General features: G+C 28.5%; 3 protein-coding genes across 5 annotated transcripts in view; 2 read left to right on the top strand and 1 right to left on the bottom strand.

Moving 5' to 3' along the window:
- The first annotated feature begins 17,853 nt into the window (after window positions 1-17,853).
- On the top strand, window positions 17,854-30,782 carry LOC132934533 (17-beta-hydroxysteroid dehydrogenase 13-like). Its single transcript, XM_061000847.1, has 7 exons — window positions 17,854-18,069; window positions 22,520-22,671; window positions 23,426-23,767; window positions 27,852-27,981; window positions 28,177-28,297; window positions 29,131-29,250; window positions 30,319-30,782. Exons 1-7 carry the CDS (start codon window positions 18,027-18,029, stop codon window positions 30,383-30,385), a joined length of 975 nt encoding a protein of 324 aa, XP_060856830.1. The 5' UTR covers window positions 17,854-18,026; the 3' UTR covers window positions 30,386-30,782.
- A 2,100-nt stretch (window positions 30,783-32,882) lies between these two features.
- On the bottom strand, window positions 32,883-44,933 carry LOC132933949 (OTU domain-containing protein 5-B-like). Of its 2 annotated transcripts, XR_009662963.1 has the most exons (10): window positions 44,483-44,933; window positions 42,509-42,621; window positions 42,131-42,308; window positions 41,201-41,356; window positions 40,733-40,889; window positions 40,453-40,670; window positions 39,779-39,898; window positions 39,542-39,725; window positions 39,179-39,480; window positions 32,883-39,092 (listed from the first exon to the last, which is right to left on the bottom strand). XR_009662963.1 is itself a non-coding variant. In XM_061000224.1 (9 exons), the coding sequence occupies exons 1-9, from the start codon at window positions 44,591-44,593 to the stop codon at window positions 39,323-39,325; spliced, it is 1,395 nt and encodes a 464-aa protein (XP_060856207.1). In that variant the 5' UTR covers window positions 44,594-44,933; the 3' UTR covers window positions 32,883-39,322. The 2 variants fall into 2 exon arrangements, 1 of the variants encoding a protein (XP_060856207.1); XM_061000224.1 differs by having other exon boundaries at window positions 32,883-39,480.
- Window positions 44,934-54,107: 9,174 nt separating this feature from the next.
- The window catches only part of LOC132933798 (plexin-B), a 21,576-nt gene continuing 3,594 nt past the window's right edge, over window positions 54,108-72,089 (top strand). Inside the window, exons 1-22 of one of the 2 annotated variants that reach the window (XM_061000077.1) lie at window positions 54,108-54,495; window positions 60,472-60,620; window positions 60,710-61,899; window positions 61,976-62,152; window positions 62,250-62,378; window positions 62,445-62,545; window positions 62,802-62,934; window positions 63,078-63,443; window positions 63,511-63,744; window positions 63,829-64,086; window positions 64,154-64,402; window positions 64,470-64,886; window positions 68,447-68,743; window positions 68,977-69,153; window positions 69,473-69,716; window positions 69,921-70,063; window positions 70,138-70,271; window positions 70,343-70,691; window positions 70,772-70,925; window positions 70,998-71,162; window positions 71,245-71,602; window positions 71,743-71,955. In XM_061000077.1, coding sequence (XP_060856060.1) covers window positions 60,596-60,620; window positions 60,710-61,899; window positions 61,976-62,152; window positions 62,250-62,378; window positions 62,445-62,545; window positions 62,802-62,934; window positions 63,078-63,443; window positions 63,511-63,744; window positions 63,829-64,086; window positions 64,154-64,402; window positions 64,470-64,886; window positions 68,447-68,743; window positions 68,977-69,153; window positions 69,473-69,716; window positions 69,921-70,063; window positions 70,138-70,271; window positions 70,343-70,691; window positions 70,772-70,925; window positions 70,998-71,162; window positions 71,245-71,602; window positions 71,743-71,955 — 5,513 coding nt within the window. In that variant the 5' untranslated portion in view covers window positions 54,108-54,495; window positions 60,472-60,595. Of the gene's footprint in view, window positions 54,496-60,471; window positions 60,621-60,709; window positions 61,900-61,975; window positions 62,153-62,249; window positions 62,379-62,444; window positions 62,546-62,801; window positions 62,935-63,077; window positions 63,444-63,510; window positions 63,745-63,828; window positions 64,087-64,153; window positions 64,403-64,469; window positions 64,887-68,446; window positions 68,744-68,976; window positions 69,154-69,472; window positions 69,717-69,920; window positions 70,064-70,137; window positions 70,272-70,342; window positions 70,692-70,771; window positions 70,926-70,997; window positions 71,184-71,244; window positions 71,603-71,742; window positions 71,956-72,089 lie in introns of both variants that reach the window. The other variant, XM_061000076.1, reaches the window with a different exon arrangement.

Genomic DNA, 72,089 nt, shown 5'->3' with positions numbered 1-72,089 from the left:
TTTTTCGTATACAATTATATTGTATCATTGAATTCAAACTTAACACCATCCATTATATTGATCTACTAATCTACTAATTTTGAATATATATTTCACCACCCCCAGTGCACCCCTAAATCGTTTAGGACCCGGTTTCACGGCGAAAACATATTTGCACGCAGATCGTCCTCCATACTACTATGCATAATATATTGCAATATATATTATACAGAATATGTTGTATAGTACTATAGTATATATATATATGTATGTAATATGTATGTATTATGTATGTATTATGTATACATGTATCTGTTTTAAAATTGCATTGCCTTTCACCGGCCATATGATAGGTACACGACATGATCAATACGCGGTTCGATATAATATACAATTTCGACCCTCCGCCCTCGCGGCGTGGCCACTGATTATACGTCCCATGGGTTGTATATTTATGTACCTATGTGTGTGTGTGTGTGTGTGTGTGTGTGTGTGTGTGTGTGTGTGTGTTTGTGTGTGTGTGTGTGTGTGTGTGGGTGTGTGTGTGTGTATGGTTTCCACAGTCGAAAACGATGCTAACAACTGTTGGAATTCCGACAAAAGCAGAACGGACGGATAGTGTGTGTGTGTGTGTGTACAGAGCGATTGGGGTGAAGAGGATACGGTGAGGGACGGGCCTACAGCTTACAACGTATAATACACGTATACAGAGTGATTCATGAAACATGCTCACCTCTCCATGTTCTCTTTTAACTATAAATTTATTTGAATTGTGATTTTTGGAATTTTTTAGTTCAAATTCATTACCTCAATGTCAAAAGTAGGTACATTTTTTCACCATTTAAGTATAATATAGTGTCCTGTAGAAATGCCAACTTCTGTTTTTCATAATATACCTATAAATCATTATTTTTCCTTCAAGCCGTGATGTAGACGATTTGTTTTTAATTTTGATGTGTTCAAACCGAAATAAATTTGAATGAGTAGTTTATAAGACTTATGAGTTATTTTACTTTGTGTACCTACTCTATGATAATAATATTATGTAAGATAATATGGGGGTTATGATGATTTGAAAATTATAGTTATTCATATTTAATATTATTCATTGATACTGTATATACCTATTATAATATACAAGTGTTAAGTTATACTCTGTAAACATTTTCTGAACTTAATAAATAGCGAATTAAACATTACATCTATTCTTTAAAACCATTTTCAATGAATATTATCCCTTGTCCCTCTGTACATGCATCTTAATAACTCAAAAACTACTCGTTGACATTTTGATTTAGGTACAATATCGTCGTAAAAATGCTAAGAGAAATTCAACTGCATGATAATTATTTACAGTATTGAAAAGACGCCCGTCGGTTCGTTAAAGAGAAGTTTGTATCGACCTCGCAGGGCACTATCCTTATATAAATTATGTGACAAATATTCGGATAAATGAAGCATGCTGCAGGCGCTCGATATTGCAGTACACGATATTGTTATAATATACTCTATAACACCAAATCTTTATCTATACCAAATTTTTGAAATCCAGAATTCGAAAAAACTCGTCGCCCCCGCTGCAGTGAAACATTACGGAAAACGGCGATGTGAGGAGGGTCGCATACGAATCGCCCTGTATATTACATGTAAGTACGCGGGCGCAGTATAAACCGTATACACGGTGCACACACGAGAAGTCGGCGGACCTATGATATTAGTTATACGGCCAGCGGACCCTGCAGTGCGCGCCAACGCCGCCGCCGATACTCCCAGCGGACGAGTTTCCCGCGCTAAGTGTGCCCGTAACCTTCGACACGCTATGCCCAGGGGGAAATTATATACGTGCGCGCGCACGCACACACACGCATCGCCAGCATTTTTTTTCCACCCCCGCCCGTCCGCGGCGTATGTATAACCGTCGGGCGTTTAATTGAATTTTTAAACAAGATTTGTGTGTACGCGTGCAAAAGCTTCGAATTTATTTTTATTTAACCTCCCCCCCCCCACACCATCAAAAACACATACACACACAGAGACGCGCAGACCGTTCGCACGCGCGTTATTATCTCGTCGGCCGATACCGGGGAATGGGGCAAACAGTATTTTTATATGTAGGTATAGGTAGGTCCGAGGGTATTAAGTATACCGCGGCGGTCACGGTCCCCGAGGAAAACGCTTCATCGACGACAATATCTTATAATGACAACTTAATATCAATAATATATACACTGCATAGAAACCTATGTAATCTATGTATAGGCTGCAGTAACGGCACTGAAGGGGACCGGTAATAAATGTTCTTCTGATCATCGTCCGGTGGGTACAACACGTACGATCGATGTTCGGTTGATATTTAAAAAACAAATTACACATTTATATCCGGTAAAGGTTATACCTTAACATGTTAACTACAGTAATTAATAACATTATTATGAATTGAGGTTATATTGCAACTGCGTAGGCTTACCAATACGATTAGTTAATATGAGACTTGGTAATTTAAGATATTATTTTAGTAATTTTAGTTTGATTTAATTAGGTACTTTAGTAAATCCGTTTTTTATAAAACATACCTAATATATACGTATAGGTACTCAATATATATGTAATTCTGTCACCTTCACCTTCTCCTACATTGTTTATAGTTCATTATAGCTCATAGATTTTTGTCATGTTTACAAAATGATAGGTGAATTTAATAGGGACCACACAATTTCAGTTATACTATAACTATGAGTTAATGTCGTACAACCAATAAACCACTGTTGTTGTACTCTATTGCCATAAACATGTTGGACAAGTATCTATTGAAACTATATTTAAGATTCCGAGAAAAGCTACAGATAAATAGTTAAATAAGTATATATTTAGAATGTAGAAATAAGGACTACTTGAGATTATAATTGATTGACACTATTGTATTTACGTGTTTTGTAATATAATAATAGTTAAATATGGATTATTGAATAATTATAATAAAAAAAACACATCTTCTAAATCAAGATGCATTGAGACATTCTTGTCAACAAAAAGTTGACTCAAAAGAAAGAAATTTTAATTTCCGTCCATCGTTTACAATATTATGATAGTTTCATATTATATTATAGTCATATCATATTATATTCATATTATAGTTTCATATTTCTATCATTTGATTAATCATAAATTATATACTAGATATACCTATTATAAACTACCTAATAATATATTATGTGCAAATTTTAAGTTTTTATAAAGTTAAGCATAATAATTAATACTGCTTTCTAGATATAATTACCAGAATCTTGGGGAAGTTTAACAACTAAATTTAAAAACCAACAAATCGTTTAAAGAAAACTTTTCTATTAAAAAACGTTGCCAGAAATACTGGAATGTTCGCAGACAGTTTTTATTTTATACATCATTTTCAAATATAAAGTTTATATTATTTAGCTCTGTTTGCAGTCTGCTCTTTTAAATGTTGCACAGATATAAGTACTTACAAAAAAAAGTTTTAATAACAACCGACTTTATCTGTTGGGAATTTATTCCTGTAATAGCTCCCATAAATTATATAGAAAGCGTAAACCGCAGAGCTAGCTGATGGATTATGGAATAAATATCAAGTATCAGTTCTAGACATAGGCCATAGCGGTATAATTCAATAATACCCGATAAAAACGTTTAAGAAAAAAGAACTCATTTACACTTTATTAAAAATCAATAAAAAATATTTTGTCAGAACTTGGAATGTAAAATCGTTTGCAATTATTTAACCCAAGGCCGGTCAAACTCATTCATTAAATTTATTATGGGGTCCGATAAATGTCAGAAACGTTTTTCCAAGCAAATGGTTAATGTGAATCTAGAAAAAAAAGTTTGTCGAAGCTTCCCTTCACGGTATTATTGGTTACAGTCATCGCTCATTCCCCAGAGAATATAGACGGAGGGCTCACATTGTATTGAACAGAGAGAAAAATAAATTATTAACTTTAAATACCCACCTATTAATGTACAAAACACGAATAACATAATATTGAACCAGATAATAATAGAAGAGTAAATATTTTAACGCCAATAGTTTCCGAATCCGATAAATTCTGAAAGCCAGTTTTCAATTATAGCATTTATGTGCCTAACTGGTACTTATTGAAATAAATATAAATTTTTGATTTAAGTATTTAACCTTGTCTAACGTCTATAATACTTATTACTTATAAATGTCAAACAGTATATAATATACATTTCCTGCATTCGAAACTATTTTATTCGATACCTAAGCACCTACACCTCAGTGGGTCGCCTTGACAGGATGTCTTAATTCATAACTGATTCAAAAATTAGATGACTATTACCGACACATATCATGTTTATATATATATATAGAAAGATTTTTTTGAGCTTGTATTAACTTAATATAATAAATAATTATAAATTTATAATAATTTATATAATATAATTGATAGGTATTGTATATAAATAAATATTTGGCTCATAGAACGCAAGCTGCATTTTTTATGCAAAATGCTTTATTATTGTCAAAATAATAAATATTCTTTATTTTTCATTTTTCTGTTCAGCATTTTATAAACACTTGATGTTTATAGGCCCAAATAAAAACTTTAATCTAAACTTTAAAAGGAACAAATATTTTTTCACATTTAAAAAAAAAAAAACATAATATTAACATATTTAATAAACAAGTTAGGTAAAAGACGAATCCAACGAACTACAAAAATGAAAATAGGTATAGTATATAGTATATACTATATATTATATAATATAATATAAATTGAATAATAACTGAATTTCCAATTTTCAAACAATTGACACATATGTACCTATTGTACCTATTTATAATATATTATAAATGTATAAACTATATTTTCATTTTGAATTTAGTTTTGATATAAACCAATACCAATCCATATATGTATCATGCTGTTGAATATTACAATACAACAATACAATGTTATGTTAATCATAAGTAGGTACGGTAACCGTTAGGTAAAATTCAAATGTTTGTTTTATATTTCTAGGTGGCATGCAATGCAATAATTATGTCAGATAAAAACACTTATTTTACTATTTTTTTTTTTAATTTCAGAATATTAGCATAATACTAATTAATATATATTATTTACTATTTAGAGCTAGAAAAGTAGAACGAAATATGATTCGTATAAAACAATATCCACTAACATAATACAGTAATATTTTTATAGAACTTATTTTTAACTACAAAATGAATTACAAATTTTCAGGATATTAACGATTTTGTCAAAATCTAAACTTTAAATGCTTATAAAAATGACATTGAATCTTAAATTATTTTTACCTATCAAAAGATCATCAAACTAGATCCAATTTGTTACCAGAAATCACACCTAAAGTTGCAAATTGAAGTATTTTTTACTACTTGTGTGTACAGACACAAATATAAAACACACATAATTGTAAAATCATATGTGTACTCATTATTGCTCCGCTCAAAATCTAAAATAGGTAAAAACGTACATGTTTTTTTTTGAAACAATTTTTATTTTGCAAATTTCCCAATTTTTAGTTTGCATATTTTGGTGTTTTTAAGTCCATATTAAAGCGCTAAAAAGTAAGCTCTGTTAAGCTTGTTAATTAGTTGAGCTCTAGTTTAACTACTCGTTTAAAAAAAAAATGCATGGCTTCCAAATACCACACACAATATACTTCTACGGAATATGAAATTAAAAATGATATTTGACGCATTGACATTAAAATATGTAAACATTTTATTTAAAAAAAAATTAAAACTTTTAAATAACAAGTGTAGACACTAATGGATCACCTTGTATATGGTTGCATATGGTGTTGCCCACCATAGGAACACCCTTCGAGTACACCAAATGACTGAATACTGAATAGTAATCCGCAGTAGCTAATTTAATGCCATCAATGACGATCATCAATCACACTACCACGTTGAACTAGAGTTGATGGTAAAGTGGTAGTTTTTAAGTTTCTAACCTATTGCCTATATATATATACAATTTAATGACTACCTATTCTAAATAGACAAGAAAATACTTCTCAAGTAGCTGTTTTAGATTTATAATATTATATTCTATATTATTCTATAATGCCCTCTAATCTATCATAATCTATTTATAGCAAGAAGAATGTAATAGAATATCAGAATAATATCAATTATACGTACTTCATAACAGTTGAGTAAAAAAAACTTTTAAAATTTTATTTAAATACATACATTCCAAAAGTACATATTTCAAATATTCTTTAATTTTACTCATTTCATCGTTCAAGTATGTAAAAAGTCAATATTTTTAATTAATAATTACTTTTTAAAATTGTAGTGTCATCATAGGTGCAATTTCAACTTTTGACTTGGGGGTTGAATATATTAAAGGCAAGCAGACCATTGTAATATAGCATTTTAAAATTGTATGTCCTAGATTTTTGGGGGGCTACAGCTAAGTTTGGGCTTAGCCCCCCCCCCCCCCCCAATTTGCGCTTATGAGTATCATATTTAAGTATCTTTAGAATTTAAAACTTTGAAATATCTATTACCTACCTAAACTAGTATACTACCTACTTAACTTTATACAGAACAATTAAAATAAATACAAATTTGATATTTTTCAACTCTGTAATACTTAAATATTATTTAAACAATAAAAAGTTGTATTAAAATATAAAATAAATGAATATTTAAATAAATTCGAATATTTTGTTTTCAAATGAGAACCAGTAACCACCATTTTTTACTGTAAACTGTTATGAGGATTTTTTTTTAAATGTTTGATTTAGGTACATAAAATGAAACTCAAACAATTATACATTATGACATTATGTACAAACTAACATAATAACTAACAGAGCAATTTCCAGTGATCGGAACGCTACAGCTACTCCTCCAAAAAAAGTAGCACGCTACTTTTTCACTACATTTTTAAAAATGTTCTTATTGAAAGTGTTTGTAGTTTGTACTGATTTGACATTTGGTCACTGGACAGGACACAGGACAAAAACTTCACTAATACACTAATCTATATCATAATATAAATAAACAAATATAATCATAATTGATATTTTAATAATCACCAATTAGATTGTAGGTAGCAACAAAATAATGATAATTTTCGCTACGCCAACCGGAAATGTTTAGCGCACTATAGTATTTCGCTATCTAAGGCATAATGTAGCGACGCAACGCTACAAATAAAGTAGCGCGCTACTCCCGACCACTGGAAATTTCTAAATATAATAAACACTATATTCCAGAATATTCTTCTATATTTGATTTAAAACCATCATTAAGGATTATTATCATTAATACATAAAGTTTAATATCCAAAAGACAGAAATAAAATTACTCGTTCAAATTTTGATTTATATATATCAACATTTTCAAAAAAAAATCACGTGCTTAACCTTAACAATTTACTTTAAGACACAGTGTTTTATACTTATATCGCCACAGAACACATTTGGTATTAAAATCTGAGTATCTATTCATCTAAAATTATAGTTTTTAAATATTCTTGAAAATTCAAAAAATCAGAACTTTAATGAATACATTATTAAAATATAAGAAAAATAGCATACTGCATCACCCGCTTTAGTGTATTACCTAAATCTAGGCATCTATATATGTACCTATATTGCCATATTGGTTATTATCTTCGTACCTACACATAATCATTCGGTGAACCGTAAACAGTAAATTATACTCATATATTTTAAGAATGTAGTATTAATTAATTTAAATATTCTTAACTTTGAACATGACTTAATGTATTAGGTATTTATTTAAATATTAATTTAGATTTAAATTTAAAAAAAAATCCCAATTACATATTATGTAGTATTTTTAATAAATTAAAATTTTTATATTCCAATGACATAATCACCGAGTTTATCAAATTAAAATTATCACCACTTAATTAGTCGTGACATCTTGCCATTTCGTTACTTTCGTAAACCACAAAACATGCATTTTTCGATTTTTCATGTTTATTGTTAAAATATGCAAAATTATGCTAAGCATAAAATATAATATTTTTTACGTATGTGAAGCGATTGGTGGCCATTATTAACCATATGTGTAAAAGAACGATGCGAAAAAAATATGCCATGCATAATATATAGTCTTTGTCTATAGTGCTCCCTTTTTCCATTGAAAAAGCCCAAATTATAGGTGTATATTTATTTTTATAAATAATATTTTGTTTGAATCGCAACTGAATAGGAGGTAATACATTTCTTATACATACACAATAATAATTATACTCGTATACATATGCACGGATCCAGAAATTTCAACAGGGGGTACTAAAAAATAAATAATTTTTCATACCTTTCTATTTTAGATTAGGTACGTAATTTTAAATACAAATTAATTGTATAGGTGGCTTCGACAATAGAATATGCCCAAGCACTCATTGCCCCCCTCCCTTGAATTCACGCCTGCTCATTTATATGTACCTATGTGTAGATAATAATAAGTTAAATAACTATGAAATGTTTGGTAAATTCTTCACGATCAGTATCATCGAAAATATTTAAATACTTAATATTACGGTAAAATTACAATGGAAATATATTTTTTGTTGAGCTTATTAATTATCATAATTTTAAATGTTGGTATCAATACTAAAAATAACTACCTACCAATATCGATAGTTTCGATAAATTGGGTGGGTGTTTTTGCTTGTTGAAGGGTGGTTTAGTGTGCTTATTCCAGTAGCGATTTTCAAGGAATGTAGGACTATGTATTTTATTAATTATTGGCTATTGAAAGGGTTGTAGTCACATTGATTGTAGACTGTAGTAGGGTTGTTCATCGTGTTATAGCATGTTAAATATGTTTTTGTATAATTGTATGTTAGGTAACATTCAAGGTGTAAATTATAAGGATTAATAATATAATAGGTAAGTATGTATAAAATAATATATTATGATAATATTTAAAATAATCAGACGATACCACAGTAACCAATAGATACCGCATAGTTGAATATAATCAACTTTTGACCGTGTGGTTACATTTATGTGTGGAAAAGTGATAGGAAACTAAACAAATTATATTATGTTATCATCAGCAAAGGTGGGCATTAACTAGTTAAAAAGTTAATTTTTTTTAACTTTTTAACTTAACTAGTTAGTTTATTTTCTAATCAACTTATAAACTTAACTAGTTTAAATTACAGTTGAAATAACTTAGCTTTTCTCCGTTGATGTAAAAAAAATCCATCAAGTTAAAAACATTTTGAAATTTTTCGTTAATACGTAAATATTACTATTACATAATATGAAGGTCATGTACTCATCTTCACGTATTATGACATTCAATTGGTATACGATATAAAAAAAAAATATTTGTTAAATTATTAATTTGAGATGAGTATCAAAAGTAAAAATTTCATAGTAGTTTTCAAAAACGACATGAAAACAAAAGAAAAATTAAGGAAAAACGGGAATTTTTACGCAAAATCTGTTTTTGAGAAAATCGATTTTGGTTTTTGGTGTAACTCTAAAACAAATGACCGTAGGGACATGAAATTTTGACTGAATGCTTATAATTGCATTTCCTATACACCATAACATTTTCCAAATATTTTGAAATGTTTACGGACATTGTCAATTTTCATTTTTTTTAGTTTTTTTCTCTATAAATATCAATAAAATTTTATCTGTTGAGTAAAAAAGCTTGAAAATTTAATAGCAGGCTCCTAGGTTATTGTTTCAAAGGCAGGTGAAAAAAATTAAAAATCCTTAGTCACAGTTTTTATTTATAAGCATTTAAAGTTCAAATTTTGACAAAATACGGAAAAATCACGAAAATTAGCAAATTATTTTGAGTTGAGAATTCATTAAAATTTTTCTTTTTAAATGACGTTGGGACAAATCGTTTTTATTATATATTATTAAACACTTTAAGATAAATTAAATAATAATTTGGTATGAAATTGTGTGTATGAATGTGGGAGAGAGATACCTAATTGTTTCTTTTGCTAAAAAGCTGTTTTTGTCAATATAGTTTTTAAAAGTTTCACTTTAGAATGACGTATGATTAGTAAAAATACCATTTAAGAAAACTTGTGTAAGTACCCGCTATTACCAATAAACACGTAGTAATAAAATCCAATCCAATGATAATAAATCTCAAGAAACTCTTTAAAAAACGCCTTAATAATAAAAAAGAACATAAACATAGAGTGATATACGAAAGATAAAAAAAAATTGTTACCTAATAAACTTAATCGAATTGAGATTTTGTTACGCTTTGTAACTGAACTGACCATTAAAATATACATCGGACCTATGTTTTACTATTTTTATTCTGTCAAGATTGATAAGGATTTCTGTTTAAGTTGTATTCTTCTGAGAATTCGAAAAACAGAATAATATTAGATATACGATAGTGCCGAAATGTTCAAAAATTGTTTATTACTCAGTAGGGAACATGAGAAAAAAATACAATAATATTAAACATTAAATAAAACATTGAAAAATCAATTAAAAATAATTAATTGTATTTAATTGATTGTTATTTTAGATTCTGAGCCGAGCGATTAAAGTAGGTATTAGCTGTAAAATGATGTATTTGTTTTTTCGGACTACACTTGTAGAACATATAAATGCTTCAATACCAACTCGGAGGGTGGATTGTGGTATCAAATTTGTTCTAGTTGGTACTTTGGTCTTAACGAGTGGCCAATCGTAGAAAATGCCCAGTAATTCGTTAAGTAATCGGAAAAAACTAGGAAACACAATATAATATGGAAAAATGGTATAATTTAAGCAACGCCTGTTTTGTTAACATTTATTTTTTTTTGTTATTCAGGATGGAGCAGCTTATTTATGATAGACTTAAATTTTTTACCAAATATTCCAGACACATTATAATTTTTAAGTATTTTTTCTAATCTCGATACGTTCCACTTCGAAGAAAATGTATAAATCATAAATATGTATTAATAAATAACGATGAATTGTATAATATATACCCAGTGGGAATTAGGTAGTTTTTACATTTTATTCGTTTCTATGGTGATAAATAAAGCGTTACGCAAAATCGGTAGGAAAATAAAAATATCTGTATACCCAGCCCAAAAACAAATTTACGTTAAAAACGAAAGTCACATATGACGTTGGGCCATATTTTTTATATTATACCCATTATACACTAGGATGAATAATATCAGTCGGGAGTTATGTGTTTATTTTTAAAATGTTGATTTTGTTTAAGTTAAGAATATGTGCAATATCAACTCTCGTATATTCTCGTGGAGTTTTATTTATGAGATGCTTTACATAGAACGAAACGGAAATATTTTGATACAAAATAATATGTGTAGGTACCTATAAGTGTTTTTTCTTCCTTTCCGTTTAGTGTTTGTACATATTGTTTAAACATGCCTTGCAGTCGGCCGAAACAGGAGGTCGTCGTGTTTAAATATATTAATGATTATAGCAACATTGAAGATATTTCTATAGTTTATTTTCACGGAACACGGAAGGGGAGTGGGGACCAGTTTTATATAATATGTCTTTATATAGCTGCACTTACGACAAAATAATATCGCAGTTAAAAGTTAATTTCAGCTGAATTGTGTTAACATATTATAAACATTTTTGTATCGGAGTATTCGCAGTGAATATATATTATTATATTATGCACAAATTTGTGTACTATAGTAAAATGTTGACATTTCATAAAATTGCACGCCTGACGCTTTACAGCAAAGCAGAATTTTTTAATGAATTATATAAAATGTATTGATACAACAATACAGTATTGTAATATGATTGAGTATCTTATACGTTATCACTTATAAACTATTGTTCAGTGCCATAAAAACCCGGTGTGCTGACTGTTGAGTGTATACAACACACGTTCCCAGGGTCATAGACAACTTAAGCGACCCGCTCATAAAGTTAAAAGTATATAAACTGTTCAAAACGATAACTACATTATGAAAATTTACATGAACGTTTGGTATTGTGTTTTGACGTTGTACCACAGAATATATTAAATCTATTCTATTATTCTGTGGTTATACCCCTGATAAAGCTGTCTTACGAGTACCACACTACCACCTACCACAACTATATGGTCTACAACATAAAATCGAAATAATTATTATTAAAATATTGGGCATTTACTTGGTATTATTTTTTTCATTGTTAATTTATGATTATGACAAAATACTGTTGGATAACTTCAGCCTCATTTATTCAACATTCGTATTGACCCATTTATTATTATTTATTGTAATATTAAAAAACAAAAGTGGCGCTCCAAAAATATATGAATAATAAGAAGCAAGAACAAGAGAATGTCATAGCGATAACAACAAATAAGCGAAGCTTAAACCATTTCGTGAAACAGAAAAATGATAAGTACATCTAGTTAATTCATAAACAAACAATAGTATTTGATTGAATAAATTATACTTTAATAGCCAATGCTATATTTTAGAGTTGGAAAATAATGTTTTGAATTTGAAAAAAATAATGTGTAATAACCTTTCCAATATTATTTAATACCTATGAAATATGAATGTGAATTTGAGTGAAACTCTTTATTTATCTAACTTATAATTAATCAAGATCAAAAACTATACTGTCTGAGTTATGAGTTATTTTTCAGATTTCAGAGTTCAGAGGTTGAACGGCGTGTTATTATAAAATATTTAAAATAAAAAAAAAAACAAAAAAAATACACCCATCTTTATAGTAAATAGATTTTTGTTTTCATATTGTTCTACAATAAATTATACGTAGGTACCTATACAGTATAGTTTAGTCTTAGTTAAAAGAAAATGTTCAATACCAGGTACGTAGATTTTTAAATGAGTCAATTGAATCGAAATCAGTTAGGTAGGTATAGTTGAAATGAGTTAAAAATCTCGTAGATTCTACAGCTATGTAGGGGAGACCTGGTACAATTGTAACACGGGAAATAAGTTGTTCAATAATCAATATAAAAATCTCAAATAAATTTAACAGTTGGCCCCCTATATAGCAATCGATGTTTCCTCATCAAGGTTATGATAGCAAAATAACCGTTTGTAAAAAAATAAAACGTGTTTTTGATAACTGATAGTAAATACAAATCATATACTTACTTTTTTATTTGAGTATGGATTTTTATTATATGTTTGGCTGTAGTTATTTTTATATACACCAAAATTTGTGTAGTTTTTGTTGGTTCTACTCTGAATACTTAACTAGGCAGTATTTTTTATAATATATAAGTATTTAAAATAAATATTTAATGGGTAAAATGTAACAGTCACCTTCTGTAATACACTGTTGCACCTATTTTATCTTATGTTATTAAAATGATATATATTATGTTATAGGTTTTTAATAATTTAAAAGTAAAAAGTTATGTTACTAATTTGTTATTTGAGATAATCTGTTAATCAAAGTTATATTTTATTTTAATTAAAGATTATTATGTCATAAGTGTTTTAACAATTTAAAAGTAAAAAATTATGTTATTATTTAAGATAATCTGTTTACCAAAGTTATGTTTTATTTTATTTAAAGGTAACTATTATATATTATAAGTTTTATAATAAAAAAGTAAAAAATATGTATGTTACATATTATTTTGTCCCTAGTGACTGTTACAATATTGTACCTGTATTGGGTAGTTGGGTACAGTAGTAAACATTTTTTTCTATATTCATATTTATTCAACAACATGTGGAAATAAAGATTCAATACACACATATTTTTAAAGGTAATAAATTACTTTACTAATTGAAAGTGTAAACGAACCAACAAATTTTGAATTTTGGTAGAAATAAATAATTTTATCAATACTGTTACAACTGTACCAGGTCTCCCCTAAATTTTGGATATCTATTATAACTATTGCGTATAAAACGAAGGACGCAACTGAGTTTTAAATTTTCACACATGATCCCGATAAAGTCTAGTTACAGGTACTGAATTTGTTAGATTTTAGTGTCAAAATTATCCATTTATACATTTTAATATTATTTTATTTCTTTCATAGGGTCTATAGCCCCCCTGTAATTTTGTTTAGCCCCCCCCCCCCCCAATTCCATAATTGTTTTTAGTTATATTTTTAGAATAATATAAGTTGTGTACCAGAAATATAATAGACTATAGCCCCCTCTATATAAATTCATCACGCTAGGCCTATGAATATACGCCGTTTATATACTGTGTTTCTGAAATATGTACATTACAATTTATAATTTATACGATAATTGTTGAGTAGTTAATATTATTTTGCTTAGATAGATAATATATAATATATCATTATTATTATTAATTGATGGATTTTATTAAAATAAGTTTGCACAGTTGAAATTGTATAACATATTTAGAGTTTAGACACTAATAAATAATACTTAGGTATACTTAAATCGGACAAAAAGTATATTTATTTCACAGTATAACTTATATTAGGTAGGTGCTATAACTGTTCAGTAAATATTATCTGCTACGTTTATATAACTACATTTTCTGGTTGCATTATACCAAATTTGGTACTATCTCTATGATATTTGCAGGACTGCACCTGAGTTTAAGTTGTGTCCAATATAGACATAGGTTAATGAAAATAGTATGATAAAATTATATACCTACTCGTATAACCATATTACCACATTTATGTAACATATAAATGTAAAAACTCGATCGTGCTTTTTTATTATAACAATTTTAATAAGTAAGTAATATAAATACTTATAAAATTAACTAGGCAAGTAAGTTATGAGTACTTACCTAATCTTGTAATACTTACAATTTGTTAATGAGTAGAAATACAAAATGTATAAAAAATAAATAAATAGGATAAGCTTGTGTTTAGGTGGTTATCTAGAATAGTCGTATAATATATGACTAATTGTAATATGACGTTTTGAATGACAGCTGTAATGGTTAAAGATTTTAAAAATAAATATTAAAATTTAAAAATCACGTCATATTTCAGTAAATAGACTTAAAATATTTTATTTGTATAATTTTTACAATAATATACAGACACGTTGAAACAACTTCATATTTGAGGCTTAAATAAATGTTAACTTAAGTTATCGTATAGCTAAGTAGTTCCGGTGATATCGCCACTATTTACGAGTACTTATATACCTCATAGACCTATAGGATAAACCACAGATTAAATATTTTGATTAACAGTAGGTTTATATTTTAAGCAATGACTATAGGTACTGCAATGACATCAAGGTCGTTATGAGTACCTATATTGTTTGGGTCAGCATGACTTTATTTTGAAGCCCGTTTGCCTCATCAAGGATCATATTAAATTTCACTATGTTTATACAACTAGTTATAATGATTGTAAGTACAGAACATTTGCCTTCAAAAAATGAAACTAAATTCTCACATAGTACATCAATAGGTACCTATATATAACAAAGAAAATATAATTTAGTGCAAGTTAGAGACTGCGCAGTGATCTGCCGAGACACACGTAGATATTATTAATCACTTTGTTGTACTGATCATAGAACACGGTAGAAGTGAAAGGCATTTTGTGCGGTCGTTGCATGTTGAGAGAACCACTGGAAAAACTGGTGTCGAAAAAGGATCGAAACTCGATAACAGTTTTGTACCGAACACGTATCGTTCTATGAAAGGGGTCAATTCACGATGATGGGTCGGTACGTGCGAATCAATACAGAACGGTGAAACTGCCATTTGGAAAAATCATTCAAGAATTTCGCAAACCATTCGAGTTGAACATAATTTTATAATATATAACACGTTTTGTACGGTTCTAACTAAAAAAATACGTACTAATTGAGTATATTGGTAACCCAATGGGTAGGTAGGTATCTGTAATTAATAGATTAAATTTGAATTCAATGATTAATCATTGCATACGATGAAAAATGATTCTGAATGAAAACTGTCAATTGGTTTATATTTTTGAGGATATTTTGTTTTCAGTACTTATATAACATTGTCATTTGTCACTATGAAAAATTGAATTTTAAATATGTAAGTACAAGTATTTTTGATACTTTTAAATTTATATCTTAAAGAAATTGATGATAAATATTGTATCCAATTTTTAGCCTTAGCTTTTAAAATTTAAAATTAAATCAATTGACTATACAATAACAAAATAATTTGCACGTTTTCGTAATTTTGACGAATTTTATTAAACTTTTTTCTTCATATGCTTATAAAAAAAATCTATACGTCATATTATGTATTTTTGATATTTTTAAACTGTTGTAGAACAACTTATTACTTATTAGGACCTTTTATTTGACTTGCAAACTTATTGAAAACAAAAAAATCAACATAAAAGAAGAAAAACTAAAAATCTGAAATTTGAGATGTCTTTAAATAGCTTATAATTAGTGTAAATATATTAAAAATGTCATCGTGTATAGAAAATTATTATTTAAGTTTAAGTGGAAAGTTTCAAGTTTCTAAGATTAATATTTTTTTAATCATAATAAAACAACCGAAATCGATTGAAGGAAAATCGTTATTTAATGTATAAATATATCGTTGCAATTTCGTCAAAATTTGAACTTCATCGCACATAAATATTACGTAGCTTTATTCTAAACTTTTTTTATATTACAAGAATATTACTTATTACTAAGTTATTGACGATGATAAATTAGTATTATATAAATTTAATTAATTTAGTAAGTAAAAACAGTTTAATTAATGTAGGTAACCTATTGGTTACAGTTATGACTAGATAAATAGACAGATTCGATTTTTTGTTTAATAGTTAACCGTTAAATTCTTACATTTCATAACTGAAAGCTATCTGACACTTCATGATAAAAAGTGTATTAAGTACTACATTTTGCATTATGCAAAATGTTTCAATAAATTAGGTAGTATATAAGAAGAAGTAGCCAGTAGGTATAGTACTATTATAGTGTATACAAACACGCATAATATGTGAACATTGTGTTTATAGTGATAACATTATTAACGCACAAAAGTGTTTGATGTATGATTGTATAAATAACAATTTAGTCATTGATAAAATTATTCAATGAAACTTATAACCCGAAAATAGGTAACCGGTAAAGCGTGAAATGGAAAAAATGATGAACGACAAACTAAAACTATGTACAATAAGTATGTCAAAAGTAAATTCAAAAGTGCTTAACAGATTACCGAACGCAATACGATATTAAAATAAAAATTTTACCTACCTACTCTTATATATAATTTTAGTTTTTAATTATTTAAAACAAAGTTCTATAGGAACGTTTATTTTACATCTACAATACAACCATACACACGATACACTGAAATTACAAAATACAAGTGTCAAACGAAGATTTAAAATTTTGAGCGTTGATATAAGTGCAAACACCATTACCCATCAAACAGCCTAACCACTTCAAAAATATCCTTGTGGGACACATCACACATTGAAGGTAAAGTAACTAGTAAGTAAATATTAGTATTTATAATCAATGGTAATAGCTATATACTTAATATTCCTGTATAAAAATAAAAATAAAAGAATTTGTCTTACAGTAAAATGTATATAGTTCAATAGCTGTAAATACTTCTACGATTAATCTTCTTCGAAAATTTTTTTTTTTTTACAATTTTTTATCGTTATCCGAGTTTTTATTTATTTGAACGACAGCATACATTTTTAACAGCTCACTGTTGTAAACTATACTGTTGTAGATATATTTATCACGTCTACTCGTTTTAAGTTTTACAACTATATACCCACGCACTGAACACCCGATGACCCGGTTTGACGGGGGAGTATGATATTAAAATATGTAGCCATAAATCTAGCGAAAACACGCCGATAGCATCTGTCGTTATAAGACCTGAATGCACCAAGGTGATCTTCCGCGAGTACAGAGGTTAATTCAACTACTGCGGCACACATAACTCGACGTTCTTGAACGGCCCATCATGTCATTTTCACTTTAACCGTAGCTGTCGCATCGCAGTCATCAAAACACCGTCGTCAACATTGTCACGCGGCTGCACGAAAACCGATTGTCGTAACGATAAAACACATCGCAACCTGTTGGATAAAACAAACAATCGAAATGGAAGCAGGACAACGGCCCGATAACAGATCCTCGTCAAACGGTAAGCGCACAATATAATATTATAATATTTCATTAATAATATTATTATGGCACTGTACATTGAACAATATATTATTATGTTATAGACTCATATCATAGTCATGTTGTTTAAACGGTATACTAGTGTGACAATAAGAATTATTGGAGATATTATTTTAATATATAACATTAATCCGAGGTACTTACCAACATAATATGGATAACTATAGATAGACCTAATATTTAAATACAATTTTATCACACCGTTGAATTCGGTCCTTACAGAATCATTGTATTATTTTCAAACCGACGATAAATATTGTATTCTAAGGAAAGAAGATATCATGTTATTCGCGATATCTCATACATTAAAACACAGTAATTAGGTACGTTTATTATAGGATTTCAAGTCCTTATCCTACCTATAAACCTATCCTTTTTTCAATAACTTTTACTGATGCCTGTTCGTCTTAACGTAGGTAGGTAAGTAAAAAAAAAGTGACATCGTCAATGCCACATATTAATATTATTAGCTTACAACAATTTTTTTTCATGGACAATAATATACATTTTATTTTCATACAGAAATTCAATATGACTTGATTTACTTTACCGCTCGTTATTTAACCTTCGTTTCGAGAAATCCTATATTTTATATCACTAAACATAAATGACAGAACAATTAATACATAGTGAGATTATAATACTATGTAATAGTGACATACTCACATACAATATTTACGTACCTACGTATTAACGTTAAATAGGTAACACAGATTTAAATATTTACAAGATGCGATCACTACCTAATCAATATGTTGTAGATAAATCTATCAAATGTTGGTGAAATTTAACATTATATAATGAATTCATGTGTATTAAATCAATAAAATATATTTTGTTAGTGATAATTAGGTAAATAGCCAATAAGTAGATAATATTATAACGTTAACGTATGAATAAACTACGTATTAAATTATTTTTAAAATATAAAACTTCTTACGAATTTTAATATTTTAATTAAATTAATTATATAATAAATGTTTAAGCTTATAATTGTGCACTACTTCAAGTAAATTCGGTAACAATTTGCTTAATTAACTCAAACAGATATACCTCTATCTTTATGAAATGTGAAAAACGTGTAGTTGTGTCCCGGCACCGTACCTAAGTCATAATAATTTAGTTCAATGTACAAATACTTTACTAAATTAAAAGCATTTACAAATTATAAAACAAACCATGTTGACAACTACGTAGGTTATTATGCACTACGTGCATCCTACTGTTGAACGTTGTTGAACGTTGAATGTTGAACCAGTTTTTAACTTTGGTTGTCTTGCTTACCCTGGGAATGTAAACTAGAAATATTTTTCCTATTAGAACAAAGATAATAACTACTACTTTTTAATACGTGTAGACAATCAAATTATAATACAAATAACAATATTATTATACACATCACCATACACCACTTACTTCTAAAAATATTGTAAAATAATAGTACTAATATATAGTTGCATAATATAGATAATGACATAATTTTAATAATTGCAGTATACCAATATCCTGTATAAATATTAAAATATGATTATTATATTACACGTAAATATAACGGTATATGTCTGTATTATACGATTCGTTATATCTTTTCTTTAAATGTATAAATTATTAATTTTTAAAATGGCTTGAAGTTGTGTAAATATCAATAAGTACCTACCCGAACTATTATTTTCTAAATTACCAAAAAAAAGACTGAAATTGATTTTATTAAAAATATTGTGCTATAAAGTTCACATTTTTTTTTTTTATTTGTGGTATAGTTTTTAAACTTAAAAAAAGTTCTGAAAAAGTAAAAAATGATATATTTAAGTTTCCAACTACCTAGTTGACATTTCCTACATCTAAAAAGTTGCTATATCCCTATAGGTATGTACGTATATAATACCACTGTAGGTACCAGAAAGTTTTGCATCACTTCGAATCTAAGACCTTAGTAATAAAAGTCGTTTAACAAGCCATTACTTATCGAACGATAAAAAGTTTTAATGAACATGGATGTTGTAGGCATATTATGTTGTACCAACTGCAGTAAATACAATTATATTTTTATTATATAAGTTAATCTTTCTGTAAGTTTTCCAAACATTTAATGTGAAAATGAGTATGTTTTATGAATATTTTTTTTTATTCGGCATAAATAATAAACACGTAACAATAAATGCTTCAGTAGGTATGTAGGTAATAATTTTTATTTTAATTAAAATGAATACCAAATGAAAATAATGTACAAAAATAATATTACCGTATAACATGGTTATTGGTTTACCTACACTTTTACTAATAGATGATGTATTTCGTCATGCTAATTTATTTTATACACTTAGTTCAATTTATAATATTCATATTTAAAAAGAGAAAATGGCTGAAAAATGCATTACAAAATATTTGAAACGAAAATAGACGTTATCGATAACGTGATGTAGAAAATAGTGGAATTGCAATACAATTTGAACGCATTAAGAGATACATATAATTAATATACTTTAGCATACATACAAGTAGGTACCTACAAATAATATAAACGGTGTAAAATTTAAAAATAGACAGTTAAAAAATAAATTTGAAAGTATTATTTAATAATTTTATTATTATTATTATTATTAATAAAAATATTTCCTGTATAATCCTTAAAATGTAATTAATTTAAGTATACCTACTTCATGTGTACTAGTACTTTTAAACTTTTACAATACATTTTCATTTATTTATTATTTTATATATTTTATTAATCATTTAGTGTACGTATAATATGTGCATAAAAAGTAATATTATGTTTATTTGAACTGTCATTAATTTATCATAGGTAAACGATACTGTGGTTCACGGGCTTTAAAGACACACTATTTACTATTTGTTTTACGAATGTAACTACTTCGTTTTTTATTGCCAATAGTAATCGTTTTAAATTGACTTTTTTTAATTACCGTTTAAAGTTAGCCCAATGATAAAATAGACAGGTATGTTCCTAAATGTATACAATAGCAGTGCGTGATGCTATACTATATTGATTATTGAAAACATACATAGGTAAGTTATAAATATATAAACATTATAAAAGTCATTAAATATAAGCAATTCGATGGGAGAAAAAGTAAATTTAGTTTTCATTTATTTTTAAAATGTTAGGTACGTATTATGTGGTGTTTTTTTTTTTGCGAAAGGTCGGACCCCGGAGGATTGGGTCCAATGCCGTTAGATAGATCGCCAATCGTATAAGGAGGAAGTATATACACACGTTTAAGACCATCAGTACGTCCCCCTCGAGGCCTATCCCGAGAGACTTTAACTTTTAATTTTCAAACAGTAACCGGGTCTGGGCCTGGTCTGCAACTATATATAATATGGTAGTAACCAGTAAATGTTCGAAATACACTATTCTAATTTTTATTTTCACATATATCGTTGAAACGAATAAAGAACGATTCCCGTGGGGTTATCGAGAAATATATATTCATATATTGTTGTTTGGCACGGATGCCCGCATATACCCGATGACGTTCTGTGAATTCTAACGGGGAGACGGACGTCTTTTTATCCCCAGCCGTATTGCAACAAACCCTCTATTCAGATTTCCTTCATGTATAAAAGTCCTAAAACTTTTCCCCCGGCTCAACCCTATGTTATATGTGTCATTTCTGATACACGTTAAGTCTAAACACACACACACATACGTAGGTACCTATATACAATATGACGGCTTGATTCTGTGTACGCACATTACCTCCATACCACAACCCTCACTTTGCAACTGATGTATATCCAATCACGTTTGAATACCGATAACCATATAGATCACTCGATACCAGCTATGTCTTCACTGATATTTCTCAAATTACATTTTTAAATTTACACTAGGTATACGTGTTACAATAATATACCACGTAATATGTTTAATGACATTACCTATACTTCAATACTTGTGTTATTACTCACTAGTCGTTATACCTACTTCTTAATCTGTGTATTACATTAGTAAGTATATAATAGATACATTATACATTATTGGTTAATTCTACACAATTTCGTCACTAATTATTAAATTTAACTAAAACAATTTATTAAATACCTAACTCTAAAAAAAAATATGTTATTAAATATAATATATTGTATTCAATAATTAAAGCATTTAAACAGAATAAAGTTAGATTGGTCTGTCAAAATGCACTTGGTTAAAAACATTTTTTAACATAATATTTTATAAAACATAATTAGTAGTAGATACTCGTACAATCAAACAAGTACAAAATCACAATAAGCTGTACCTAGTCATTATTTTTTTATTAAAATAATCAAACCATTAAACATTTAAAACTTAAAGGATAAACAAGGCCAAAACCAACAAATATAACCTTTAGTCTTGTAATAACACCAAATAATGACAAAAGATTTTAAATGTTTTTGTTTTTCAGGAGAACCGACACCTTCAAACATTGTATTAGACTATTTACCAATAATCACGAAAGTTGTAGTGGGAATCCTTCATTCAATATATGCATTTATCAACCTAGCATTTCTCACCATATATCCAGTAGAAAAATCTTTAAAAGATAAAGTTGTACTAGTAAGTATATGAAATTCAAAACATAATAATATTAAATATTGGCTAGGTAGTTTATGACTAATACTGCTTATAGTAGGTAGATATTACCTACTAGACATGCATTATACAGTATACACCCTTAAAATTGTATCCCAATTATTATCAACTTTAAATTGTAATTATAATATAAAATATAATCGAATGTTAACTAGTAACTCGTAACTCTATAACTGTACATACAATAATATTTGTTTTGTTTAAGTATACTTTTAAACATTTAAATAGAATATGAATGATGAAAATAATAACACTAATTGAAAGTTGAATTTTTTTTAAAATCCCAATGTATGCTGCGTGGACAAGTTTATTATGTTTAATGTTTTATAATTTATTTTACTATTAAAAATACTTCTCTATACTGTTCGTAACATTTAGGAGGTTGATGATAGTTTTATATAATTATTAATAAGTAATAATGTATTATTTTTTTTTATTATTATAAATTCATAATTTCTATTATAATACATATAGGTATAATAGGTAGGTAGTATAAAACGGGAGTGAAATATTTTTCGATGAATATTAGTTATATCAGACAGTGGTCATTAGCATGCATAACCGTACACATTTTGGCGGGAAAAACGCAAAAGTAACTTGCTCGGTTTTGCAGAACAGGCATAGCCATTACAATTGACTGTATAAATACTTTTAAGAGTGATTTTGAAAATCTCGTGATTGGATCTGTTGACAAATGTATTAAAACGTGGTCCACCAGGTGACGGGCGCCGGCAGGGGACTTGGTCGGGAGATGAGCTACCTGCTGGCCAAGGAGGGCGCAAAAGTGGTGTGCGTGGACATAAACGCGGAAGGCGTCAAGGAGACGGCGGACGTGATCAACGGCGGCCGGACGGGCGCGGACGGGGAGGCTGACTTTTATACGACCAACGTGGCCGAACCGAGCCAGGTGAACGAATTGGCCAAGGCGGTGGAAGAGAAATGGGGCAAGGTGGACGTGCTGATCAACAACGCTGGCATTGTGGCCAGCGCACCGTTGATGGACACCACTGATGAACAGATCAAGCGCATGATCGACGTCAACCTGGTTTCACACTTTTGGGTGAGTGTCGCAACAATATAAATATTATGATTTAATGCTATAGTGATACCCACCACATAAAAAAGAAACAAATTTATAATCCCTCCCCCCCCCCCCAACATAAATTTCATCTTCCCTCAAATTTATTCACTGTGCATTTAGTAAGTATATAGATTGTATAAAGATATTATCAATAAACGCATTATTTAAAAAACTAAATCATTCGTTCAAATATGATGAAGTACAACGACACAACGTATTCACATAATGAAACAAATGACAAAATATTGTATGGGTAGAGTGTGCAAAATTAAATGAAAAATGAGAATTCACAATTAATTACGTTGAAAACGCAGCAATTACATTAAATGCAATATTGTTGTGGACTCGTGGTCGAAAACGTAGTTAGCATAGATACGGGAAGTACGTAGATAGGTAGATAGGTACTTCGGTAATTATATTTGTCATTAGTGCCCAAAGACAATTTTATTATTATTTAACTATTATTATTGCCGAGTCGCACGGAACTGTTAAATTAAATCGTTTTAACGCGAGCCGTTTCACAAATGGCACAGTGAATATATATAACAATGTGTGTGTGTGTGTGTGTGTGTGTGTGTGTGTGTAATACGTCAGTCCATGCAGTTATAGGCTCGTACAACTATAATAGTTTCATGGGTCATTACTTATATTAGGGTACCTACGTGATATAGTGTGCGATGAGCCAGGTTCAAAGGCTCATTATTCTATATTGCCCACAATCGTGATGACCCTGATCATTTTTTGCTGGTGCTTTTAAAACCAAACGATGTTCAAGTACCTACTAACCTATATATACCTACATTTTTCTTTGAAACGCAATCGGATATTTAACTAAATATACTTGTATACCTCCTAGCCATCGATATTTAAAATAATAAAATCGTATGAGCTCATCAACAACGTGTTACGTGCACCTGTAGGTAACACATCGAATATTGGTACGGATTATAATACTCGTATAGCTGTATAGTTACAATAATTTTCGTCTGCAGATAGGTAAACGTATGTTTTCAACACCGTGATTCTATTATTGTATATGTAACTTTAATAAAATCGTATTTCACAAAATCAACACGAACTCTACGATGATAATAATATGTTGAGCCGTCCACGGACACTATAAACTTATAAACGTTTAAAGTTTAAACGCACACTATATAATATATATTGTATCATAATAATATTATTATGACCCATCGTTGGTTATTGTAAAACGATAATAGCACATACACTATATTATAAAGACATAAAGTGCGTTTGTAATCATTGTAGGTGGCGATTGTAATGTGATACTCGCACTTAGTTTTGATGAGATGACTAGCAATATTATTTTTAATTGAAAACCACGCGCGTGTACCTGTATAAAAAAATCTGGTGTGATTATATTATAATCATTTGCAATGTTTATAATGCCCACATTCGATGAGATTTCTTTTTCGATTTTATTACTTGAACACGTGCAATTTTATAGCAGATAACAGGTATCTATAGTTTCATCGCTCATGGGTGTACCGCACACTAGTACACTGCCTATATGCAGCTATAATATTAACAAACTCGTATTTCTGGCCTCTAAACGCAGCAAGCCATTAAAATAGTCACGGTCATTGGTTCACAAATTCAATTAAATATATTTTACGTACAATTCAAATGCGCCTACTGCACTGTACACAACGCGTATAATATACATATAATAATAATACCATTAATAATGATGTACGGTGTACGAGTGAAACCTCTGTCTACGGACACACCGCCTCATAGTGGACATTTTTTAATTCCCTGTGGTGTCCGCTATAGAGAGGTAGTAATAATATAATATGTATTATGTAGCCGGGAAGTGTTTAATCCTAACGGGCTCGTATAAAGTTTAACAGCACGTCTGAGGAGGAGTATAGGCACACACATACCTGCACCACACAGGAAGTATAATCTATATTTATACATATAGGTGTATGTACCCTTGCAACCTTTGCTTATATATACATATTATAATATATACAGGATGTAACGGGAACGAATAGAAACCCGTATAGAAAAGAAAATCGACGTATATATACTTAAAAAAAAATGACATCATATTATCTCGGAACATTACGTGGAACGCGATAAATATACATGGGGCGTTCCATTAAATTTACATTTCGAATGTAACACGTGACGTCCAAAACATAATAATAATATGTAAAACTCCCGCAACTGCAGTAAAAACGTACCCACAGGAATATGATAAAAGCTCGCGAAACGGAAACGCTTACGAGCTCATTGCCGTAGAAACAAAACCACTATATATTATATATAATATACAGGTATCATCCGGGTGTATTTAAATCCCAATGGTCGCATTCGAAACACACTCGGAAAATAAGTCTCGACATTGCTCATAAAAGTATACGGTTTCCCGTAATTTTGAATACGGGGTCGTAAAATAAAACCACGCGTCTCCGGTGCGATAACTTTCGGACACGACTTTCGGAACGAAATGTTACATATATATATATAGGTACTTATTATATCCTATTATATTAAAACGCGCGTTTACAAACGTCGTTAAAATATCTGTGGGCGCAAAACGATTCTACTACGTCCTGCTGCGTGTACGAGTAAAAATATTCGTACCTATGTGGCCGACTACTGACTAGGTACCTACTCCCCCCCAAGCTGAGCTGCAGATGATTTTACTGTTGGTGCGAGTGAATATTAATCTCGGCACCACGTTATACCGGCCGCCTAACCTAACCTAATAATAAAGTAACGGTATACTGCGTTGCAAATGCTTCATAAATTAAAAATTATTAGTAAGTATATAGGACTTTTGTTGGGACTTGGAAGAGCGAGTGATGTATGCTAACAAAATAAATTAAAATATAAATATTAAAATTTAAAAAAAAATTAAAGAGTTGAAAATGTATGATGTCAAGCTGCTCATAAACATTAACATTTTTTTGAAAATGAAGCTATCAAATATCAAGTAGGTATAGAAAATGTCGGCATAAATATTTAGTGAACATTTCAAGAATAATAATTGTCGTTATACCTAGTTCGATTCAATTTACTACTTGAAACTAGCCTACATTTCGAAGATTTGAGCATTGTTACTGCTATAAAAGGTGACATCAGATACAAAATAAAACACATACACACATCATTGTAAAACCAATAAGATCATTCATCACTCCATTCAGAATTTAAAAACCGAGGAAGTAACTCTGCTGTAAAGTAGATGTCGAGTACCAGAGACTCAAGTGTAGCTCATCATTGAGTAGGCCACTTAAGGGTTCCGGTTCCAGTTTTTCTAATTTTCCACAGTTCTATAAAATTTGAAAATTAAATTTTAAATTTTAGTTGCCACCTCAATTGCAAGACTTTTCCACTAATCTACTAACCGATACCTATTTAGAGGGGGGGGGTCAATAGGGTGCTTTATTTAGAAAAAAAATGACTTTACGGGAATAACTCTCAAGCTTTGTAGAATTGTCGGATTTTTATGACTATTTTTTTATCTGAAAGAAGAAGACTTCCTACAGCCCGCATCAATCTCTGATTTTGTATTTTATTTCAAATAATTGTATTAAACAATTTGTAAAAAAATGCTTTTTATCTTGTATTTTTTTAGACAGTTTATAAAGTTTGAGAATAAAATATCGAAAAACAGAGACCGATGCAGGCTGTAGAACAATTCCCTCTAGCAAGTAAAAAAAAAAATATATAATTTGGTTGATTCTACAAAGCGGTATCGTTATTCCCACAGAGTGTATTTGTTCTTGAAATATTTCAATGAAATTATGAAAAATATTTTTTCTTCTTTTAAACGTGTTCGGTTATAGATGATTAGAAACAATAAATTTGCTATGTCGGAGACACAATCGGAATCTGATAACATATGTATGTGCGATGTGCCTATAGGTACCTACATACACCCCACGCCCATAATTGCCTTTCAATCGTTCGAACTGTATTATAGGTACCCCTTTCCTCCGTTAGTTATGCACCTCGTGTTTAAATCATCACGCCATCCATTCGCCTAGGCAATAACATATGTATTTTGCCTTTTTTTTTACAGATGGTACGCGCCTTTTTGCCGGCCATGAAGAAGCGCAACGAAGGCCACATCGTGGCCACGTCCTCGGTGGCCGCTTTCACGTGTGCGGCCAACATCGTACCTTACGCAGCTACCAAATACGGTGTCACGGGTAAGACGTCAATCATACAAACCTGCTTACCAATCACCTATACATTTATATGATACGATAATTATTACAAATGAGCTTTTGGATTTATGATCGAATCGATTAATAGTTTTTTCTAAGAAAGCTAAGGATACCTCCTACTCTGTATTGTTATATTTTATTGTGCATATAATTTACGTTTTTTTATCGTCTCTGCAGGTCTGATGGCTAGTCTCAGGGAAGAACTCAGGGCCAACCCGTCGAACAACATAAAAACCACAACCGTCCATCCGTTCTTTTTGGACTCTGCCCCGATAAACGTCAAACACTGGGATGTCAAGTGAGTAAAATATGATATATTATTATATATTTATATGCCTGAAACTATATACGATTGCTAAAATTGCAGTTTTATTGTTCATGTGAATTGAAAATATTACTCAATCGTACTATATGTACTATATCGTTCTATGTACTATATCGTTTTGTATGTACTATATATATATATAAGACCACATTTATAGAACTATATAAGTATTTTTTTCTGAACTATGGTATACATATAATTTATAAAGTAACATGTGTTAAGTATTCTAACTTTTCAAAACTAGAAAATAAATTAAGTGCCCCACCAAAAAAAATTCTTGTTACGACACTAAGTGTAAGTATTACTTAATATTCGTCCTATACCTTTATGTCTAATGGCTCTTTTTTGGGGCTTTGATGTTTGAACCCGTATTAACCCGATACCTTAAAAAAACACGTGAAATGGTGACAAATCCCAATAAGCACAGCTGATAATATTACAACAAATAAAATGATAGTTATTAAATAATGGTAATAAGTACGTAGTGAATAGTGATGACTGATGATAATAATATAGTACCTATATTTTTTTGTTCTGAGAACATTATTATTTATTAACCGTTTACACCAGATATCTCGGCAAAATTCTGATTATCGCCAAAGAAAACACCTAAAATTATCATATACTGATCTTCTAAATTTATCTTAGTTTTTAAAAATGTTGTTTTCATAATAACCTACATTTTACTAGACATTTCGTAAGGTAGAATCACAAAGACTAGAATATTAATAATATATTTAATATTCTAGTCTTCATGGGTATAACAATATTCTAATCGAAGCTAACTTATTGTATTGTTCGTAAAGATCGGCGTTGCCAATCGTTTCGATTCCTCAAGTTGCCCGTGCAGCAATCCAAGGAATTAAAAGAGAAGACGTCGTTGTAACCGTTCCAGAAATATTGAGACTGATCATGCAAATACTATGGTAAGTAAACTACATTTAGAAATTAATAATATAAAACATAATGTGTTAACAAGTTGACTGCCACAGTATTTTAATAGGGTTGTCCTTAGACACCATAAGTATACCAAATGGGTAGCTCACTGGTTTTGCCACGTACGTCACAACCATTTAGGACGGACGTCCACGCAAGTCACGGGTTTTATTTTTAGAATTTTATCTAATTTTTCCAATTTATTGAGTACCAATAATGGTGCTCAGGGACGTAATTTAAATTTTTAAAAATGAGTGCCAAAACAGGTTAGTTGGTAACATGGTACTCAGGGCAGTCAACTTGCGAAATAGTTAAGTGAGGAAGTACGCAACTACAGATTAGGGTCCTGGGTTCTGGATAATAATACTATTATATGCCAGTAGGTATTGGTACCAAAATTAAAAATTACATTTTAGTTACCTGATGAACGTAGTACACAGCAAAGTAAATAGGTACCTAACCTAGCTAGGTAATAAATTCGTATACCTAACCGTGCAATTTTTAACTTTTTTACATTTACTCAAAAACTACAAATTACCTACTCAACCTAAGACACACTTTGTCATACCCAGGTAAATAGCCTTCTATTTTTGTTACATTTACGATTATTAGAAAGGCTTCATAAAACTATAAAAGTTAAAAAGTCCCAAAATATTGAGTAAAATAAAACATCGTAAAATGTTAAGTTCTTCGTCAGTCGTCAATGGGTAATTCATTCCAAAAGTATAAATGTAAATAGAAACTATACTACTATTTAGGTTAATAAATATTGGCTACTTATTAGTTATTATACGTTGTCATAATCTATAAATTATATTATTTGTTGAAAACTAATGAAAACTTATTAAAATTGGGCAGTCAATTTTTAATTTGTTTAATACACCTATCGTCATGAATTACATTTGATAAAATGTTTATTTTAACCTGTATAGTCTGTCAGTAGTTAAACAACTTAACATATTGCGAGTTTTAGATTGTACCACATACTAGGTAGGTACCTAAATATGATTTCTATGAAATTACTAAATATTCAAAATTACTTATTTTTTTTTTTTCAGGATTGTGCCTCAGAAATCGGCAGATTATTGGCGAGACGCTTTTAGTTCAAAAATCAATTCAGCTTAATTTTCTTTAATTATAAACTATTGAATTAAATTGCTTAAAAGTTAAAATATTTATTATATTATGTACCTACATTAATTTTAATTTTAGACCTCATACAATTTGTTTATCAAATGTTGGTACCTACTTGAATGCATTATATTTATATATAACTAAAGGAAACTACAAATATTTGTAATTGCTAGTAGGTAGGTCCTACTGTAGTTTCAATTAAAAATTTCAAAATTAAATTCAGTTCTCGGTTTATTTATTTCAATGAGTAAATATTTAGTAATATTAAATTTATAGCAGCTATTTATTTACTCACTTTATTTATATTATAATTTATAATCAACAATGTATTGTTAAATACTAAAATTAATTTATAAAATATTATAAAATAATAAAATATAAAATAATATTAATTGTCGTTTTTTTTTTCTTAATACCAAACACCTTTGATCATGAATAAAGTACCTACAGAATTTATTATAGTTAGTATTATTATAATAGCTACTTATTTTGCTATAAAAAATTAGCATTGGTAATATAATATATTATATATAGCCATACCTATAGGTAATATAATTGTACTGATAAATGTAACTACATATTATAATACTTAATAACACTTCAGTATGAACACTGTTCGGACGTTCAGTGTGACAGTGTGTCAGTGCCTCAGTGGTTAGAAAATATTTTTAATTCAAAGGCTGAATGTTTTGCAGCTCAAAAATAGGTTGGTAATAACTAGAGCCCGGATTTATATGCATTTGTATATTTGTACTAAGCGTGTCTATGGGGGTTTAAAATGTCCACGGTTCATATCACACCGAATTTAAACACCAAATTTTATATTGCATATTTCGAGGGTTTTTGCATATTTGTTCATAAATGCATATGACATGCATATTTAATAGGTTTTTAATAAATAAATAATTTTAATTTACAATAAATTTTGGAAATGCCTCACTGTATGAGATCGCCGATCGGAGCACGAATAGATATGATAGGTATTAACAAACATACGTAGTAGGTACACTCGCGTCCCGGCATGCCATGTTGTCATCATTCTATAAATAATCACATCGTGTATTCGCGTATCGTTATATATTTTATAAATCTTATTTAGTTAAATTATATAAATAGTCGGAAATTCCCAGCCGACGGAAATATTCGGCCGCCGGGTCGACTGGTGATAATAACCACCACCCGGCACGGCGGCAATTAATTAATATGCAGTCATCGGGGAGAACCCGTTTGGGCGCAGTATAAATAATTTACCTGAAAATTGTTAACACGTTTGGGCGCATATAATGAAAACACATTTGGGCACAATAGGTATTGCCATAGGCGTGCGCACGGGTGGTGCTGCAGCGTATGCAAATTTAAAAAAAGTATTTCTTAAAGCACCTCAGAGAGTAGATGTATACAAAGAAATAATACCCAGTGTGCCTTTGCCACCAGAACCAGTATTAACCAGATGGGGGACATGGATTAATGCAGCTAATTTTTGTGCAGACCATTTTGATAATCTCAAAATTATTTTTACAGAAATTAGAAGATAAAACTGTTGTTAGTATACAAAAATATATTAATATGCTAAGTTTGGAGTCTGTTAAAAATGACCTTACATTTATTCAATCTCATATTTTATACTAGTGAAAAGTATAAAAAAGATTGGAAGCATTTTTACTGTTTCAAAAGGCAAAAAGGTGATGACATACACAACAAAAACACATCATTGTAACATCAATACCTACATTCATCATTGCGGTCAGAATCAAAAATTGTTAAAATTCTCAAAAAACCGAACTTAATTTGTAGGTTACTAGCAGGTACCTACATCTTTATATTTAAAAATGTACGCACATTGTATTGAATTTTAAATCTTAGTAATTAGATAAAAATCATGAAAAAAAATGTTTAACAATGGACAAGCCAATGTAACACACTAGTCTCAGCTATTCATTTAAAAAAACAAGATTCCATTTTGAATTATTGTTTCAAATGTTAACTTTATTTTGATACTTATTTATACATTTTGTACACACCAAAATAAGGCAAATGTAAGAATTTATAAAATACTGCCAGTGACTTAATGCAATTTACAAAATATAATTAATAATAATGAAAAATATTTAAACATTTGTAATTTATTTATTCAGAAAAATAAGAACATAGTTTTTAAAAAGGCTTTTCTTCATCAATACAGTATTACAGTGCGATATACCTACTCTGCAATCCAACAGATATTGTTCTAATTACAGGGCATATTATATTAAGGCCATAAGGGTGCTTATAGAACTCTTGTACTGGTTAAATAGTAAATACATGTCACCCACAATATAGGCAGAAAGATAACATTTAACTATAAATACTATACTATATAAGCAGTGGTGTATTTTCAAATTTTTGTGGGTGGGGGTCCAAAAAATAAGTAAGTTTATAATATCATAAAAATACATATAAGTTATGAATTACATAACTATTATTCCATTCTGGTGGTAGTGGGAGGGGGGGTGGGGGGGGGGGGTCGAGACCTTCCCCCTGAAAATATGCCACTGTATATTTGTATGTATGATTAATAATATTGTGATGTTTGGAACTATACATAAACTATCAACACATGACAAATATCTCAATAATTGCATGATAAAACAAGAACTACATTTAATTTATAAAAAATACACGTGTCTTTAGAAAAATGTATCGATTACACTAACTTATATTATAATCAAATAATTATTACAATCACAGTAATAAAATATTATTATTTTTTGATAAGGGTGTAGGTGCAGTTTTTCCAAAAAATGACTTTACAGCAAAAACTTTCACGCCACATTGATATTTCAAATTTTAATAATTTTTTTTATCTGAAAGATGAGAACTTTTTTCAGGTCGGATCAAAGCTCAAATGTTTATTTTACATTAAATAGTGCTAGAATAATATGTTTGAAAAAGAACAAAACATATTGTGCATTATTCAAATGCATATTTTAGCTTCTATAATATTATAACTTATAAGTTTTTTTACTAGTAAGATTTAATTCAACCTGTAAAATGTTCTTTTTTTAAATAAAAATAAATTAACTAAATCCGACTATTCTACAGGGTGTGAGTTTTTCCTGTTATACATGTTTTTGTACTAAAAAACCCACCAGCTCCGAAATCCTTAATATTATAGAAATATTACAATGTTTCATATATTTCTGATAAACAAGATAACGGTTATCTGTATTATAATTCCAATATCATAATTAAATATTAAAGTGTAATTTATATCACAAAATTGAAAATATGTCGAATATAAGCCTTACATCCTTATTAAAAACATTCATGACGAGTAACACAAAACATTGATTCATTTAATAATTCAATAAAATTAATGGATCAATCATCAGCTATTTAATCATGTTTTCATGTTAAAGAGACTATTAGCTCATTGGTGCATTGAATGATTAGTAATTGTTTACGCAACCTGGCATATAACATTATATTAGCTTGATGATTATTAAATCATAATCACGTATTAACACAATAAATTTAACACACTACTACAATTTTACATTCACTGCATACTAATGTTATAATACATACATAGCTTAAATTGTTGTTATTTTAATTTTATACAGACAAAGTACATAAAAAAGTTATTTACAAACTGGAATTAAAATAAATGATTTCTATAAACCCTCTATGGAACATTCATTGCGAGTGTATAAAGTTAAGTGAAAAATTATCTATTGAATACATAAGCACTGAATAATTTATTTAATTTCAATAAAACCTTTTTGAAAGAGCTTACCACAGTAACACAAAAATCAATTTCAAGGTAATAGGATTCAGCATATAAAATTTATTTTGTATATTTGCATATTTTGAAGTTTTAGATATTTGGCATATTTTGGATTATTGAAGCATTTTAAATTTGTTAACACAAATGGTTTTAAGTTAAAATGTAAGTACCCACCAATTGTTTTTATGTCTATCAAAAACAAAATTTCTTTAAAAATTTAAAAATACCATTTATACATTTTATAATATAATCAATATATAAATGATTAACAAATAAGACGTTCAAAATAATGGTTGTTGTAAACTTATACAGTAGATTCTCGTTATGTCGAATCTCAAGGGGAACAGAAAAAAGTTCGAGATATCGAAAACTTCGAGATATCGAGTTTTATTAAAAAATAAAAAAACTAAATACCATTTAATGGTATGTTTTTATCTCGACACTGAGTAAACCATTTTAGCAAACATTTATCAATGTCTAAATAAGGAGTCATCCTCATTTTTTTCATATTTCCACAATTGAACTTCATTATTTTCTCTTTCTGTTTAATAATTGACGATAATGTATTTGGTGGAATATTGAATTCTTTGGCGATTTCACATTTTTTACGGTCACCTTTTTCAACTAACTGTATTAAACGAACTTTGTCCGAAATTGAAAGAACATTTAATTTACGCTTCTTTTCCATTCCACTACAAACGAACAAACGAACTACGAAAGACTACAAACGTGACTACCAACGCGCTAAATCACAATCGCTATACTGCTCTGCCTGCACAATGTATGCAATGTACTGCACAATTCCTATGTTAACCGTAACAAAAATATTATTTGTGAACTCGAGATAACGAAAAACGATTTATTTTATATCGAGTTATCGAGAGCAAAACACTATTAAGTGTAATAGTAGTTTCAAGGGAAATTCAAAGTAGTTCGAGATAACGAAAAATTCGAGGTAGCGACGTTCGACATATTAAGAATCTACTGTATATGTTTTCATTGCGTAATTAAAGTTTTTTACTGTATATTTGAGCATTTTTAGTTGCATATATTATATTCAAGTGTTTTTTTAGTACATGTACTTACGAGCCCTGAATATAACAGAATACACAAAGGCTAAACTAAAATAAAGCTATTGAGGCAGTGCTTATAAAAAAAAACAGAGAATATCAATAAATAAAGACTGAATTCTCATACAATTACAACATTTTGATGTGTTCAGATATCTATAGAAACAAGTTATAAATCCGAATCAAGTGAATTAGAATAATTCAAACATTTTATTTTCCAAAAAATTGCAGATTTCAGGGGGGTTGCATTAAAATAAACATTTTAAATTTTATTTCATCGAAATGCAAGCGTTTTCGTATTATTTGTTATTAAATGTATTATAGATATTATTTTTAGTTTGTGTTACTTTATCAATGTCATTGGAACTTAATATAATATGATTTAATACAGATAACAAAGCTGTGACAACCATATTATCAATAAATAAGCTGTTAGGTATAATTTTTTTTTTTTTTAAGAAAAAAACGGGCATGCGCTTAGGATACATAAAAATATGTACATATTATTATGTCACAGCTGCAAGTAGAAAACTTGAAAACTTCTCACTTGAAAAAAAATGACTGGTGAGGACGGCCCGTCGGTTATTAGTGAGTAGACAATTTTGATGTACATCATTAAGTTAACAATCAAAGACTATAAAATATGTTTGTGTTATTATTCATATTAGTAATCCACAACATATGGTTTTATATTTAGGTCGTCAGAGGTTGGAGGATTATTGATATATAGAGATATTATTAATTGTATAGCTTTATATAATTTTTAATAATTGAAAGATTTTGACGAATCGAGGAAGGTTTAGATCAGCCGTCTCAAACTGTGGTACCAAGAAAACTACATAGGGTACGCATGCAGTAGACGTGGGGTGGTAGTACGGAAAATTAATAAACTAATATTTTTACTAATGTTTGTAACGAATCTGATATTAATTATTTTTTCAGTAAATAGGTACTAAATATGCTATTAAATGTAACTAAATTATTATTTTTATACATTAGTGGTAAGTAGATGACTGATCCAGAATACACATGAGTGGAACGGAAAAAAAAAAGTTTGAGAATCTCTGATAATAGATTAAATCAGTTATTTTAGTTGACAGCTATTGAAATTATAAGAAAAGAAAGTTACTTATTAGTTATTACTAGCTACCGATTTAAAATGAAGATGTTTTTTTTTTAGTTTGAACACTATTAGTCTATTTAGCTATTATAAAATAAATAGCAATAGAAATATAGTTTGATATACCTAACCTAAAAGATTGTTCTCTAATTCATAAATCATAATACATATTTTAAACATTTCGACATTTTAATTGCACCTTTTTCAGACGTTTTGTGCACAAAAATCTTGTTTTTAATCATAAGGTATTAACTACTTAATTTTAAATTTAAAAATTGATTTAGAATTTTTAATGTAATATCGATACATTTCTTGCTTAACTAAAATCTAGTGGGGGAGTAGCCCCCAATTAATATATCTTAGTTGCAGTTAGTCAACAAGTACAGCAAATGTTTTAAAAATACAGAATATTAAAAAATATATAACTTAGGTGGATAAAAATCAATTAAATTAAGTAAGACTACATACTTTAATCTACTGAGAGTAACTTTCATTGGCTTTCATTAATCAATATACAGTGAAACTTCCATATAACGAAGTCGAATAAGCAGCAAAAAAAATTTGTTATATAGAGGAATTTGTTAAATAGAATTACGTATTTTTTTCAACTTTTTTTTTATTATTTTTTTATTATGTATATTGTATGTATGTAAAAACAACATCAAACATCATATTACAGTTTAATTTAATTTTTAACCTTAAATATAATTTGAAAGAAATAATCAGTAAGTTTTGTTTGCTTATTATTGTCCTTCTTTCGTAAAAAGTTTCTTAAGTAAAATTAATCAGTTTGCCTACCTTCAGTGTCTTATCTTTATCGGATACATTGTTCATGTAAAATTTTAGAACTATGACATAAACTATCAATTTGATAGTGACAACTAGGGCTCGGATGTTGTTGCATTTGCAACTTTTTTTCTATTGTTCGGATTCGTTGCTAAGTAGGTTATAAATTTGTTTCAAACGAGTACCAATTAATATATAAAAATTTTAAGTGCAACTTTTTGCAATTTTTGACCTTTTTTCAATTTTGTTGATTGTCGTCATTTTCAATACAATTTTATGTATTTTTTTGTGTTTTCACTTTTTTTTGTTAGATTATACAGGTTTAATCTATGGTTATGTCGGGCTTTGTTGGTTGTGACTCGTGACGGCTTATTTGACCGTCGTCGACAGCGGTAACTGGAAAAACCATTTAATATAGCAGATAGCGCGGTCATCACAGTTTGAGAACCTGAAGAAGTCGTTTATAGTACAGTGCAATAATTTTTAAGGTAAGGTAAAGTTTTTAAAAAAAAAAAATAAAAAATAGTTTAATATAAAACTTTTAAATTTTGATAAAATTATTTGTAGGTTTCTGAAAAAATAAGAAGACCGGACAATTTACCAGTTTTTTAATGACAACTGACGAGAATTTGAATTTGAATCTTTTTTATTATCTACTCGTTTAAAACCTACCTAATAAAACTTTATAATATTAATTAATAAAATGACTTAATTCATTTCATAAAATAATTTGTTAATATATTTTTTTTAATTTTTTTGGTACAAAATATTTTTTTATTGCAATTTTTAAGTGCAATTTTGGGTGTTTTTCGCAGCAATAATGCAATCAATTTTATAACATTTTTAGTGCAACAACATCCGAGCCCTAGTGACAACATTTACAAAAACTGGTTTTTATCGAATAATTATTTCGTTATATAGAAACATCAGATTCGTTATTTGGAGATAAATTTACGTGTAATTAACAATGAAGGTCATAGTTCTTAAAAATATTTTGTTAAACAGAATATTTCGTTAAATGGAAGTTCGTTATATGAAAGTTTCACTGTAATACATGAAAATGATGCATGTTTGTTAGTACTCACAAGTCACGAAAGCTCTTTAAAACAAAATCATTTAAACTTTTCCAATTTTATATAACTCTGAAAAACTAGCTGAATCAAAATGACAAAAAAAAATTAATTGAACATACTAATTCAAGTATTTTAAACGTTAATTGCATAATAAACGATGGTACTTGTTTGGTATCACCCACCACCACACAGTATACAATTTATCACCCTGCCACCATGTGAACGTCCGTTGAATTATGGTTTTTATTTGTAACACCAAGTTAAGTTATTTTTTTTTCAAAGTTAACTTTTAACTTAACAAGGTGATGAAAAAAAAAAACAAGCAACTTTAACTTAACTTGGCATTGTTATTTTAAAATAACTTAACTTAACGAGTTAAAAAAAATTGTTAACTCGCCCAGCATTGGGTAAACTAAAACGACACAGCAACCATATTATTATACTTAGATCTATGACAATGACATAATAATACTAGCAAATTACTGTTTTTTTTATCAAAATTATATAAAAAAATAATTATGGTTGATAAAATATTTTTTCAAGTACCGTAATATTAAAATTAATAACAATAGTTTTAAAAATGAAATAAATTGGTATTTTTTTCTGCAAAATAATCTAAATATTCCCTAACCCATAAAAAATTATCAAATATGTAAAAACATATAAATCCAGACTTTAATTATAATATAATAAAATACAATTTCAAATATTATCTAAGAAGTATTTTCCATAAATAAATCACATACTAGACTAACCAACACATAAAATATTGAGATACAGAGAAATATTCAAATTTTAGATTTAGCTGACCTAAGGTTGCCAGATAGCAGGATGATACATTTTATGCGGCTTGGTGGTGGAGCATAAACAAACAAGTACCTACCTAAACAATTAAAATTTAAAAAAAAAGATTATAATGTATTAATTAAAAAAATTGATTGAATAAAAAATATGTGAGCGGTGAAATACCTTTCAGAGGCCACCCAGGCAAGATATTAAGGCTCGTGGTAGATTAAAATAAAAATAATTTTAAAAAAGCAGCGAGAAAAAATTGTTGATCTTAATAATAATGCATAATGTATATCTTATCAACATTATCACTGTTTTCTAATTTCATTGAGAAGTTGATGGTTTTTCTGTATCATATAAATATTTCTTATCTCCTTCTTCTTTGTGTTCATCGCGCTGTCTTTTTAAACTGTCAAGGTATTCTTGTTGTGAAGTGGCCAGCACTTTTGTTAGGATACCAATATCTTCCCATTTTGACATGCCTTAATGATAAAAGTAAATTATAAGATAAAGTAATAATTTATGCAACTAAAATATATTTACCAAAAAGATGTGGTGGTAATGTTACAAATGTTGGATTTTCTATTTCTGAACGATCTCTGTGAGGAGATAAATGAGGTGGGGTTTTAGGTCCAACTGAATATCTTGGAGGCGAAGTTCGAGACTGATATGATTTGACAATAGATGCAGAAGTGGCAGTTGACGTAGCTGAAGACTCTTTATCGTTCTGTAATTATTAATAATTTTAATCAGAATCAAACTTTAAATTTAAAAACTCACTTTATTTCGTTTTTCATTATCTTTTAAAAATTGTAAATAGCTTTCACGTGCTATTTGTTCTTCAATTGTATCATTTGTGGCTTCCCAATCTGTAGCTCTGAGTTTATCTTCTAACATTGTCTGTACAAATCAAAATTATATTATTATTACATATATTTATCATACAGAACCATAGGGCAACATTTTCTTCATAGAAAAACAAAGTAATGGTTTGAACATCTTTGAAAAAATGTAATTAATTAATAACCATTATTTAAAATTATAAACACTATAATAGTAATTACTAATTCATTTTAATTGATTACCTATTAAGCTAAAATAAGTTGTGGTATTAATAAAAAATATAATAAAACAAACTGAAAAAATATATAAATAATATTACGAATTGTAATATTCAAGACACTAATTTAGGGGTGCATAAACAATCATTTAACATTTAATGAATCAGTGCTAATGGTCCCTTAAATACGATTAAGTGGCCCATGATTAATCCATTCAATTGATTAGTTAATAGTAATAGTAACAATAATTAATAAATAATATTTTAATAATATATATTTTAATCATAAAAATCCTTGAAACATTTTATGCATAATAATTATCAGATATCAAATACCTTATCAATAGAATATATTTAATATACTTTTAAATGAAAATGTTTACGTATAATATACCTGTTCTAACATGTAATCTTCGCTTTGACGAACAGCATCAGTTAACAATTTTTTATCGGCTGAACCAGGTGAAAAACTTGGTAATCCCAATCCTATACCAATTGTTGCCTTATGTGGATCTACAATACTATTATAATGACTTCCTCTTTGATAAGATAATCTTATTGGCGGATTAGAGGACTCTGATGTATTAGCTCTATTGAAAATATTTATTGGTTCTAAAAAAAAAAAAATAATATTAAAATCATTTTTTAAGAACTTCAAAGTTAAATTAATTTACCAATTTCATAACAATAAACTTCAATTGGACGGTTATATAACTCAGACATAGCATGTATTTCCACATGGTTTCCATGAGTTCGGTCTAGTCTTTTACGAGCAATATATGTATTGAAATCTTCAGTAACATACTGCATATAATAATCTTTATTGCTTGACTAAAAAGTAATAAACATTAATTAGACAGTTTTTGTGTGTAATTAAAATATGTATGTTGAACAATTAGGAGGTATAGATTTTGATTCAAAAATTGAACGCAAAGGAAGGAATAGATATATATACATAATAATTGAAGCTGACTAATTTAATTTCCTGATCAATTATGTAGAATATTTATGATAAAAAAATCCAATAGTAATAGAATTGTCAAAAAGAAAAATGAAATTGTACCATCATTATGAAAATTCTTAAAAGTTAAGTTAAAAATAATTTAATACGACAAAAAAATGTTCTATAATAAATTACTCACGACATAATCCATGCATTGTTTACGAACTATATCGTGCATATCTTGGTCGCCATATAACTGATCTGAGACAGCTCTAAACAGACATGCACCATCATCTTTCATTTGTTTTAAAATCAGATCACATTTTTTCAACTTTTTTTCAAAGATACGATCTTGCTGAAATTTATAAAATGAATGTTGTTGAGTATTTATTGTTCAAAGCTTAACATAAAATATTTCATTAAAAACAATTATAAATTATGTTTAGCTACAAATTAAACTATCACTAAATTTTGGTTAAATTCTTTGTAAACACATTCACATAAAAACCTTTACCACATTTTCATTATTAAGTAAGACTATATTTGATGTAATTTCAAAATGTATGCTTAAGTATTATAAATAATAGTAGATTTAATATTTAATAATTGGAATGTTTTTTTTTTTTTTATTGGGTAATCCGCGGCAACATAGGCCATTGGGTGTGGGGGAGGGCAGTGTAGGTTTTTAAATTGGGTAGGTTGGTACACGTGTGTGTTGTGTTTTGGCAGAATTTCTAATGGGACACCCGTAGGTTAGGTTAGGGTGGGGATGGCGGCACTTGTTCTCCGGACACTGTGACTTGCCCGAAGAAAAATGTCGCCCATGGCCAAGGTATCGAACTCGGGTCGGCTGTGTCGCAGCCGACGCTTTAGTCTGCTCGGCCACTCCGTCCCCTCGAATAATGTTTTGTTTATGTACAAAAAAATTAATATGGTGTTTTGTAAAAACATTTAATGTGTAAATCATAAATATATATGTAAAATGTATTAAGGTATTCATAATAAATTAATAAATATATTATAATATGAATACATTATAACTACATAGTACATATAATGAATATAATAAGTACTTATGAATAAGTTTTATTTATTCAGATTTAAAATTTTAAAATCAATCTATAATTACCTCAGCCCATTCCATGTCATTGAATTGCTTTGGAATTTCGCCGTATTCATCCTCACTATTATATCCACATTTATCTGAACTACAGTGACCATTTAAGTCAGTGGCCCCACACTGGCAAGTACCAGGACTTTGAGATGATCTATTGTCTCTATCACGTCCTTTACTATTTCTTGTATTTCTTAAAATTATTAACAACTAATTAGAAAAGACATAAGAAATATATTTCAATCCATTATCATATAATAATCAGATACAATAATGTAGACTAAAAACATGCTGATAATCGAGTTGATAATGGATAACACATACAAAACAAATATTTGACACAGAATAAAATTTTCTTGGTTTATTAAAAATGTGCTACTGAAATAAAAGTACCTGTGAGGACTACGGTGAATCCTGCGTTTTGCTTGTTTTGAACTTAAGACATTTTCAATATTTTCTACAGACCATATTTGTGGAGACTTAATTCGTTCATCTAATGTATTTATCTGAAATATTAATAATAGTTTGCATTAATTTACAATCTATCTATAATATTGTATGGATAGATTAAGAATAAAGTAGGTGCGCTGCAATTTAGTGGAGGCCCTGGACAAACTGTCCCCAAAATTGTTCATAGTAACTAGTTCAATAATTGGATTGTGGTTTCAAAAATAAAGTTTACGTCCATGTTTGTTTAATATATTTTATTTTTTACCTAAACTATTTACTATTGCCCGGTGTCACCACCTAATTGCAACACACCTCCTTTGATCTTTTAAACCAAGTGGCTATCAGTCTTTACACCTAATTCTATAAAGTTAAGGAGTAGCTTAAAATAGTAATAATATTATATACTACACTATAAGCTGAGTAACTCTGTTCTTGAGGGTAGTATATTAAAGATCACAGAATTAGGGAAGTACGAGTTAAAACAATTAAATTATTATGATTTATTTTAAGGTAAATTATTATTATGCCTATAGTAAATCGAATTAATAATGTTATTTAAAAAATTAGAGATGACTACTGGGTATGCCAATAATATATACACGCTCATACTCAAAATTCCTGTATTCTGTTAACCAAAGCAAATTTACTGAGTGTGAGATAAACGATAAGTTATTAATTTGTAAATAGTTACAGTATCTAATATTCTACTTTTAGTATAAAAGGACCATATATATATAATATGTATAAATAATTTTAAACATTAAAATACAATTAATACTCAACCTAGTTATACGATTCTATCAATTTCCAAAATAAACATTTAACTTATCTTTAAAGGAGTTCTCAAAATAAAATTACAGTTACTTAAGACTAATAATTACTTAAGTCTATATGTACAACATAACTATTCATTTTCAACTATCTATTATTGTAAGCCAATATAACCTTAATAAATTTATGACTTTGTTGCAGCTTAAAATAAATGTACTTGTACCTAGCATTTTTTATATTAGGTATACATTTTCATATGAATAAGCTAATGAAGACATATTTTATGTTGCAATATAACGTAAAATAGAATAATTAAATAATTAACTGTCATGCAAAAATCTAGAGGTAAGTAAGTACATTGATCAATTATTTCTATAAGTAATTAATTAAGCAAAAATGTTAACTTATAACAACTAATACACTAATATGGTATATTATGTAGGTATAATCAGAGCCTAATAAATAAATAAAAATATAGGTAGGTAGGTAGACCTACCTGAATAAATAAAGAAATAAGTACCCATAACAATATGAGAAATTATAAATTTCAATTCAATTTAAAAACATTATTTTTCATTGAAATTGGCTATGTATAATAAAAGGCACGTAGGTAGTTCTTTTTTTCTTTATTATTTATTATGATTTAGGTAGTTGTACCTATAATAATTTTACACTTTAGAAATAGTTCACAATATTTTATAAATAATTTTTTAAAAGGTAGTATAAAAATGTTTACATAAACACAATTAAATTATTAACTTTTGAATTTCAAAATCAAATAGAAATGTCATTTTTTACAATATGTATGTGCCAACCAAATCCAACCATAACCTTCAGGTTCTAAATATATTTTTGCAAAATATGAAATAAAAAAACTGAACTAAATTGTAAACAACTAAATTTGAGTTTCACAATGTTTTTAATATTAAAGGACAGTGCAAAATTTATTAACCTAAAAATTGAATTTTTCAAACTTGTTTATTAACAGCGTACTTACATTCTTAAATTGGACTAACTATTACAAATATAACTAAGTATATCTAAATTAAAATATAAATTCAGTAGGTATGGTAATATTAAACAAACCATTTTATTTTGATACAAAGCAGAGAAATTAATAAAATAACTCTGCAGATTATTGTTTACCTGAGAATGTGTTTGGGTCGTTGAAAGAGGTAAGGCATGGCCGTGTGCACTCGACGAAGGTTCACATTCTTCCGATAGAGCCTGAGCCTTTTTTTTCGATAAAACCGTCATATTATTAAAATCGATATAATAATATGGATAACGGTAAATAAAATAATAAAACAATAACACCTGATCAATTGAATGAAAAAAAATTTACGATATCAAATACTAAAGCCGTGATGAGCGCAGCTCGGTTAGTGTCGGAGTGTAGAGCTTCGATAACACGTAAATAAGCAATTCAAAACAATGAAATATTTTAATCTAAAACGATTACAATATTATTATAATACTATTGCGATGACTACTGACTGTTGAACGACACACGAATAATGTTAAACGTAGGTGGTTACCCATACGGCCATACAATGTAGTGTATACATTAAAATAATATTTTTTTATTACCCATTTGTGTTCGATGACAACTGATAATCGCAGTTGATAAAAAGGATTGCATATGGACTGATAAGGGCGACGGTAACATGATAACGGACCATTTCCATGGATGAATGGACGGTGATGGCGGGCAAGATGTGATCCATGTTCATTGTTCACTGTTCGGTATTTTGTTCGTAAAATTATAACCACGTAATATGGACGGATACGGTGCTCGTGTGCACGTGTGCTTCCGCTCTTACGTGACCTTCGGCCTTACTTGTCTGTACACAGCCGTCGACCGATCGATTGCATCGCTCACGGTGGTCCGTGCCGCACTTTTCACAGTTCCCCTGATATAATATGTCGTTTCCGACAAATCCGCCTGTTTGTGACGTGGTTACTGGTTGCAGGGCTCCGCCCGGTCGCTGTTGTAGTGTTGTAAGCCACAACAACTACAACTGCTGGCCGATGGTCCCGATGGGCCTCCTCCAATTCCACAGCCCCTATAAACGGATTAATTTATCCGTTTGTCGTTGTAAATTGTAAATTAAAACGGTCAATAACAAAATATATGAATGCATTAATATAATAGTAACTATATTATAATATAACAGTGTATTATTCATAGGTATAAGTTATATTATTGCCTAAAAAACCTTTCAAATTATTTTATAATCATTATATTTTAAACGCTTGAAAATACAGTTTGATTCGAATAAATAGATTATGAGTAGGTAGGTAGCAGTGGCGGATCCAGAGGAAGGGCAAATGGGGCATTTGCCCCCCCCCCCAATTATCGTAGTTTCCCTTTGTTTTACATTGTGTTTAGCCAATTTCGTAGCCAATTATGGAACTTTTTGTTCTTTCCCCCCCCCCCCCCATGCCCCTCCCAAAATTAAGCCCTGGATCCTCCACTGGTAGTATAGGTTATTACTTATTAGAAGAATTAGTATGATGCACATAATATGTGCACGTAAGCCGTAAGTAGGTAGACGAATTTAGGGCATGGGTCACCCAACAGTTTTAAAAACCCCCTCGAACACGCAACAATTATTCAGATTGAAATGAAAATATTTTACCAACGTCCTACTTAATATACATAAATTACAAAATTATTTAATTATCTGATAAATTTAATAAGCAGAATCAACGAACAAAAAAAAACTAATATATTTTAATATAATATATTATGCAAAAGAATATTTTTAAAACACTTCAGGAAAAATTATGATACCTAAATTGCCGTCCTAAGAAAAAACGCCGTAAATTGAAAAAATAAATGAGATAATACTGTATTACGTTTAATATTATAGTTTTACATGTTTTTCCTAAACAAAAATGCCGTAACTATGATTATTTATCCAGAATTTTATGTTCATAAGAAAACAATATTGCCGCAATAGTAATAAAATATAATCTGTGCTTAGCAAATACGCCGTGACCACAGTTTACTTAGAAAGATTGCCGTAAGTTTTGTTTAAAATACGGCGTTTTTACTTAGCACTTCCGCATAATCAATATTTGCGGCGTTGTTGTTTAAGAAACTGGTAACCATTAAGCCGTATTGGCCGTATCTTATACATATATATAATTTTAAATAACTGATAATGTTTGGACATTTTGATGTCATTATACATCGGAAACTTATTATTTTTCGTTCAGTTATCGATATACCTCACTCGAATATTTTACGCACAGTTTTGATTTTTGCCGTAATCAGAATTGCGGCATTTTTGCCAAGTAAAAAATTTTGAATAATTAATAGCTTACTTAGTATAAATATCAAAAAAATGATATCTCGGTGAAAGAAAAATTGAAAATTAAATTGAATAGTTCCATTGCATTCATTAGGTATATTTCTATAAGAAATTATGTATATTTTACTCTGAAAAATATTATATTTATGAAAATAAAACTACCAAAAACTACTAAACATAAAATGGCATGGAGGGAAATTACGTGGTTTTTTCTTAGGGCGGCAGTATACCTGCCTATTATTACAGAAGATCATTTGTAGAAAATTGTTGAATTTTGTTACATCATTTTTGTATTGGGATATTAGGTTCCTATTAATTATTATTTATTAGACATTAAATTAATATAAATGGACATTATTATGGTACATCATATTATAATTGATGGGAGAGTCGAGAGTGGTTAATTCAAGGAAAAAAAAGAGATGATACAGCACTGCCAAAAGTTAAACTCATTTATTTACTGACGCTGCACGCGTCGAACGTGGCGGGCAGTGACGATCAACTCGATCAACTAACTTCTATAATGCAATACAAAATAATATCGGTATCGCGATATAAAAGTAGACATAATAATTCATGGTGGTAATAATTTTAAATCACTATACATTATAATGTATTGTTATTAATTATTATTCTATTAACTTCTTAGTTATAACTATAATACAAGCAGTGGCGGCTTGAACAATTATAATATTTTATTCTATTAAAAATTTAAATTTCTAGATACACTCAATACGTAGACTGGGTAATAATCTTATATACCTACCAACGTATTATATATTTATATTTTGAATTGGTACTGGGTAGAGATAAGTTTTGAGATAGATACAGGTAATGAACTAATATATTTTGAGGAAATGTACTTAATTAAAATATTAGCAATTGTTTGTCTAACCTACCCTTTGGGCAAATATTAAATTCCTACCTAAGTACTCCAAAGTCCAAAAATGTATATTTTGTTGTAGACATCAGAACACCACTGCCTTAGATATTTTTTTTACTACAGCAGTGGACCGAATTCCAACTTTAAAACTTAAAAGATAGCCTGGTAAGTACCTATTAAACTATTTAATGATATTAATTAAACGTATTTGTATATCGGTATTGACTTTAGTAAATATAGTAGGCAGGTAATTAATTAAGCAAAATATATCTATACTCTATAGCAGGGATGGGCAACTCAATGCTACTATAGAGGGCCAATTTTGAAAGTTCAAAAATTTAGTGGGCCAGAGAACATAAAAAGCAAAAAAAATAAAAGCTATATGTTAACTATGCCCCTATAAATAATATAATATTTTTTACATTTAATAGTTCAATACTAGATAATAATTTATATCTACGTTTTACAATAAACATCGATTTTAATAATTTTATAGGTAAATATAATAAAATAAAATACAGAAAACCCTAACATTTTATATTTTTATAAACTAATTTGAAATGTATAGCATAGGCCAGTGAAAAATGATACGTGGGCCGCCAGTTACCCATCCCTGCATCTAATATCCATAGGCGTACACAGACATTTCTTGTAAGTTGTAGGGTAGTGCATTCCTTTTTTGCTATTTACGTCTACTATTTTTGCAATCCTCCAAAATATTTTCCAATAAAAAATATTGGAAATATTTCGCGTGGTTTCGCATATAATAATTTTTTTAACAAATTATACTAAATTTAGTAAATTTCCTATTTTTATGCAGCAGACAAATATGTGTTGGTTATTAATAACATTGTATAACCGTGATAACCTTACAACTTATAAGAGAATATAATCATCAACATTCACCATAAAAAAAGAAACAAAGGAACCAATAACATATGTATTAATTATTTATTTAATTACTTTATATCCAAGACCAAGAGTAACATACATTTTCACTTATGATCATAATATATGATAATTTAATAGGAATTATAGTTCAAGACGACGTATAGCAGGAATTAATGTTTTGAATTCTTCAATAACTTATTCAATTTGATAGAAAATACCATAGTTATTAAAACTGAAATACAACCATAAATTACTAAAAGTTACTATAAGTTCAGATGCACCCACGATAATTGATAAGAAAACAATTAAAAATGTAATTAATTTTTTTAATTGATTAATTACAAAATATCTACTAATATACTATTAAATATACTAATAACATACTTAAATAAACATTAATTTGTTTGTTTTTAAATTGTGTTGACAATTTGACATACCCATTGATGATAATTGATAATTTATACTATTTAGTATTTACCAGAGGCACCATTTGGAGAGGGGGGAGGCTAAAGCCCTATTATTATATTGAAAAAGCTTAAAAAAAAATTAGGAAAAGTTTGGATGGGGTCTATTGAAATTGTTGGCGGGTTTAGGTACCCAAGTCCCCCACTATTTGCACCTAAGACTATATGTCAACCTTATTTTTGGCTACGACACGATTGAGCATAAAATACCTTTTTTGCGACAAATTACCAAATTTCTCGGCGTAACAAGGGATATAGAAATAGAAAAGAAAACCTACAGGATTCAGCATAAAAAAACTTTTCAGCGTTGCCATTTTTAATTTTTAACTATCTGTATTATACAAAAAATATTTATTTAAATAATTATAATAATTTAAAATATAAAACAAATTAAAAAAAAAAGGTGGATAAGTGGGTGTCACTCTGCTGTACAGTAGGTTACAAGTGGGTCACTGTAATGGATAGTGTTAAATTTGAATTCAATGATATAATATCATTGTATAAGAAAAACGATTCTGAGCGAAAACGGTCAGTCAGTCTATGATATTACCAGGTATATTTGATGATATTATTGTGAATAAAGTAATTTATATATAACCTATTTACGTGGAGCCTTGTTTTAAATTTTCAATCCTTAGCCATAAAAGTTAAACATTTTATACATTTTTAACTACAAAATAATTAATAAATTATGAATTTGATAAATGTTGTCAACATTTGAACTTTAAATGCTTATAAAAAAAATTGTGCCTATGTATTTTTAATATTTTTCAACTGCTATTAGAACGATATATCAGGAGCCTTATATTAAATTGTCACGCTTTTTTACCCAACAAAAAAATGTTTATTGATATTTATAGAAAAAAAAACTAAAAAAATTGAAAACTGACAATGTCCGTAAACCACTCAAAAAGAGTCAAAATATTTTCAAAATTTTATGGTGTATAGAAAATGCTAATATAAACATTCAGTGAAATTTTCAAATATCTACAGTCATTCGTTTTTCAATTACAATAAAATAAGAAAATTGTTACATGAGAAATCGAGTGAATATCAAATGTTGTAAAAATATAAATTTCAGACGCTCATAAAATTTAATTTAAATTTCTTGTAGACATTTTTTTTTTAATAAAGGTAGAAAACTTATGAGTAATCTTATATTACATTTTAAAACCTTAGATTTCAAAAGAAAAATTTTTATGAATTCTCAACTCAAAATAATTTGCTAATTTTCATGATTTTTCCGTATTTTGTCAAAATTTGAACTTTAAATGCTTATAAATAAAAACTGAGACTAAGGATTTTTAATTGTTTTCATCTGCCTTTGAAACAATAACCTAGGAGCCTTCTATTAAATTTTCAAGCTTTTTTACTCATCAGATAAAATTTTATTGATATTTATAGAAAAAAAAACTAAAAAAATTGAAAACTGACAATGTCCGTAAACAGCTCAAAAAGAGTCAAAATATTTTCAAAATTGTATGGTGTATAGAAAATGCTAATATAAACATTCAGTCAAAATGTCATGTCCCTACGGTCATTTGTTTTAGAGTTACACCAAAAACCAAAATCGATTTTCTCGAAAACAGATTTTGCGTAAAAATTCCCATTTTTCCTTAATTTTTCTTTCGTTTTTCACGTCGCTTTTGAAAACTACTTAGAAACTTTTGACCCCCCAAAATTCCAACTAGGTTCACTTTCCTATCAGAAAAGTTACTGTTGAAGAAAATCCAAGCACTTTGACTGTCCTAAAAGGTGATGACAGACACAAAAACTAAAAAATTAAAAAATTAAAAAAAAACACACATCATTGTAAAATCAATACATTCATCGCTTCGTTTAGAATCTAAAATAACATGATTTCATAGTCAATAATAGTCAAATTTAATAAATCTGTTTGATAATTATAATAATAATAATAACAATTATATGAAAATAATAAAATCAAAATATAGTTGGTACAAATTAAAAAAAATAACATGATTTATTGATTTCATAGTCAATAATACCTACTTAATAGTCACATTTCATAAATCTATTTATCGAACATTGAAATTGTTTCTATAATAATTTTGGAATTGTATCTTAATTATCTTATATTTTCCTCCCAATGCTAAATTTTTAAAACGTCGTAGTATTTTAAGGATAAGACTAATATTTATTTCTCAGGAACTAATAAATTAGTTATTAATCGATAACAGCATGGCTCATAAAGCTAGGCTCAGATCACGGCTAGCAGTTCATTTAAAGTTGGTATCATAATAAGTAGTGTAATAATACGTGAAAATAATAAATTTCAAAATTTCGGAAATGAAGCTGGTAACGTTACTTAAAATATTTTAGGCTAAAATGTACATTACCAACCCCCCACGATTTACAATTTTTTTTTTTAAACGATTTGTTTTTTATGCTTAAAACGAATCTAGGACAAAATATCCAAGGACAAAATATCCACGGACAAAATATCCATGGACAAAATATCCAAACCAAAATATCCAAGGACAAAATATCCAACGGTCAAAATATCCACGGACAAAATATCCAAATTTATCCGTTTTTACGTAAATTAGTAGATTATATTTTACTTTGTAATAAAATTAGATCAAATATCAAATTATTTAATTATAAAAATATACCTAATATATAATAATAATATAAATATAAATATATGATATAATATAGTTATTCCATATAATATTACACTATTAACCAAAAATTTAAAAAATAGTTTTTAAAAATTTAGGTACTAATTACTAATAGTAATTATATCACAAATTATACTGCACACACATTAGTCAAACCCCTGCGTTGTATTTTAAATTGTTGTTGATATATTTATATATATATATATATATATATATATATTAATTACAATATATATAATATTAACAAAGCTCGCCAAGCCCTGCAGTTCATGGATACATACACGCACCTACGACCTACGTCCTACGATAAAGGTAAAATGTAGGTAGTCATGTTTTTAGCAAATTATTTAATATTTTATTTTATTTCATTGTGTGTTTACTGTATTCATAAAAAAAAATTGTTTTACATTTTATTTTATATTATTTGACTATTTGACTAATATGTGTGCAGTATATTTTGTGATATATTAAATAATATATTTATATTATTATTATATATGAGGTATATATTTATAATTAAATAATTAGATATTTGAGCTAATTGTATTACAAAGTAAATTGTAATCTACTAATTTACGTAAAAACGGATAAATTTGGATATTTTGGTTTGGATATTTTGGTTTGGATATTTTGTCCGTGGATATTTTGTCCTTGGATATTTTGACCGATTACCGCTTAAAACGATGGTGTACATTTTTTTACAGGAAACTATTTTTTTAGAAGTTATAGCCTTCTAAAGTTTGTGATTATACGTTTATGTGCTTGCGCGCAACTCCTGCAACTGCCACGCGCAGCGCCTATAGCAAATTTTAATTTTTTTTTATAATATGGGTAACATAGTAGCATTGCGTGCAAGCACATAAACGTTCAATCACAAACTTTGGAAGGCAATAACTTCTAAAATAATAGTTTCCGGGAAAAGAATTTTACACCATTGTTTTAAGCATATAAAACAAGTTGTTTGAAAAAGAAAAAAATGAAAATCATGAGGGGTTGTTTAAGTCCATTTGTTCCAATACTTTATGCTGATTCGTGTTGCTAAAAAGATATAATATGCTCAATCGTGCTTTACCTCAATTTTTTTGTGCGTCACATATATACTCATATACAGTGTTTATTTCAGACCTTCTATCCCAGGAGGTATCGTACATTTTCAAAGGGTTATGCCGTAGAAGTAAAAATATATTTTTGGGGTGGTATAATTTTTTTTTTTTTTTGGGGGGGGGGGGGGGGGGTTATAATTCACCAACGGTAACCCCCTGAAATAAACACTTTTCTTATATGGTTTTTACATAAAATATATTGTGAAAACCATAATTCGAATAATATAATAGTATAATATAGTATATAGGTACCTATGGAGGTAATGTATATTTATTATTTATAGATATAAGTACATTATTGGTTTTATTTGTTTACCAATTTTATTAATTCATTGAAATATTAAATATATAACCCTTCAATCACATAGGTACATGCGACAAATATACATAAAATATATTTATTTAGTATTAGGTATAATGATGAAGAAAAAATGGGCTGATGATGAAAAAAACAGGCCCGCTTAAATATTTGGAACTTCTATTACAACACTTAAATTACGCCACTGGTATTTAGATGCAGATAAAGTAGGTACCTACAGCTTACATAGTTAATTTTTATTATGGTCGTATATTTCTTTATACGATAGATTATGCAGGATCTATTATCGGAGGGGGCATTTTTCGTAGAATATGGTAAGCACTAAAGTTGTATAAAGTAGGAATAGGTATATTATGTTTTATGTAATGAAAATTAATAAATATTTTATTATTATTTACACCATTTTTTTTCCAATATTTATACTAGCATTTTCCATGCATGGTAAAATGTTGACTTTTATTGAGCTATTATAATAGCCATGATAATTTATTTATATTTTGTAAGTTATTTTACAGTTAGAAATCCATAAAAGTTTTTCTTTTCATAGCTAACATTAGACATTTTAATTGAAGATTCTCCACAAATTGTTCTACCATTAACAAAAAAAAAAGTTTTCCGGAAAATTACGTTATTTATAAACGAGATATTTTTTATTTTTATTATTTTTATCTTATATTTTATACGATTTATATTTAAATCAGTAACCAATCAATGAGGTATGAACGATCATTTAAAATTACCATTCAACAGTGGAAATATTATAGTAGGTGGGGAATTTGAAAAAATTAAAAAAAAAAAGTAAAAATAGGTACCTATGTATACGACTAAAAAATGCACTTAACATCGGTTCCTGCAGTTATAACGATTTATATAAATAAAGATTTCGGAAATGTCAGAAGAAATGAAAAAAAGTGCACTGAATGTTGAAAAAAGAACACAGTTGAAGCGGCGTAGCAGGACGACGAGATTAATAATTGGCTCTTGCCACCCGACGGACAGGAGGAGCCACGGTACGGTGACCGCGTAAAACTGACCGCGTCGGAGGGTCCAAGATGGAAGCCAAACGCTGCCTCCGTGTCTAACAAAATCGAAATTTGTTTGATACAATTGATAATAGCATAAATTCTTAACAATATTTCACTCGCACACAACATAATGGCCTGGAAAATGTATTGTTTTTGTGTTTGATTTGCCGTTCGTCACACGGAACGCCGTCCGCCGTTGCCGCCTGCCCGCCCGCCCGCTATACATCGTCCGCCGCCGCCGCGTCAAAACCGCTTTTCCGCCGCCGCCGACGACGACGGACGGACGACGATTTTCGGTCAACACGGTAACACACGGCCGTCGCCACATAGGGCAGTTGGCCGACCGCGCGAGGTTCTTGTTGTGGTGACCCCGCCGGCAAACCGAATCGTCGCCAACCCGTTCGATTTTGCACGTCGGCGACGCAGCCCACTCGTCTGGTTCGCACTTGGACGTCGCTGGACACGCGCGACACCGTTATGACCGCCGCCACCACCACCCCGTATTTCAGGTAGGCACACTAACGCCATAACAAAATGCTGTAGTCTTCCATATTATGTCGAGTGCGTCGTGTCGCTCGGCTGTGTTACCGCGTACATTGACATATTGTTATCATTGTTGTCGCTAAAGCAAACAACCACCGAGCGGCGGCTTGACCGTCGCTCGTCGGGCGAGATACCGCCAACCTGTAACGGGGCACGTTCCTTGATCGTGCGCCACTTTTCACCTGTAGATTTGGCATTTTATCCTCGCCAACGGTTCAATAGCGGTATTTTACCACACCGTCTGCGTTAGTGTGAATTCCTGTTTTCATCTCGGTCGTTGATGATCGGGTCCAATGATATGTATAGTCCGTAGCCACGGTTATGATCTGCTTTTGTTGCTTGTTAGTGTATAGTTTCTATCAGAACACCTAAGCTTTTATTATTTATTAGTAAGTCATATAGGTAACTGCCATGGTTAGGGTTTATGCGTAATTTGAATAGCGCTGCTTTCAGAGTTTCAACAACTGAAAGGACTAAAAATTAGTTTTGTTTTAATATGGATATGACTTTAAAAATATGCACATTCTAAACCTACGTAGTGACTTTGTCATTGTTATACTAACTCTTAAGTCTTATACAACCGGATATAGCACTAGGATAACAGGATATAGCACTTTATATTGATTTAATTAAAGATAAATTTAATTTAATTTACCTACCTAATTTTACAACAAATCATTATTAGTTGAATAATAGCTACGCACATTTTGGTGTTACTCTAACATTTTTATACACTTAAAATACTTTTTAAAATTAAAAAAAAAGATGTAGAATTTTCATTAGGCATTGTACCTATATGTTACATCATAAATCTAGGTAGGTAATTTCAATATTGTATAACTCTGCTACTGAAATAAGATTTTTATTTTTACAATGAGGCATGAGTAATTTTTTATTTTATTTCTTAGGTACTCATAATTTGCTGTCTTTAAAGATATTTTACCTTGTTTTTATACTTATTATTTGTAGCAGTACCTACCTAGAGTGGTATATTAAAATATTAAGTCAAGCTCATTAACTTCTTTAGCTTATTTGAGTCTTACTATGAAATCAGTTTTGTATATTAAAATAGGTAGATATTGAGTGTATGATACTGTAATGTGATCATAATTTTCCTGGCCAAAAAGGGGTTATTTTTGTAATAAAATGAAGAATTCTGAATAACCGATACTGTAATACTATTTGGATTTTAGATAAGATTTTAAAACTCTTAAGTTGATTTTACTTTTATATAGGTATCTAATGATGAAATATAGTAGTAAAATAACATTTGAATAATACTTTTTATAAAACACATTATACTAGTGGTGGTCAAATAGCTTTGTAATGGGGAGGGATGAGGCTGAGTTTTTAACATGCACCCAGATCATTAAAAACAAGTAATTTTAGGATTTTAGTTAAATGTATCAATTAAAACATAAATTAATTTATAGTAATTGTACCTAAATAAACTAACTAATCAACTTTTTTTTGCCAGTTTATCTGATAGGGGTTATATTTAATATCCCGTGACGAACAGCCATTATAGTCAAGTCATTGGGACAACTCTAAAATAACATGATAACTATACAATTTATAAATATTAAACTATTAAATTAACATTTCAAACATATACACATTCAACTACAAAAAAAATTAGAAAATACCTTAAAATCTATAGTGTATACCGGGGCTTATACCTACTTTATGATATGAATATCTTATGTTTGAACTGTTAATTTAATATTTATTTTATTTATATCTACCTATAAATATTTTCTTTAAGTCTATAGCACATTTAATAAGTACAGTATTTACCTCTACAGCTCTACCAGCGTTATTTATTTTTATAATCAGAAAAAAATCATTTTACCATAAAAAATTGTGGATGATATGAATATTATCTATTGGGCCTTATAGGTTTTTTTTTATATTTAAATTTTAAAGGAAGTTATGAGTATTTTAAAATTGTAAATTTTTTGTGCATTTTAAATTACTCATAACTTGCTTTTAAATTTATATCTAATATAAAAACCTATGAGGTTCACTAGATTATATTCATACATTTAAATTTGATGATAGGTCAATTTGCTCTTAAATTAAACACAAGTTAGGTTAGGTATCATACACTATTTAAATATCTGGTGCAGATCTTGGAGTGGAGCTATCCCCCTCCTAATGTGTGTAGTCTGGTCACATTATGTATGTTAGGTATGTTATAGTTTATATATATATATATACAGAGTCTAAAGTTAAGAGTAGTTTCTGGGTTGTTAAAATGTTTATACTACCTAAGGATAATCCTTAAAAATGGTTTTACAAAAATTTAAAGTATATGTATTATTTATTAGATGTAGTATTTATTATACTTGGACCACTTTTATTTTACAAATTATACATTGATAGATCAGTAGTAATTAATAATTACTAGGGATAGGATTTATATGCATCTGCATGTTTTTAATTTGTATACAACATACATTTATGTTTATTTATTACAACATAAATTAATAATTTTACCAATAAAAATATCTGCTAAATAATTAAAAGTTAAACAGGGGAATTCTTATTTAAAAAACAACAGAAGTTTGTATGGTCACTGGATCATCCATCCTTTAGCCCTCCCTCCCTGACACAAAATTAGTAACACAAAAGATCCAAGCCATAATTCTTAATGTTTACATAGATATTTAATGTTAATAACTAATTAGCAATGCTGTAACTGGTGGGGAGGGGGTCTGGAGAATGTCCCTTAATTTTCAAAAGTAGAAACATTTCAAGCATACAACAAATCAACAATTGGTTAAGGACGATTATGTTACAACAACAGTTCATTGATTTATCTATTACAAATTTTGACTAGATATCACAATTTAAAAGTAATTTAAAATCAGTTAGTTTTAGATAAGTAAATCTAAAAAAGTAACTAAGTACTATAAAACAAAGAAAAAATAGTTTTGAAATAAATAATAATAGGTGGAACCTAGTATATGATATGTTTGTTAATACTTTTTGTTGTTATTTAATAATATATTTTATCAATATTTATATAATATATATTCACAGTATAGAAAAGAATACCAAAAAGAATACATAAAAATTAAAATTAGATGCTAAACTTCTTAATTACTTGAGAATTTTCTAAAGGAACATGGGGTGAGAATTAATTGGTTGGATGGGCATTATTTAGTTGTTAACAATTTTAACTTCAGTTCATGAAAAATCTTTATGTTACAGATTTTATTGCAATCATAAAGAAAATAATTGACTATTGTTTTAAATAAAGAATACCTAAACTCTATGAAGGCAAATTTATTGGGATAATATTTTTAATATTTGTTTTCAATTAATAACGCACTAAAAATGTCTATTATGCAGACATACAGTTACAGTATGTGCTTAACCCGTGATATTACAAAGGCAGTATGTACTCTACCAATGATAATATATAGATATCAATATTATTATGAATGCAGTATTCGCTTTAACAATTTCATAATAATAAAAATAATACTGGTGTATAAATATAAATATAAATTATAATTTTGTTTTATTATTCAATTTATTCATTAATTTTAAATGTTATTAATAGGTAAATTTTTTATAAATGCCTACATAAAATTATATAAATAGTTTTTTTAAAATTAAATGGTATATAAAAAAAAATATTACCTATAAAATATAGGTAATACATATAAAAAAACGAGTTAGTTTTTTTAATAATATATACCTACCTATAATCTTACATAGTATAAAAATCAGATGTAAAATTTGTTTTTATTTCAATATATATATAATATATAATTTTTTAAAAAATATATATAGGTATAAAAAATAATAATATTTTTAGTTAAATATTCTAAAATACATATAAATCATTTTTAAATTTGTTAAAAATTATGTATAAAAACTACATAGGTAGGTATAATCCTTGGTATAATATACTGAATGTGAACAAAAGTAATACTAATATATCTAGGTAAATAATAAATATGGATATTATTTAGTTTGAGTTAATAACATACATTTTAACATCTAACGTACCAACGTTACTTACCAGAGATAAACCAGGAATACCTTTGAAAAAACATAGTTTAAAGCAGTAGTTTCAAAATATTAAAAATAGAAACATTTATTTCTTCATACATGTTGAAATTAAAAATAAATACCTAATTATTAATAAAAAAAACAATATGTAGGTATAACTTTGTAACACCTAGTATTAAATACAGTTATATTATAATAATTATAATCAATAGAAGTAATAAAATATGTTTTCTTAATTTATTTTGTTTGTTTTGAATTTAGTGAAAAAAGTAAATAAGTAAAAAAAAATGTTTTGCGCTCAAACCTTAGACGTATGAATAGGCATATTGGCCTGTTGGTAATTGAGTTTTAGACTCGGTTTTAGAACACTGGTCTAAACAGTATTGGGACAAAATATTCTGGGATAAAATAACCAATGTAAGTATATGGCAAAATATCCAAATAAAAAAAAAATTTAAAAAGAGAACAGTAATAAAAATGACATTATATATTTAATTACCTACATATTTTTAGAGTTATATTAATAGAAAAATGAATTAAATATTTTTTAATTGCTGTAGGTATAGCAAATATGATGTTAGTTTATTACCTACCTCCTTTCAAACAGTTTTTTCCTTAACAATTATCAATACATTTTGATAATCCTAATCATATTTTTTAGAAAGAAATTGTTCATAATATGAATATTTTTATTATTAATTTGAATTGACAATATCTATTTAAATAGGTGCTGCTCTTGTATGTGGACTACTGTCGTGTTTCTGTTCTACTATGCGGTCTACAATACATAATAGACCGCGTAGTATATTAGCATGTCAACAAATTAATTAATGTAGTTATATCCATAGTATAATTAAAAATATGTAATCAAGTCAAAAAATTAATTAATGTAGTTTTTTCCATAGTTTAATTAAAAATATATAATCACGTCAAAAAATTAATTAATGTAGTTTTATCCATGGTATAATTAAAAATATATGAAAATTAACATTTTTATTTCTATACTTACTTTAAGCAACTTTATAGTGGGAAAATACCGTATACAATTACCAATCTTACTTATATATACTACCTATATTATACATTGGTATATTTAATTTTTTACTGCTCTAATATACGGTCTACGTATATGATTGTAGACTACATGCAATTGTTTCATTCAAGAGCAGCACCTTTAAATATTATATATAACTGACACATGTCACCACAATTTAGTTAACACTATTAATTATCTAAAGATAATTATTTATTTATGAAACTTTGTACACAATATATTATTATTTATTGCTATATTATTAAATGTAATTTAAAAATGAACAATGTATTTAACTAAAAAAATAATGTAATTTTTATTAATATTCTCTTTTTAATAGGCTTAAAATTTTTTTTTACTTAGATATTTTGTTTTAAATATTGATAATTTTATCCTTGGAAATTGTAATTCAGTTTATTTTGTAATAGCTTCGTTCTAAACGCAGGTATAAATAATTAAATTATGTTTAATCAATGTGGTAGACTGCTGCAGTCTAGGTACATTGACTGCTGGTAGATAAAATACTATATGAAAGTATGATAAGTATCCTTTCAAATTAATAAAATTATACTTAATAATAATAGTTATTACTTATATTATACATATTTGGCATGAAATCATAAGAAAACAATAAAAACAAAATAAAATAATATTTTCACATGCAAGTTTGTATTAAAGAGTTTAAACCACATTTGGGATTAACCCATGTCAAGAGCTAACTGCTGAACTGAGGTACACCAATATAACGCCATATTTTGTATTAATTGATTAAATTTTTCCCTGGCAAAGTCTGGTTATACAGCTAGTAAACTATATATTTATATTTATATAGGTATTATCATTATCTAATATTCTAATAGAAATATCTTTTTATTTGTTTTAGAACGTATAGATACAAACAATATGGATCATCTACTAATAGATAAATGAATGCTCTCCATTTAGGAACATGTTTACAAACATACAACTAATGATGTTGATTTCTTGAAAATGCCGATATCATTTAAATGGATTGGAAATTTATTACTGTGGGTAAGTAAAAAATAAATTGGTTGAATACAGTTTTAGTATTGTAAGTACCTACTTTAACTAATACATGTATTATAATTGTAATATCTCAGGAAAATTGGTGATGCCGAATTCCAAACTATGTTTTGTGTTGGTGTTATTGCTAATAACTACAACATTAAAATGCAGTTCAGCAATGTCAGTTATAGCTAAATACCCACAGAATACACAGTCAGAATGTTTTTCAAACCACCTACTTCACATGGCTGTAGACAAGAGTTTAGGGGGTCGAGTTTACATTGGTGCAGTAAACAAATTAATACAACTAGAAGGGTCTAATTTAACTGTGGAAACATGTGCCAATACTGGTCCACTTTCAGATAGTCCACAATGTCCAGCAAGTGGTTGTCCAACATCTCCACCCGTTGAAACCTCACTTACTGACAACTATAACAAAATTCTAATTATCGACTTAGAATCTCGAATGTTAATAGTATGTGGTTCTATTTTCCAAGGGGCTTGTAACAAGTATAAAATGTCAAATGTGTCATTACCAGCACAATTTATTTCTATGAGTATTGCTGCTAATACAGAACAAGCTTCTACGTATGCTTTCATTGGACCAGAACACTATAATAATTGGGGTTATTCAAATGTATTGTATGTTGGAACCACTTTTACTAACAATGGAGATTATAGACATGCTGTACCAGCAATTTCAAGTCGCAGCCTTTATAATTTAAATTTAGCAGAAACTTCATTTTTAAAACAATCTTCACTTAACATCAACGTTAATTATCGTGACCGTTTTCTTGTTAAATATATATATGGATTCAACTCGAGCGATTATGCATATTTTGTTGTTGTTCAAAAACATTCACCGTTGCCGGGACAGGAAGAACTAGGATATGTTACTAGATTAGCCCGAGTTTGTATAGATGATGCCAATTATGATAGTTATACTGAAGTTACATTACAATGTATGGTAAAAGAAACGTCAAACTCTGATGATTTGGTGAATTATAAACTTGCTCAAGACCTAAAGCTAAGTAATGCCGGTGAAGACTTAGCAGCTAGTCTTGGTATTGACACCGATGACCAAGTTTTAGTTGGATCTTTTTCACCAAGTCTAGGCATTACTAATGAACCAATGCCAAAATCAGCTATCTGTGCATTTAGTATGCAATACATTGAATCTAAGTTTAATGAAAACATTCACATGTGTTTTAATGGTACCATCAAATATCGTAATATGCCTTATGTTTCTGGACTAATATTGCAAGGAAACTGTCCTACTGCAGGAGTGAGTATAAAAAAATGAATATACAATTAATTCAGCCTTATATTTAATATATGTTCATATTAATAATTTTTTTTAGTCGACTGGAAACATATTAAACTTTTGTGAAATTGGCTTAAAAATATCGGGAACAGAACCAATTACTACACAAGCGGCAATAAATTTTCCCGATCATCTTATTACTTCAATAACATTAGCAACGACAGAAAGAAATACCATTATTTTTTTGGGAACTTCAACAGGAATTCTTAAAAAGGTATAATCAAATTATTTTTATTTAAAAATTAACTATATGACTTAGGTACATTAAATTATACAAAACAATTTATTTTTATTATTTATATGACTAAAAGGTGTTATTATCATCTGCAACACATGCTGTAAATTATGAAGAATTGATCTTGGACAATGGAAATGCCATACTACCAGATACATCACTTACTACTAATGGGGAACATTTATATGTGTTAACACGGAGCAATGTAAGTATTGATTTAAATAATGTTAACAAATTAAACAGATGTATAATTCTTATTGTTCATTTTAAGGTATTGAAAGTAAGAGTAGAGCATTGTTACAGTTTTACTAATTGTTCCTCATGTTTGGAAGCAAATGATCCTTACTGTGGTTGGTGTTCACTTGAAAGAAGGTATAGTTATGTTTATTTTTTAAATAAAATTTTATTTTTTTATTCAAATTTGTGGTTTAAGAACATTACATTGTTAATTAAAATTGCATGAATGATGTGTCTATAATTTGATGATAAATGTATAGTTTAATTTATAAAAAAAATATCTGTATCCATGTATAAAATAATAAATACATATATTATTTAATTATATTATTAACCCTAAATAATTAAATTAATTATTTATATTTTTATATTTTATGAATCCAACTATTAGGTGTACTGTTAGAAGTACTTGTCAAAAAGCAAGCCACAGTTCACCACGCTGGTTATCTCTTGGTACTGGTCAACAATGTATTGATTTCGAACAAATAAACCCTGATCGAATTCCAATTCACCAAATGTCAAAGGTAATTGTTATACCTAGGTATTTGTTGTTGAAAATTAAAAAATTGTAATATATTTAAAAACTTCAAATTATTATTTTATTAATAATGTAAATATAGCATAGGACAGAATGTATTGTTTATTTTATTTTATATTATTGTTCCAGTTACAACTTGTAATCAAAACGTTACCAGAATTACCTGTCGGAGCAAAATATCGTTGTGTTTTTGGCAAAAGTGATCCATTAGATGCAGTTGTTACACAATTTGGATTACAATGCTCAACTCCTTCAATTCAATCACGTCCAAAAATTCCAAAAAACCAAGATCATATTTATGTGTCTTTGTCAGTGAGGTCTTCTGAAACAAATAAAGACTTTGTAAGCAGAAATTTTGCTTACTATGATTGTTCAGCTCATACCAGATGCATGGAGTGTGTTAAATCCCAATGGGCCTGTAATTGGTGTGTCTACGAGAATAAATGTACAAATAATGTATCCAGTTGTCAGCGTATTATTATCAGTGGTGAAAATGTAAGTTAAAATCTTCAACATTTCTCATTTATTTATTTATTACTTATTACTACATTTTTTGTTTCAGAACCCCACTCGTCTTAAAAGCCATGGTGCCATGTTTTGCCCACGGTTTGTTCAACCAGCTCAAAAAATATTACTACCTAATGGTGTTCCTAAAGAAATAGTTTTACAAGTAGAAAATTTACCTAACCCTCAAGTTGGACATACAGGTTTTCAATGTATAATTAACATTGAAGGAGCCAAACTAATGGTTCCTGCAAGGGTAGAAGAAAAATATATCGTCTGTGATAAAACTACTGTAAATTTATATTTTTTTTTTGTGATTGACATTGTTTTGACTGATTAACTTATTAACTATCTATATTTATGTTATATAATTCAGTACTCATATGAAACTAATTCTGGAGAATATGATGCAATGGTCAGTATGGTTTGGAACAGAAACCATCATGTTGATACGATAAATGTGACATTATATAAATGTGATATTCTTGGATCTCATAGAGAACATCCTGACTGTTCATTATGTGTTACACGAAATCGCAAATATCACTGTACTTGGTGCTTAAGTACTTGTGTGTATTCAGAAACATGCTCAGAATCATCTAGCAACGAATGTCCAAAACCAAGAATAGACATGGTATTAAAAATTGTACCATTAATTTTTAATATGTGTTAATATATTAATATGTTAAATTATTGTTTAGATAAAACCTCTTAGTGGACCAATTGAAGGCGGTACTATGGTCACTATTGAAGGAAGTAATTTAGGTCTAAATAGAGAAGATGTTTGGGGAAAAATCCATATAGGTGGTATTTTGTGTCATTTAGTTGATTATGAAGTATCTGTAAAGATTGTTTGTAAAACTGGACCATCAAATGCTGAAAAGTTTGCTTCTATTGTGGTTGGAAATAATGCTGGTCTGACTGAATCATCTGTACATTTCAATTATAAGGTACAGTAGTTAATAAATATAATTTATATTAATTTGTACAATACTTATTGCATGTTATATATTACAGAGTGTTAAGCTTGATAAAGTGACTCCTAGCATGGGACCCCAGAGTGGTGGTACACTTTTAGCCATTAGTGGACATAATTTAAACATTGGAAGCTCAGTGACTGCATTCCTCGACAATTTCCCGTGTACAGTCAATACAACTCATGCTTCAAGCACAAGACTTACTTGTGTGACTTCAGCTGCGAATAGACCCCTGACTGTAAATTCAATGCATTTAATCATTGATGGTTCTAATAGAACATTGGCCAAACCTTTTACCTATCGAAGTGATCCAACTGTTGCTGAAATAAAACCACTAATTAGCTTTTTGTCTGGAGGAAGAATGATAACAGTTCATGGTACAAATTTTGATATTATCCAAAAGCCAGAAATGGTTATTTATGTTGATTCTGACTTCATTCATCCCATCAATAAGACCGTGAGTGTGTTTTTTAAAAACTATATAAATATATAATTTCCTAATATGTTTTATACTCAATTATTTTCCCGTTTATTAGTTAAGATACTATCAATTGTCTATTTATTTTATCTACTGTTATTTTATCTACCTTTAAATTGTTATAACTTATTAAGCCTCGTAAAGATTTCTTTTGATGAAATCAAACAAAGTCGATTGTATATCGCAACTATTACTTTGTACCAAACTAATTTATTTTATTCTTTATCTTATAACTGTAGGTTAAATTTGCTAATGAGAATTCCTTATCTGCTGTACCATGTTTCTATACTACTACTATGGTCATTCACAAAAATACCTAATTTAATACTACGTTATATACATTACCTACCCTAATGACTGACTCTATATGCGATGAAAATTTAATTTTACAAAATGTAAATGAAACTAAAACATACACATGCGACATCATCAATCTAAATTCAATAATCCACAATGAAAATGTTTGTAACATAATGGCAATTAACATTTGCAGTGTTCAAAAGCACTTAGACGAATTCTGTATATTATTAGATAATTCGCCTATAAAATATGACATAATTATACTAGTTGAAGCATGGTTAGGTAGAGATAATGATGATGCTGATATCTATCAATTACCAAACTACTCCATGTACTACACTAAATTAAATAAAAACCAAAACGACGGTGTTATGGTCTATATAAAAAATTCTTTAACTTTAATCTCCACTTTAGAATTACGAACACAATCTCATACTGTCCTGGAACTTCAAATTAAAAAAATGGAATACTAGCTTTTTAATCTACTCAATTTACAGATCCCCTAACAATGACGTAGAGTTGTTCTTAAATGAATTACAAAATATCGTGTTGGAAAAAGCCAAAAAGTTAAATGCTGACTTCAAGATATTAATTGGGGACATAAATTTAGATATATTACGTACTTCGTCAATTTCAAATAAATACCTCGATCTCTTAGCTGAATATGGTTACTTTAAAATGATAGATACCGTCACTAGACATGTCTTTAACTCTTGCCTCAATCACATATTTATGAAAAGTAAAACAATAAAATATTCGAAACCAATAGTCTGTCCAATTACAATATCTGATCATTATCCAATACTTCTTAGTATTGGAAATGTAATAAGTAATAGAAAAAATAAACCAGATCCTCTCTCAATCACTACAATAAATCATTCAATACTATCAAATTTAATTTCAAGTCAAAACTGGGATACTGTCTTAAAACACTATGACACAAATAATGCAACTGAATCTTTCATTAACATACTTAACGACTTAATAAAACAGGCGTCTGCTAGCATTAAAATCTCTTCGAAATTAAAGAAAATAAAACCATGGGCCACCACTGAATTAATAAAAGCAATTAGGGATAGAGATCAACTACACCTCAAAGTAAAAAAACATAATAATAATGACAGTCTAAAAAAATATTATAAAAGTTTCCGAAATAAAGTCACACAATTAACTAGAAATGCCAAAAATTTATATTATAAATCGGAATTAGAAAAAGCCAACGGCAACCCTAAAATGTGTTGGAAATTAATAAATAATTTTATCGGTAGAGGAAACAAACATAATCGTACAATAAATACTATAATACATAATGGTACTGAATTAAATGTAAAAGAAAATGGAAACACTATCTCAAATAAATTTAATGACTACTTTATCAATGTGGCATCAGATCTACTCACCAAACTAAAAAATCAACAAAATGTAACTCCAAAATTACCTACTATTTTAGATATTAACACTCCTAACAAATCTATCCTCAATCTATTCACTCCCACCAATGAACTTGAAATCACAAATCAAATCTCAAAACTAAAAAATGGTTCTTCGCCTGGTTTAGATGGTATTACGGTCAACTTATTAAAAGAAAATAAACTTGCACTAGCCTCTCCCTTAACACATATTTATAATCTTAGTCTTTCAAATGCAACAGTACCAGATTTATTCAAAATGTCCATCGTCACTCCAATTTTCAAAAAAGGTGATACAAATGTAATCAATAACTACCAACCGATCTCAATGATTTCAAATATTGCAAAAATATTTGAAAAAATTACTAAAGATAGACTTGTTACATTTCTAGAATCAAACAACTATAAACATAAATCTCAATATGGTTTCCAAAAAGATAAAGGCACGGATCAAGCCATTGCTAAAGTGACTCAATTTATTTATAAATCATTAGATGAAAGTAAAAAATGTGCTACGGTCTATTTAGACCTCGCTAAGGCTTTCGACACTATTGATCATAGCATACTTTTACACAAGATAGAACAACTAGGATTACGTGATAGAGCTTTACTACTACTCCGTTCATACTTAAGTGATAGAAAACAGTGTGTTAAAATAAATGAATCTATTAGTTCTTTAAATATTGTAAAGTGTGGTGTACCACAAGGTACAGTTATCTCCCCGATACTTTTCAACATACAGCTAAATGGTATTCACTCTCTCCCCTTAAAAAGTAAAATAATCTGTTATGCAGATGACACAGTTATGCTATGTTCAGGTGACTCATGGGACAAAATATTTAATATGATAAACCTCGATTTAAAATTGATAAAACAATGGTTAACTGAAAATAATCTATTTTTAAATTTAGAAAAAACATGTGTTGTACCTCATGCCTTAATAGATAATAGACTACCTACTGAAACAAAAATAAAAATTCATAATGACACCTGTACACAGTTAGAAAAACATTGTTTTTGTGAATCAATAAAGATTGAACATAATTTTAAATATTTAGGTATTGAAATCAGTAGTAATATGAGATGGAAAACTCATATTGAACAATTACGAAAAAAGCTTCAAAAAATGATGTACATATTAAGAAACTTAAATAAAGTTCTTACAATACCAAAATTACGTCAAGTTTATATAGCGTTGGTGGAATCAATAATTTCTTATGGTATAATAGGCTGGGGTGGTGCTTTCGAAAATACTATAAGTCATCTACAAATCTGTCAAAATCAAATTATTAGGCTATTGTTAAATAAAGACCGTATGTACCTAACAAAAAATTTATATACTGAATTAAACGTCCTTCCTGTAAAAAAAATATATTTAAAAATAACCGCTATATATTTAAAAAACCATAATCTATTGCAACCAATAATGCACGGAGTCAACACAAGATATGCGAAAAACCATTTTCTCATAGAAAAAAACAAAAAAACCACAACTAACAGATATTTTGAAATAGTTGGTACCAAACTGTATAACGAAATACCACCTTCTATAACAAACCTCCCAATAAATTTATTCAAAAAAAACATTCTACAGTGGCTATTGAATTCTCCTTACGAATATAATGTGTAATGATATCACTGTACTTATTTAAACTGTTTAATTCTATTATTAAGTAACACAAATTGTATACACTTTAGATCTTCATACGCTAATTTAATTTTGTAATTTGTAATCTTTTTTTTTCCTGTAATCTGTATACGCAATTTATTTTTCGAACTCCTGGGCCCATATAATTGTACATACTTATTAAGTGTATATATTTTTTACAGGAATGTATAGTTCTTAATTCAGCTCAAATGGAATGTCCGTCCCCTTCTGCTAACGGTCAATTCTTGAAAAATATAAAAAGTTATCGGAAGCGAAGAAGACACGCTACTAATGGAAAATACTTAGATTCTTATTTGACTTTGAAAATTGGTTTTATTATGGATAATGTTGCAGCTGTAAAAGATTTAGAAAAACATTTGAAAGTCTTACAGTCTCAAATTGTTTATGTGCAAGATCCAAAATATTTCCAATTCTCAAACACTATAAAGTCATATAAAGGCGATACATTAGTTATAGAGGTTAGTAAATATAATATGGAAATAATATCATTCATATAACAGTATAATAGTATCCATATTTACTTTCTTTAATTCCTTTAAATTATTCTTACCTTAATATTTTAACATCTATACTAATTCATCTTAATACAATTAAATTATCTGCTAGTTTTTGTTTCTTATCTTTAGTACAACATTTTAATCTATCCTATTTTACGTAAATATGTTTATAATTTATTCTTATTATTAATTAGGGTGAAAATTTGAATTTGGCTTGTGATGAATCTGATGTTAATGTGACTATTGGAATGGAAGTCTGCAACGTTACTTCATTGGCTAATACGCAATTAGTTTGTATTCCCCCTCAATATCAACCACAATCTATTGATGATTTTGGTTCACCTACCAAAACAGGATTACCTTTAGTTGTGGTAAGTTAATTTTGAATTAGTTTTAATATAATAGTCAGAGCTCAAAATCCTCATGCATAAGCAATTAGCAAATATGTTGATTAGGAAACCTCGTGTTAACAATTAATTTGAAACAATTATATTGTCATTACATATCAAATGCAATAAATTTAATTTATATACAATTTTGAATGATATACTTACATATAAATAGTTGTTATTATTAGCTCTGATAGTTATCATTTAAAACTTATAATTTATATAATGCAATCATTTTGTATAGCCATGATTATTTTAACTAAAACAGATCTTAATATAATTGTATGCTTTATATATTTAGGTTCGTGTGGGTAAAAAACTAAGATTCAATGTGGGATACTTGCAATACGATGTGTTATCGACATATTCATTTTCACCTGAAGCAATTGCTGGTGCAGTAACAAGCGCCTTATGTATAATTATAATTTTTTTCATTATATTATTTTTATACCGAAGAAAATCCACACAAGCTGAAAGAGAGTATAAACGTATTCAAATTCAAATGGATACGTTAGAAAGCAATGTCCGGTCTGAGTGTAAACAAGGTACAATCACATTTCTTTATTTTGTTTTAATTTTAATTTTAAAATATACATATATTTATTTTTGCGTCTTGGAACATTATTCTATATTAATTGATTGATTTTTATTAATAATAAGTAATAACTATTAATCCGAATAATTAAAATAATTTTTCCCTAAAAAATATGCTTAATATTGTTTTACAATTGTATTTTTTACAATTTTAGCTTTTGCTGAATTACAAACCGATATGACTGATTTGACAGCAGATTTAGAATCTTCTGGTATACCTACATTAGATCACAATGAATATATTTTAAAAGTATTTTTCCCTGGAGTTCGAGATCACCCTATTTTAAATGAATCAAAGGTAAGAAATAAAAACATTTAACACAAAAAAATATATTTCATTATTTATTAATCTATATTGTATACTTATTATAGGTTGTTATTGCTGGATCAACAACAAATTATGATGCTGCTATGATGCAATTTGAGCAGCTAATAAATAATAAACATTTTGTATTATCATTCATTGATACTCTTGAATCTCAAAAAACTTTTAGCATTCGCGACAAGTGAGTATTTTATACGTCTTATCCTAATTACACATTTTTATGGTTTACTTAACTTTAATTTTAATTTTTAGAGTCAATGTGGCTTCTTTACTTATGGTTGTTTTAATGAACAAAATGGAATATGCAACTGATGTCTTAAGGAGTTTATTACTTAGACTGATTGATAAATCTGTGATGTCAAAGCATCCACATCTAATGCTACGAAGAACTGAATCTGTAGTTGAAAAAATGTTAACCAATTGGATGGCACTCAACATGTATAAGTATCTTAAAGATTATGCAGGGTCTTCTTTGTTTTTACTTTATAAAGCCATCAAACATCAAGTAGAAAAAGGTCCAGTTGATGCATTGACATATGATGCTAGATATAGTTTATCAGAAGACCGTTTACTTCGAGAACAAATTGATCATCGTGTTGTTGTGAGTACAACTTAAACAAATAATATTTGTTTGATTATTTTATTATACCTGAATAAGCTACACTTACATATATATTTCAGAATTTATATGTTATGCAAGATGAATTAGATGATAAAGTGCAATGTAAAGTCTTAGATTGTGATACCATAAGTCAAGTTAAATCTAAAATTCTTGATGCTGTTTATAAAAATACAGCATTCTCTCTTAGACCATCTGTTTATGGTGTTGATTTAGGTGAGATTAATTTAAATTTGATATGTTTACTTACTGTTTTATTAATAATACTATCATATATTATTTATAAAGAATGGCGCCATGGGCGGGGAGGTCACCTTACACTTCAAGATTATGATGTTACTACCAAAAACTTGTGTGGATGGAAAAAGTTAAACACTCTTGCACATTATGGTGTAAAAGAAACAGCAGTAATGACCCTTATTCCACGCCAACATGACACATACAATAAATCTTGTATGCAATCGTGCCATAATTGTAATTAATTAGAAATAGTCTAGTTATAATTTCAAAATGTATTAAAATAATTATCATTTAGGTACATCTGGATATTATTCTGGTCCCATTATATCAACAACTAATGGAGGTATTGAGACCGGTTCTAGTTCCAATGGTACTATGTATCACTTGATTAGATCTACTGATTCACAGCAACAATATCATTCAAATAAAATGCCTGAAAGAACCCATAAGGCGATTCCAGAGATATTTTTAACTAGATTATTGTCAACAAAAGGAACAATACAGAAATTTGTTGATGATTTTTTCTCAACAATTTTAGCAGCCAATGAAACTCTTCCACCAGCTGTTAAGTGGTTGTTTGATTTGTTTGATGATGCTGCAAAAAAATACAATATAATTGATCCAGAAGTTGTTCATTCTTGGAAGTCCAACAGGTACTTACAAGATTTTTTTAACTATCTAATAGCTTTTTAAACAATTTATAATTTTTGTTTAAAAGCAATGTAAACCTATTCAATTTTAATTTAATTTTCATAATTGTTTTTCTAAATTAGTTTTAATGTTTAATTTACAGTCTTCCATTGAGGTTTTGGGTGAATTTCATTAAAAATCCAGATTTCATATTTGATATTGACAAAACTCCTACAGTAGACTCTTGTTTGTCAGTTATTGCTCAAACATTTATGGATTCATGTTCAACTTCTGATCATAGATTAGGCAAAGATTCGCCATCAAATAAACTTCTGTTTGCAAAAGATATACCACAGTATAGAGAGACTGTATTAAGGTATTAATAATTTTTAATATTATTATAATACATTATATTACATATAATACATATTATTATATACATATCATTTTAAATTTATAACTGTACATATATTATAGATTGTGTTATTAGTAGTTACATGATATAACAAT

The sequence above is a fragment of the Metopolophium dirhodum genome, chromosome 1, assembly GCF_019925205.1.
Source record: "Metopolophium dirhodum isolate CAU chromosome 1, ASM1992520v1, whole genome shotgun sequence".
Lineage (NCBI taxonomy): Eukaryota > Metazoa > Arthropoda > Insecta > Hemiptera > Aphididae > Metopolophium > Metopolophium dirhodum.
This window is presented reverse-complemented; position numbering and strand designations above follow the sequence as displayed.

What these genes read in the sequence shown, in the direction of transcription:
- LOC132933949 (XM_061000224.1), bottom strand. Translation starts at nt 44,593, where the DNA reads ATGACGGTTTTATCGAAAAAAAAGGCTCAGGCTCTATCGGAAGAATGT. An exon ending in AGTTTATTGTTATGAAATTG is followed by an intron (nt 40,671 to 40,732) that starts GTAAATTAATTT and finishes TTTTTTTTTTAG; the next exon opens with AACCAATAAATATTTTCAAT. An exon ending in ATTACCACCACATCTTTTTG is followed by an intron (nt 39,481 to 39,541) that starts GTAAATATATTT and finishes TTTATCATTAAG; the next exon opens with GCATGTCAAAATGGGAAGAT.
- LOC132934533 (XM_061000847.1), top strand. Translation starts at nt 18,027, where the DNA reads ATGGAAGCAGGACAACGGCCCGATAACAGATCCTCGTCAAACG. An exon ending in TAAAAGATAAAGTTGTACTA is followed by an intron (nt 22,672 to 23,425) that starts GTAAGTATATGA and finishes GTGGTCCACCAG; the next exon opens with GTGACGGGCGCCGGCAGGGG. An exon ending in CTGATCATGCAAATACTATG is followed by an intron (nt 29,251 to 30,318) that starts GTAAGTAAACTA and finishes TTTTTTTTTCAG; the next exon opens with GATTGTGCCTCAGAAATCGG.